The sequence below is a fragment of the Limulus polyphemus genome, unplaced genomic scaffold (genome assembly GCF_000517525.1).
Source record: "Limulus polyphemus unplaced genomic scaffold, Limulus_polyphemus-2.1.2 Scaffold630, whole genome shotgun sequence".
NCBI lineage: Eukaryota > Metazoa > Arthropoda > Merostomata > Xiphosura > Limulidae > Limulus > Limulus polyphemus.
In genome coordinates this window covers 127,954-200,042 of record NW_013666240.1, presented here as the reverse complement: position 1 = coordinate 200,042, position 72,089 = coordinate 127,954, and the positions used below count along the sequence as shown (strand labels likewise).

Genomic DNA, 72,089 nt, shown 5'->3' with positions numbered 1-72,089 from the left:
ATATTAAATTAAAGTTTGATTTATTTTGAATTTCGCGCAAAGCTACACGAATCCTATCTGCGGTAGCCGTCCCTAATGTAGCAGTGTAAGACTAGAGGGAAGGCAGATAGTCCTCACCACCCACTGCCAACTCTTGGGCTAACTACTCTTTTACCAACAAATAGTGGGATTGATTGTCACATTATAACGCCCTCACGGCTGAAAGGGCGAGCATGTTTGATGTGACGGGGATTCGAACCCGCGACCCGCAGATTGCGATTCGAGCGCCCTAACCAGCTGGGCCAAGTAAATTGAGAGGTTCCGTCGAGCACTTCATACATTAAGCATGACACTACTATGTTGTTTGTTGTTATTTTTGTCTTAATGTGAAGAGAAATACTTTACTCCAGTGGCCAAATATTATAGGCAGGCCAATAAACGGTTAAATAGTCAAGTTAATGTTATAAGATGTGTATTTTTTGAGGTTTCCCAAAATTTGACCTTTCAAAAGATTTTGTCATTCTGGAACTGTCGAAGTGATAAAAATGTGAAGAGAGAAAAGCTTGATAAGGGTTTTACTTCAGTTAATAAAGTGTTATAAATAAGTTTGATTACAAGGTTTATAATATTAGGCATTATCATAAACCATTAAACAACAGACGAAATTTGACACTAGCCTCGTCTACCCTGTAAAGAGTGCACTTATTATGGAAAATTTTGTTTCACAGTTTTTCACTCTAACCGCTAAGAAATATTGCTATGCATCTTCAAAACATAATCCTAGTAAAAAAAAAAAAGCAGTTGAGAAAATATTGAATATGAACGAAAAGGACACGTAGACATTCTTCATATATTTCCAATCGCAGCATGTCTACCAAGCATGTTCTCTCTATTAAATGTTTAGCAATTCAGAAGGTTACATAAATTTGGAAATGTTCATTGTATGTGTGTACATTGTGTGCGAAAAAATCAACGCGAGGTTGCCATCAACGCAATATAATGTACGTGTTATGCATAGTTATACTCATATTCACAAAAACATCGCTTAGCAACAAGTGTTGTAGAAGTGTCTAAATCAAGTCGTATTTGAGATTACTTATTTTAAAATTTTCGCACTAAGCTAAGCAAGGGCTATGTGGGTTTATTTGTCCATAAGTTTGATCTGACAGATTACTGGGTAAGAAGCTAGTGAACAACACTAACCACCAACATTTCAGTTACTCTTGTCAACCATAGGGTGGGATTTGACCGTCATTCTTAGATAGCAGTCACGACCCTAAAGTGCGGAGCGTGTTTCTGCTGCAATAGGGCACGCTAACCCCTAGACCACACCCGATCCTTTTTCACAGGTGAGAATAATGAAAATCAAGAAAGCTTTCATCCCAAAGAAAGTGAAACTGTCTGATGTATTTATTAATTATTTCGTGTCCATCAACAACTATATAGGAAAAAGGTATAAACATAATCAAAAATTTTAAAGACATTTTTATCGCACACACGATTATTGATATTTGCAGCTAGCACATATATTTTGCCATTGATAATGACAAATAATCGCGAAACTGTTCATGTCTGAACATAAAAAGCCAATGACAGAACAATATTAATAATCTATACCACTACTTTATTTTTATTTGAAATTTACAATGAACTATCTATGCTGTGCCCACCACTGCTATCGAAACCAGATTTTTAGCCTTTTAAATCGTAACACTTACCACTGAGACAGTGGGGGGTATCAAATTACATAAAACTTACCACTGAGACAATGGGGGGTATCGGAATACATATATAACACAAAACACAAATCTTAAATAATTGATGAGGATCAGATAAGTAATTCTTCATATGAACTGGATCCAAACAAGTGTAAGTTTTGAAAAGACATAAATATTTGCCTTTTGAAATTCATGGATGTATGAGTACGTGAAAAACTTTCTTTGGATGACCAGAACGACAAAAGCAACTCCGGAAGAGACGACGCCTTTATGAAACAGTCAATGTAATAACGTATTGTAAAGTGCGTGATTGCGTGACCTTACCTAAATTAACAGTTAACGTTTGGAAACATGTATATAACTGGATATTAAATAAACACTTTGTATGGATAAATCAGAATTATCCACCACCTTCTTTATTTCCTTGCTTATTATCCCTTACATGGTCACGCAGCGTATGATATCCTACATAGACCATAATCATATAAGTTGGCGTGTTAGGTCGATTAAAATTGACTGAATACGTTATTGTTAAAGAAAAGAGGTCAAACCAGTGCTGTCAACACGTGCAGCTTATAATCCCCTATCTTTGCCTTCTTTTTGTATCTCTAACCCGTGATTTCAATAGCGGATCGGAATGCACGATGAACGTTTTTTGAAATCTCTGGAAAGTGCACCCTGCCACCTTACTACTACAGACTTGTGTTTATCTTCAATCTATGATAAACAAAAGCCATGAGAAAATAACACGTTCTAGTGTTATAAAAAAATGAGTATTTGTTTTACGTTTTTGGTATTTTAAACAGATGTTGTTATTAATATTTTATTTGTGCAAATCTACACAACGGTCTATCTGCATTCTATCCATCACGGGGAATCAAATCCCGGATTTTAGCGTTATAAGTCCATACAATTATCGCTATCCTACCGGGGGACTCGTATTATAAAAAAGTAAGTTATTATAACAAGATTGAGCATTGGTCATAGTAATTAGCTCACTGGTATATGTTCCCGAGGAATGACCAGACACTGTGTATGAGCATCGTGACAGAAATGTTTGTTCCTTTCTTTCTTTTACACTGAACAGCGTCATTGGTAATGGTAATTCTGTCCGACTTGGCATTCTACTTTGTTTAATGAATATTATCTTTAAACTGTGATTTTACTTTTCAACAGTTGCTTTTACTATTTTCTCTTGTTTTTAGTTATAATTTCATAAAATTTGTAATATATAACTTGCTGCATTTATTTAAGCTTCATTATTTACTAACTTATCCATATTTGTTTGCTGTAAATGGTCTTAGTTGCCTTAGGCAGTAGAACCCCAAACTAAGCCAAATTGTTCTATTTGGGTCTCTGCTTGTTTGTATTTAAGTGCAAAGCTACACAATAGGCTATTTGCTCTGTGTTTCCTACGGGTAAAGAACCCCAAGTTTTAGCGTTATAAGCCCAGGAAAGCGATTGTTAGGCCTAAAATAAAGTGTTCCAATTATAAAAGATATGAAGTTACTGATGAGTCATTAAGTGCATTACTACTGGGTGCAAGTACTAACTTTTCCTTTTTAAAGCTTGTCGTCTTTGGATATAGATAATTAAGTTTCGTTTTTGTGCTAGTCGGTTTCATCAAATAAATAAACACCAAGTAAAATTAGTTTTGGCTAACTTTATGCCATGCTATACTTCACTAAGTGACGTATTCTGTCGAATGAAATGTTTTCCTCTTTCTGAGAATTTGGTGTGTAGACACATTTCATCAAATCTGAAGACATGCGATAGGAAAATGTGTTTCGAAAGTAGGAACATTCGTTCAAGTTTTACACAATGTTCCAAAAGCTATTCAACATTCATCTGTAGAAAGGCGTCTCTAGGGCCAGGTGTAAGAGAAGCCAATTCATTTTTCACCAGCAAGAAAGAGCTTGAAACCGACCATGATATATATTTATTTCTCTTACATTGATGTGTCGAGTAGCTCGCAACGAAACGAGAAGAATCTGTCAAAATCAAAGCGTTAGACTATTTAAGGTTTGTCTGATTTAGGTTCCCATAAAACTTACGCTTCAAAGTCCTCGCAACGTAACAGCTTTAACCGTGTCTAACAGACCATCAATACAACACACATAAACGTCTCAGATTTTTAAAGTTAACCCTCCCTGTCACCAAGCAAGACGTAAGACAGCCATTAAGACCTGTTGAGAATCCCTGAAAGGATCGCAACGCTCAAGAAGGAAAGGAAATAAGATTGATGGAAATGTTCCCTAACAGAAGAAACTTGTCTGTGTAAATTAGCACCGCCGTGTATAGGTAACTAATAGATTCTTTATACGATAGGATATACAACTTTTAACCTAAATATTTACTTTTACAACCATGTAATTTTACATACAAAATAACAGAAGGTTAGAGGCTTCAGGTAAATTATCATCTTTTGTTTCATATGGAAATTTCCAATTGCATGAAAACGTCAGTAATCTCATAACATAAGGCTGTGTTTTAACCATCACCAGCCAGTGAAAATATTAAACTTTAAAATATTTTCTGATGAGGGTGTAGCTGCTTTTATTTTCTCACATTTAAACAGCAAAAAATAAGTATAGCGAGGTTACCAAAATCTGTGTCATGAACTTACCAACGTATAACTGAGCTTTGAGTGTTTTCATACGTGAGTGAACGTAACAAGCTATAGCTGTGCTTTGAGTGTTATCATAACCTTCATACCTGAGTGAACCTATCAAGCTTTAGTTCTGCTTTAAATGTTATAATGCCTTCATACCTGAGTGAACCTAGCAAGCTTTAGTTCTGCTTTAAATGTTATAATGCCTTCATACCTGAGTGAACCTAGCAAGCTTTAGTTGTACGAACCTATAGAAATGTAAATGTTCTTTAAAGTTTTAAACGTTTCAATATAAGGATGAACATACTGTTGGTGTGAACATGCTTTGTATTAACTTTTAAAAAAACGTATACACTGGACCTCCCTTGAACTTATACTTCGAAATTAATCAATTTTCGGAATACTAAGTTTATTTATATTATAAGGATGAACCTAGCAAGCCTTAAGTGTTCTTCAAATGTTTTCATGTTGGCATGAATTAACAATTTTAAATACTATTACGACAGTATCAGATTACAACGTTTGACTGTGTTTTAAATACCATCATGACACTGTCAACTTACAATTTTTGAGTGTGTTTCAGGTACAATCATCATACTATCAGCTTACAATGTTTGGCTGTGTTTTTTTAAATACACCAGGTCAATGTTTGGCTTTGTTTTAAAGACTTTCATATTCAATATTAGTCCAAGAGTTTAGTGAAGCGTGACTTACAGTCAGGAGAATTGTGAGAATATGAAGTAAGAGCTTTATTAATTTAACTGCTATCATACCAAGATAATATTTGAATTAATATAATTCTTATAGAGTAGAACATTTTATTGTGTGTATTTATTATAAATATAATATTTGTAAGGTGTCTTACTTGACATATGTGTAAATTGTCTGCTATAAATGTTTCATTTATTGGCGCGGTTTGAACAAATTCTACAATTGTGAAACGCTTTTCTGAAAAGGCTTATCTTTATTTCTTTCTTAGGGCAAATAAAACGCCTTCAGATACATGATTTTCTTGCAGCTAATCTGAGGGAAAATCAATATAAAAGCGTTTCGCTTCACTACCACTACACTGTTCCTAACAAGGGAACACCAAAGAATGATTTAACACTACACAAAGCACATTTTCTAATTAAATCTGACACGATATAGAAAGATGATAAATGCTTAGTTTAAACGCATTGACACCAGGAAGTTGAGCTGATAAGTTTCATACTGTAAGTATATCTTTTGTGACGCAGTCATAATTTAAACCTACTTTATACCAACAGGAAAATGAAGAAAGTAACATAATAAATCTGTTCATCAAGAAATGTAATATTATAGTTACCAGAATATACCCGAAATCAATTAAATAATATAATCTTAGTATGACTTCAACTGTTTTAATTAAGAATCACGTGAAAATAGTTTAAGTTAACCGCTGTAAAAACAACAGTGGTATCAGTTAAACGTAATAGTACAGAATGTCTTAGCTGATGTAATTAATTAGATATATCATTTAGTTCCGTAGGAAGGGCATCGAATTGCTGGAGAGGATTCAGAGGAGGGATACTAGAATGGTGCTTAGGATGTAGGGGTTATCACGAGGAGAGGTTAGTTAAGATCTATTGAGAAAATATGAGTTAGTAGAGGGGATCTGATTGAGGCGTTTAACCGAATTTACAAACAAAAGTTGTCAGAGCACAATAACTGGGATGATAAAACTAATATTGACAAAGAGCATTTTGTTAAAATAAAAAAATAAAACATTGTCAGTCAAACTAAGTGAATAAATTTAAAAACAAACATTTTCTCGGCAAGAAAGAACAAACAAGTAGAAGCAAAAACAGTACATTAACTAGAGCTTCAGATGAATTACAATAAACATTAATTTGAATTAAAAAATATTACATTTTGGTTGTTTGTTTTAGAATTTCGCGCAAAGCTACAAAAGGCTTCGCCGAATAAGTTTCATTAAGGGATAGTTATATTATCCCAACATATTCTACAACGTTTCCAGTTTCTTTTTTCAGTTGTAGATCATGCTGATATGATATACGTTGGAACTTAAAACGACTTGATAGAGAATTTCGTTCCTTTGCCCTAGAGAAACCGAAGTTTTTTGAGGAATTCAGAGATAACAAATACTTGTTCTTAGTTGAAAAATCTGTCAGTGGTGACAAAAACATGAAAGTGTGTGGTTGTACGTTGTACAACGGAGAAAGTGTGGCGTCCAAGCCGATTTCAACAGTATAGAACCATACGTTGTAGAACGCCTTTCTGGCTGAGCGATGGCGTGAAAATTTCTCATGACAAGCATGCCAAAACTGGTTTTAATTACAGTGTTTCTCTAAAAAACGTGTTTTAAGCCACATTTACATGTTCTATGCTGTTAATGTAGTCGCGGTTAACCTTTTGAATTATGTTCTATTTAATGAAACCAGACTGCTCTTACTTGGCATATTAGATTACGTTTTAACAGAGTTAATAACTTTTGATGTGCACCTCCTATAGCTTTATATTATTATAAACATTTATATATTTCAAAAATATGCTCTATCTTCACTGTTGTAAATAATTGTTTGTGAGTATAAACTGTAAACTGGGAAGGTGATTATAAGAAAACATAGGTTTCGCTATTTTTGTGTTATATTTCTATTTAGCTGTGTTTTATGTTATAGCTGCCTAAAAGTTGCTTGATCGAAAAATTTTGATCAGAAAGATGGAAATAATAGAATAAGTTTTTGTTTGTAAGCAGTTACTTAGAATAAAAGAATTGAATCAGAAATAGGAACATACTCAGTTACGACTTTTCTTTTTATGTGGTATAGTTTTGGTTGATCTGGTACACTGATAATATAAAATATATAAATTCAATTTAATTATATAGAAGTTTGTTCAGTAGATCATAAGGAACATAGAAAATATCCATAGATATTAGCAACAGAAATATATGTCCTGTTTGCCCGTCATGGCCAGGTGGTTAGGACGCTCGACTCGCAATCCGTGACACCAAACATGCTTGCACGTTCAGCCGTGAGGGCGTTATAATGTGACGGTCAATCCCACTATTCTTTGGTAAAAGAGTAACCCAAGAGTTGGCAGTAGGTGGTGATGACTAGCTGCCTTCACTGCTAAATTAGGGACGGCTGGCGCAGATAGTACTCGTGTAGCTTTGCGCGAACTTCAAAAACAAACTACATGTCCTGTTAGTAGCTTAGCCATGACAGTAACATATAAAATATTAGAACATAGGAACGCTGAGACGGGACTCTGCAATTGGAGGGAGGATAATCTATACTTTGTCCAATGCTAAACTCCTAATATAAGTTGACTAATATGATAACATATGAAATATATTACAAGCCCAGCAGTGAATAAATTCTCTTAAAGCTTCAATGACAGCTTATGAACAATCGTGTTGGCCATTTAATACAGTAAGATTATCTAACCTATCTTGTCCTGTTTTAGTTTAAAATATCCGTAGATATTTAAACGGTACTAATTTCAATAAAGGCACATTTAACAACAAAAAATTCTAAATAACTCAAAATACGAAAAGGGATAAATCATAACTTAACGTAATTACTTCTTTTGCTACACTTGTGACACCGCAACGATGTATTTTGGGTATTTTGATAAGTTAGTAGAATAAGTAAATAAACAATTTCTTGTTCTGAAATACCTACAGTAACAGATTAGCTGATGTATTAGCAGCGTTATCTCTCAACTGACATAGTCCCTCCCAGCAGCACCACGAAGCCCCGCCCATTTTGCGTTTTTTTCATCATTCTCTCTATTGATTTTCATATGTTCTTGAATTCCTCCACCAGATGACGGCACTGTCAAGATTTCTATGTACTCGACAAATTGGATGTTTCTATTGTGGCGCCATATCCTCTGGCAGATGGTTTTAATGTGTTATCTCTGGTTTCAACTGTAGATCCACATCTGGAATAAAACATTAGTTGCCTTTTTAAATAATGAAATATACATTTGTCATGGTTTATTTAGCACACAAGTGTTATATTTATGTGTACTTTTGTACTTTTAAGAGATTACGTTTATTATATCAATGAGCAACATACAAAAGGTGCTATATTTCAGTTACTACTAAGGAAGCTTTGCTGTGAAGCTTTCAGATATTGGGCTACGTATGATATAGAATACTAGAGGATATTGTCAAGTTCCATTTTTTATTAATAAAAATAGCATGATTTATACTGTGCATTAAATTTCATTTTGAAAAACTGTGTCGAAAATAAACAGTATTTAAATCGATTAACAGTTTATACTCACATCTAGTGCTCGAATTGAGAGGGAACGGAAGGGAACGCCATGATCGTTGCTAACAGAAAGAAAAACAACTGAAATTCTGATTGTCAAATACTTAATTTTAAGAACACGCATCTTTAAGTAGATTTCAGGAATTCCCCTTGTTAACTTTTGTTTTAATAATACGACTGCTGCTCACATCCGTGGGGAGTCCTATTTTCCTATTGGAATACATTATACTATATATTTAAATTTTTAAGTTGTTAACTTAGTTTTATTTGTCTGCATGACATTATTTCTTTGAAAAACCAATATATTTTGATGCTGTTATACTATACTCGTTCTCGTTTTTTTTAAAATGTTAAAGTTAACATGAACGTTGTGTTCTGTACATATTATGACAGTGACCGTGTAAGGGAAACGTCATGTGCAAGTAAAGCGTTCGAAGTATGTGAACTCTGTTTATTGCAGACAACTAATAACTATGAAAATTATTGCTCACATATATTTTAGCCTAAATTCTTAACGTATTACCTTGGCTGTTGTATTGTTATCTTAATTATTGGTATTTTCATTTTATAGTGTTTCTGTTACAGCTATCATCATAACATCTACAAACACTCTAAACGTTTAACATCTGAGTGTCACCAGATTTAGGCGCCTACTCACTGTTTACAGCTTTTGAAGCCTAACGGAACAAGTGAGGATGAAGGTTTAGCGCTGTGAATAAACGATTTAAAATTTATTAACTCAAGCTAATGTTCAGCCTCCATCCCCAGTGCACACACATAAAAAGTTACTTCAATAAGTCTCCTCCTAAAATTCTTGGCAGGAATGTGAAGAGAAACTTCACGCTATCATTAGTGAGACCAGAACCACGTATGACTGCATCCACAAACATGACGTGGTCGCGTCTACAAACATGTCACTTTTCGGTGTAACGAACGATTCGCTATTGAACGTTTGACGAGAGGGGTATTGGTAGCTCTTGAATGGAACCGGTCGTTAAATAAGAAGCTAATGACGGCGAACGTTCCCTTTTGTCGAAGTTACTTCTGTAAGTCTATCATTCCTGAAATAGGAGGAAGTGATGGAATAGCTGACAAGGTCTTGCAGTCTCAAACCATGCCCTGATGCCCTGCTCTATTTTGTTGCTCGCTCAATGCACATAATAATAGAAACCGCTGTCACAAGAGAAGCATGGGCCGTGAACAACATCTCTTTTAGTGTAAAGCATGAGAAAGACCACGAGAGAAGGTTATCGTCCAAAAGTCCTAATGTAAGAATCTACGTTTCAAGTAAGCGTTGGAGAAATCCAATATTATCAGTTTCACCCGCGTGTTTTTGTACCATCGTTAGGATATTTTATGTAGTATCTTTTGTAGCTTAATTAAAATCTTCCAATTTGTTTAAAGTGTTATTCCACCGGAAATCGTTCTATGAAAGCTTGCTAACACTGCTAAACTGGACATTTTCGCTAATATAAGTTGAGTACCCTCTGATTACCAATATGAATACATCATGTCCCACTTTTGGGTGTGTTTTTTTCTCTCTCGTGGTTTAATGCTTCATTTCATTATTTAGAAAATTTTACAATATTTCATAATTTACTAACTCTCTGTAAAAGTTTTGTGCATAGATAATAAAAATGAAAGTTTGGTACATTTTAGCTATATATCTCTGTGACATGTTGATATGTGGTAAATGTGTGATGCTGACAACGTCTTTTTCAATTTCAAAGGTGCCGGGCGTAGCTTAGAGTTTAACATGCTTGAACTGTGAATCGGAAGGTTTTATGGTTAGTGGTCCGTATCCGCAAAATTACTCTCCGCATTTGTAGTATAAGGATGAAGGTAAACTTCCATTATTCCGTTAATAAGAGTCACCTAAGAATTGTCGGTGAATACTGTTGACCAACTGCCTTCCCTTTAATCTATCATTTTAAAATTAGGGATGGCTTTGGGCAGATATTTCTTTGTTTAGCTTTGGTGTGAAAATTCTGAAATATTTACTTGCTTTTTTGTAGCTAAGTACAAATCTACACAATGGGCTATCTGTTTTATGCCCACCACGGGTATCGAATCCTGGTTTTTAGCGTAATCAGTACACAGACTTACCGCTGTGCCACAGGGGGATTTCTGAAACAAATAAATACATGTCTGTTGTACTATCACGGATAAGAAACTTTTCAATCCTTAATGGAGAATCGTGAAAATAGTAATCGTTCAAAAAATTTTAATTTAGTCTCATTTAAAAGTTACTTGTGAACGTGAGGTTTTATAAAGATGTTAAATACACGTAAGATGTAACTCATTGGACGAAACACAAGAGCTAATACTATTCTGTGGTTTGTCTTGCTAACAATATTAGTTGGTCCGTAAGTTAATTAACATTCGAACTTTCTTAATCTCTATATGACAGAAACCGCGAGAACAAAATGGGTCATTTTTTATGTGTAGTGTTAGTTTTACGTCGTATATATACATATATATATAAGTTATGAAATCGCTTTCACCGATTTTTTCATTAAGCAACATAACTACTTACACAGTGTATCATTATGATAAGTAAAACGTTGTTGTAAGTGGCTTTTGGAATTGAATTTATTTTTGTGTACATACTGAGAATAATAGGAGTGAATGATCAAGTGTTTTAGTGATATTTGATGTTTCAGCAGGGTTTTATAACAAATTAACATAAACCTTCGTTTTACTGTGTTATATATTTATATAGATTGTGCGCTATTCAGACTGGAGTATTTGTAGTAGTAAGTAATGAAAATTCTAGACAGGGTAAAAAACAAGTATCAATATGAAATATATTAGGTTACACTAGTAGGTAAAGTATGCTCTATGTTCTTTCTTTAACAGCATTAACGGCTTTGTTATTATAAATTGTGTGTTTGTATACTTTTAGTATAGATATTATTTTGCACTATTTGCTTAGCATGTAGGTTTGGTACCAACCTAAATCTCCTAAGCTTCCCGTACTTCATGAGACATTATTGAGTTAGCGCCCGAAAATCTCGTTAACAACGAGAGTACTCAGCTGATGAAACAATGCATTCTAATCTTTATAAGTGAGAATTTATTTAATTGGATATACTCATTGACAAGCTAGATTTTATTTTCATTTTTGATCTGAGTATAGGTAGCTTTCTTTGATCAGGAATTAATAGAGTTAATTAGATAGCAAGACTTACACTTTGAGTGGATGAGAATCACAGTCACAAATAATATCACCGCTTAGCAGCTCAGGAAAATTGATAACAACACTTGCTCAGTGTGTGTGTTTTTAAAAGGGAAAGTTGAACAACTCGTAATGCAACTTGTGTGGAAAATGCTTAGATAAAAACAAAACAAACAAACACTCAATAAATAAGCTGGCTTATTGAAAAATCAAAAAAAAAAACACTGAATAAGTTATCTTTTACTAAGGCCCAAAGCAGCATTCGTTCTTTTAAGAACTGGGGTCTTTAAAAAATCCGGCATACATTTAAGAAATAATCTTTCCACTGCTACTTTGTTTCCACACGAGACGAATTTATAGGAAAAACAAGACAGTTTGAAGGAAACTTCGTGGAAAAGATTCAAAAGATGATGGTACATTTTAATAAACTATTTAATCCCCACCAAGTTTAAAATATGAAATCACTTATTATCACATGAACACATGTGTTTTAGACTCAACCCTTAAACTTGACCTTCTTGAAAACCTATCTCACCAAATCTTCATGAATGTAAAGGAAAGGCTAAAGTCAAAGTTAAATACTAGAAAAAATATATCGTTGATTGAAATCTCATAATCTAGAATTTTATTAATTTTTAATTTTATTTATTGTATTTATACTAAATACATGTGTTTTTAAACTGCAAAATAATTTATATTGATAGTTAACATAAGGTTGACGAAAAGTAAATATTACACTGTTAGCGAGGTAAGTATAATAACAGTAACAAGTACGGTTAGGAAAAGGGATTCGACATGTATTTATATGATGATTATTATTTATCTTTTTGAATGTATTGTAATCTAGAAATAGCTAAGCAGTTGAAACTGTTCCACGATCCAGTAATAATCTCGAGTCGATGAAGAATGGAACACGAGTGACTTAACAAAAATCAGCATCGCTTGCTGTGACGTATGTACTAATTTTTCAAATAAAAATAGCTTTGACCTAAAGAAGACAGATGTAGAAAGACAGTATGTTGTGTTCGTCTGTATCATGCTTGGAATTATAAAACAGATAAAGTCGGAGTGACCTTAATGTTTGCAAAAATAAAACATGTTATAGCGTTCGATGAGAAGCGTCGAAGGACAGAAAAAGCGAATTGTGACTCCACAAAGGCAACACAGGGTGACTGAATTACATGTGTTAGTACTGATATGTCAGTAACAGTAAGAAAATACTCGCACGTAATCCACAGGGGATTTATGGTGAAGATCCTCCATGTAGAACATTCCGTGCTGCCAGCAGAGGGCGGATTTTCCCCCAGGTGGTTAGACTCTGTATCACAATAAAACTGCTAGTATTAGATTAAGTTTGTGTCAAGTGTAACCAGCTGTTCAAAACGTATATCTTTCTTTTTCCAATTTTGTTCAAGTAAGCTAAGATTTGACAGAGTGTACTGGGATTTAGGCCTGCACCATCCGTCGGTTTCATGTCCGATGTCACAGTGTCAGTAACTTTAGTTATAAACTTGATTGTGCTCACGCACGACACAGATAAAAATAATCAAGTAGACTTCAGAGTAGTGTCTGGAAAAATTATAATGTGACACAGTACGAAGGGTTAGAGTTCGTCATAGTATTAGTCTTTCGGAAACTAGCATTCAAGTTTTTCGTACTGGATAAGCCTCGAAGCAAGAAATAATGAAATTATAACTGAGTTACATAACGTAGTTTAGTATTAACTTTACATACGATGTTATAAAATAAACTTTCTATTCAAAGTTTACTCAAAGCCTATACTGCATACTGTTGGATACAAGAAATCTGTTTATCCAGTGTAAAGATAATTTACATTATTATCTTTGAAAACAAAATACATTTTGTAATTACAGCATTTGATTTGGCAAGTGAAAAAAAAAAAGATCGTGCAAAATCGAACTTCTCTTTCTGATAATTTTTTCAACTGTTCTAGTGTCGCACTATACAGTCTACTATAGTCTACTACCATATAGTCTACTATTATATAGTCTACTACAGTCTACTACTATATAGTTTAGTACAGTCTACTACCATATAGTCTACTACAGTCTACTACCATATAGTCTACTACAGTTTACTACAGCCTACTACAGTCTACTACAGCCTACTACTATATAGTCTACTACAGTCTACTACCATATAGTCTACTACAGCCTACTACTATATAGTCTACTACCATATAGTCTACTACTATATAGTCTACTACAGTCTACTACCATATAGTCTACTACAGCCTACTACTATATAGTCTACTACCATATAGTCTACTACTATATAGTCTACTACAGCCTACTACTATATAGTCTACTACAGTCTACTACCATATAGTCCACTACTATATAGTCTACTACAGCCTACTACTATATAGTCTACTACAGTTTACTACAGTCTACTACTATATAGTCTACTACAGCCTACTACTGTCTACTACTATATAGTCTACTAGAGTTTACTACAGTCTACTACTATATAGTTTACTGCAGTCTACTACTATATAGTCTACTACAGCTGCACTGATGGAACATCAACCATAGCACGATTCGCACGTTAGTTAGAGTTAGTTTGTGTCTGACTGAATTTTAGATTATTTATCCACCAGTTCAGATTGATGGAATTACGAATCTATCTGATTATCTGTCAATTATAATAAGCATTTCTTTATTAATACAGCACTCTAAACTGTGTTTATGACATTAGCTTAAAATATTATCAATCCTTAAAATCCTTTTCATACCAACCTATACAAATTAATTGTTTTGAAGTTTATTTCCAGACATATAATAATAAATTTATTCACCATAAAAAAGGGGATACTTTACATCCCGTCTGTTGCAGTATTTTATAATTGTTCACTAACTTTCATCACATAGATTTATTCCTTTACTTTGAAACCACGTCTTAACATTAGAAGTGTTTCTCCTATCGTGTAAATTTTGATAAGACGTAGAACACAAGATGTGCAGGCTTGTTTCTTTGTTTGTTTTGAATTTCGTGCAAAGCTACACGAGGGCTATCTGTGCTAGCCATCCTTAATTTAGTAGTGTAAGACTAGAGGGAAGGCGGCTAGTCATCACCACCCACCGCCAACTCTTGGGCTACTCTTTTACCAACGAATAGTGGAATTGACCGTCACGTTATAACGCTACCACGGCTGAAAGGGCGAGCATGTTTGGTGGGACGGGGATTCGAACCCGCGACCTTCAGATTGTGAATCGAGCGCCCTAACCACCTGCCCATGCCAGGCCGATTTGCAGAAATTTTGTCTCAATCTATCCTGACTACGAAGTGCTAAGTAACTACTTTTTACACACACATCATCTAGTTTGACAATGTTATGTCAAGCAGTCTGTGATGATTGTACTTATATATTATGTTCTGTATAAACAGTGTAAAAACTGCCTTACAGAAGTGAACGCGTTTATCATTTCAATTAGTTTTAGTTAGTACTGATAACTAAAGATACTAATTTATGTATATATTTCAGTACTGGGGCCCTGCCAAATTTTGTCAGACGCGTGATGTCACCATTAGGGTAAAAATTTCACACTCATATTCTAAAGCAAATATAAGTAGTAGTGATTATTTGAGATTACTTACATTAGTAATAAATTGAATACGCAAATATTACTCAGAAAAAGCAAACAAATCAGCTTCTGTTAAAATAAGCAGTAAGGAGGAGAAGACAACAATAGCTAGGCACCATATATACAAAACTTTTAGTCTCCTTCAGCTTTAGTTTTAGGAACAATAGTCTGCAAATATTGTTATGGCTCTGATTTTGCTATCAACATAGATTTTGTTAATTATTTTAATATCATATTCGTGTGTCGTAATAACTACGTGACGCTCTTGCTTTTGATACTGAACCGAAGAGATCATCTGGTGCCTGACGCCAGCTCCTGAGGGAGAGTGAAAAGGTGTGCCAGACAGCATGAGAAAGCTCTGTCAGTGGAGAATCACAAACAATTAGAATGTTCTCTGACAATTTGAGGATTTGTATATGAAATACATTTAATTTCGGTTGTAAACTGAGTATCTTATTTTTATATACACATTTTTAGTTTTTGAAATGACTGGTTTCAGCTCCAATTTCAAGTGTCAGAGCAGCGCTCCAGCAGCACTACACCCCTGCATATGTAGTATTCTACAGCGTTACCCATAGGCATACACATATATACATATATTATACTATCTAATTTACACAAATTGTCCTATCAAAAAATATTATTGATAGTCCTGGATACGCTGTCATGTCATATTAGCCTTATTTAGTAATCCATAACGTCGCACACACATGGACAAATACATATACATATTACAGTATCTAAGATAAACAATTTTACCATAAGACAAGTAGAACTGATAGTCACAGATACAGTACCATAGTAGTCTGTACTTAGTAATCCACAACATTGCACACATGGATAAACACACAAATATAGTGGTATAAGTTATACCAGCAGTTTTGTCATATGTAACGCTAGTAGCCATGGAAACATACTAGTATACTAACTTCTATGTCGTACTCTTCATCGTTACCCATAGATACCTAAGTAGATTATGTGAGCTATTTTTACATGGTTTTCTTTACCCCTACCTATTTTTTCATCTGTAAATAGTTCAGCCCTAATTAACAGTTGCTCTATTGTACTCATTAAAATACCTACGCACTAACCACAATACTATACTTTAGAATACTTCCAGCTACGTATTCATAGCAATACTGTACGTTAGAATATTGCCAGCTATATATTCACAACAATACCATATTTTAGAATATTGTTAGCTACATATTCACATTAGCATGCTTCTAAATGTACCTACACACGAACCATCAAACCATGCGTCAGAAAGTTTCTTACCTGTTAGTTCAGCTACTAAAACTTTTGGTCATGGAGGACTTCAGGTATCCTTCTAATATCAACAAACTATCTACCCTTATCAAACATCACTTTGTATCATGTCTACAACTTCATTCATAGATCTGAAACACGCTAGATGTTAATCAAATTTGATAGCCGCTGCTATTCTTGTGTGGCGTGAAGAACTTGGCACAAGATGGCGCTAGTGTGTAACGAACCTGTCCGGCCCGCATGTTGCATCGGCAAGGTGCTCAAGCACAAGTTTGTTGGGTACCATTGAGGGAACCAGCTGGCCTGTGAGCGGATCCTTCATAAATAAGATAATAAATATATTAGTAGAGAACACTGAGTTCCCGGGTGGCGTTCATTATTAAAACTATTACAAAATTGCTTCGGTTTACTTATTTCAGGAAAGAGTTGTCAACAAACATTCATCTAACTTTTGATATTTAGCTTTATATACCAATCAGCTTTCCTGAATTCATTTCTGTCATACTGTTTAAGTTCTCAGTTTATTGTTGTGTCAGTTGGATGTGTGCAGCTGTGGTAACCATGGCGCCGGTGGTGCCACTGCCTGTTAAGCCGAAGCTCCGATTTTCCATTGAATCTTTGGTTGGAAAAGATGGTCACAGAGATTCGGCTCAACTTGAAGAAAGCATGGATGTAGAGAACTTATCACCAACTCCAACACGTGAAGATTCTTCTTCCCCTAGTGGCTGGATGATGCCCGTCACTGTTAGTCACGACTCGCCGTGTCGGACTCTGCCTGTTAGGCCCGTTTGTTCTATTGCTAGAGCTGCCCCTCCATGTTTAGAATCCTTTCCCGGCTACGGCGGCTTGAGACCTCCGGTCGTGTATACTGCTCCTGAAGAAACTTCGACACCGTATCTGTGTTCGCCCAACCCATCCTCATTGCAAGCCGTATCTCCTTTTCTCCTGAACCGAGACCCGTATCCATTATATCCATGGTTTCTTGCTTCTAGACATCCAAGATTCCTATCTCATCGCATACCTGGTAAGTAACATAACTATTAGAAGTGGAAGTACAACTATATACCATAGAGTGTTTTAACCCTCACTTTGCAGGATCATCTTCGCGTGTGTCAGTCTATTAAATAGATAGTTGAAAGAAAATACGAATAGAAAGTCGAACAATGATAATGTAATATTTATAGTCTAACTAATTTTACATAAAATCAACAAACAACTTCAGAAAAGAGACATGCCAAATAAAGTAGACACATGGAAAGTAGTATAGACAATGTAAAGTTTACAACTAGATATATACATAACCAGATATAGGCAAACTAAGTTGTACAGAGAAACACACAGAAATCCATGTTAAATATAAGAAAAGTAATTTTTACAGTAAAACAAATCAACTCGTCACTGCAAAACACATCAAGTTTTACAGTTTTGAAATCAACATCAAATTAGACAAAGGAAATATTAGAGCTATAATAACACTGAAAATGCAAAAGCAACGTAAGCTTTTCTGATAGAGATATATATAGAGACAAGGTAAGTTTTAAGGAAAAAATAAATTAGACATGCAGCTAGACAAATCGATATCGAAACAAGCATAATAACTTTTATATATAAGTATACCACAAGACAAAGTAAATTTCATAAATATACTATAACTTCTTCAACTACGCGAGTTTTTTTACAGAAATTTCGGAACTCCAACAGTAAGCTCAAGCTTACGCATAACCACGGGAAGTCTACAGTACGAAAAAAGGTACAATAGCAGGAAGAACTGTTAACTAATCTGAATTAATTAAGGAATTGATCAGAAGGTAATAAAAGTCGCCAAGAAAAGCACGCCGTAGTTTGATACTACTGTAGTAATGCATGTCTTTTGTTATAGAAAAGTTATCGGGTTAATTGTCTAAGTTGAAACTCCCTAGTCATGCGCTCAGGATGCTAGACCTTTTGTTCGAATGTAGATACAGTTTGATGAGTGATTTATCGTAAGGTTATTCTTGGCTAAACGTTAGATTTTCTTCTATTAAATTAGACCAAAAATTGATTGAAATCAAGCAAGTGCAACAATGGACATAACAATGGATACACAGTTTTACATGGAAGAAGATATCGTATCATGAACTTTGTAATTGTTCATTGTTTCAGAAGTTTTGTTGAAAGTTTCACAAAAGGCTATATGAGCATGACCGTCTTTAACTTTGATTTCATAGACTTGAGGTAAGGCAGCCAGGCAACCATATCCACTGTCAGCTTCTCTCTCTCGTCTGACCAAAGTGAAATTTAACCGTCACGGCTCCAAATTGAGGAGTGAGGTTTTTTTTTTGTTGTTTTATTTTTTTTTTCAGCACCGAGAAGTGATTAAAAAATTTTCAGATTCACAATCCGGGCACGTTAACTGCTTGGCCAAGCCCGGTAACAAGGTTTAATAAAGAATGCTGCTTACTATCAAAATAATTCTGCATTTTCAATATCATCTATTTCACCAAAAATGTTTGACCTGAATTATGAATATTAATTCTTGAGATATCACACTTGATAATCATTTTCTAGAAAACTGTCGTTGTTCATGAATACTTATATGTAAGAAGAAGTTCCAACCATATATATAATAATATCTTTGTGAGTAGTTTTGCGTGAAAATTAAGAAACAAACAGATTCTCTCTGTATACTATGGAAAAGTACTGATTTGTAAGTAGATAAATCGAGTTTTAAAATATTTTTACCTGGAGTTTACTCCAGCAAAATATTGTTCTTATCCTGAGTAATTTATGTAAAATAAAGAGTGTTTTTTTTATTTTATGTCCGACGTACTCTCATTCTGCTTTATATTATGTAACTCAGTAGTTTAACAATAAATTCCTTGTTGGAATTAACCGATCGAATTTTTAGTAACTAATTATTTATAATTGATAATATTTGCGTTAAAGCTTTAATTGAATAATGAAAACATTAATTACAAATTTAGTAAAAAAATATGTATGAATGTAAACAAAAATATTATAAATTAGACATAACAGCCCCTAAAGGGTCAGCGGTAACTCCGCTGGCTTACAACGCTAATAATAGGATTTTTATATCTGTGATGGGCAGATCACAGATAGCCCATTGTTTAGCTTCGCGCTTAATAACAATCAACCAACTAGACATAAAAGAAAGTCAATCTAAATAGTATGTAATCGAAGACGGTCGCAAGCTTCTTCCTGATTTTTATATCTGTGATGGGCAGATCACAGATAGCCCATTGTTTAGCTTCGCGCTTAACAATAATCAACCAACTAGACATAAAAGAAAGTCAATCTAAATAGTATGTAATCGAAGACGGTCGCAAGCTTCTTCCTGATTTTTATTTCTGGAATTTGTGAGTGTAGGTAGGTTTACTCCGGACTGGACTTTCATTAAAATGTTGTACATAAAACTAGAAATAATATCGACTACAGGATCATTGTTTTTAGTACTTTCGACTGATTCGTTTAGACAGTGTATTTGACATGTGATCTTTGCTTTATGATTTTCTCCTATCCTGTTTTGGTCTTGAGATGATGTTTCGGGCTCTCAGCTATGTTCGTCAAGTTTGATGTTCATGAAAGACTAAGCATAGAGCCTAGAACGTTATTGCAAGGTCAACTAAAAATATTATAAAGAGGAGAAATCCATAGAAATATACTATATATTACGTTTACTGATTTGTTCAAGTTAATATTATTGCATTTAGGCATACTTTGAAATTCTTCTTGGACAGAGGTTTCAAACATTTCCAGTTCGTGTACTATTTGACCAAAGCAAAACTTTTTACTTCTACTTGAGATAGTGACGGTGAAATTAAAATCCAGAATTCAGATTAGAGTATTGCTATTAATTATGAAATAATAAATAAATAAATATTCGTAAATATTATTATTGTTTTCATAAAGTAAATATGGAAAGTCATATCTTTTCTTGATAATAGTTTTATGTACCGCCTCGAACACTCTCATGTACAGTTAATTGAAAGCCACTGTTCTAATAGACAGTCCATATATTTTTTATTATTACCTAAGACATCTCTGTTCTATATAAACGTTCTATGTACCACCTCGAATATTATCATGTACTGTCAGTTGAAAACCACTGTTTTAGTAGACAGTGCACTAAATATGATTAACTAAATCATTCTTTCAAACAGGTTTCTCTTTATGTTTGTGTGTCTTTTATTTTTTATATACGTACACTGTTAACCAGCATGAATTTGAAGTTATGAATAATCTCTTAGAAAATACAAAAATATATAAATAGGAAAGAAACATTACGAAATAATATATCTTTCCGATTACGACTTCCTTCAGAAAAGGTTTAAAGGCCTCTCCGTTCTTCAACACAAGTAATTAATATTGCGATGCTCTTAAGCCTTAAGTCATACAGAACAGAATAACTTCCGTATTAACGCAATTTCAAAGATATGGTAGGTGGATGAATACTGCAAGAAAAAAACAAAAAAAACAGCGAACAAAGAATTGCAAAAAATAATATTTTTTTAACCACAACAAAATGAAAGTAAGTAAACTTGAATGTATATATATATAAGATAATGTTGTGGACACACTGAGATCTAAAATCAGGTCTTGATTCGAAATCTACAATGATCTATACAGACCCTTCTGACTCCCTAATAGCGCATATCAAAGAAAATCAATTGGCCAGTGATTACTATATCTCCTTCACGTGCACACAGATCAGCAACCAAGCAAGGTCAACCTGATAGTCTCTAAGGCCCGAGAGACCAATGAGGAAACAGTTTGGACTGGTAGAAGTAAGATTCAAAATTCTTAATATAACAATTGCAGGAGGAAATTCTGAACTTCTTAAAAAATCCTAGAGCTACAGAACTACAAGTACAGATAACCCAGTATAAGCGTAAGCTTCCAAACTTATATTTGAACTCCCACGCTTATGTACTAATCTAGGCACATTTAAATCTTCTTCCAATACATTTCTGAAGAATGTGATTTGTATAGTCTTATTACAAACCTATAATTCCGCCTCAAAAACTATATCCATGATTATATTTGAATTTCATAGATTTGGAAGTTTATGTATTTGATGTTTTAGTACTTAAGGCATCTGTTTTTCAAAGTTTTAATAAGATATTAATTTGAAATTGTATTATAGGGCTTATGTTTTCTTGATGTTTCATAAACGTATTTGTGGATATTGTCTTCAGCGGTTTGCAGTATTTGTCTGAAACTCTTTCTGATATATTGTTTTAAAATCGCTTGACTAACCACGTGATTCGTCCAGTATGGAAGATCTTTTTGTACCATACATGTTATACTTTAAAATTTTATTTCCATTGATTTACTATTACCTGAATCAATAGTTGAACATATAGAAAAAAAAAACATAAAAGTTTGTTTGTTTGTAATTAAGCACAAAGCTACACAATGGGCTATCTGTGCTCTGCCCACCACGGGTATTAAAACCCGGTTTCTAGCGTGTAAGTTCGCAGACATACCGCTGTGCCACTGGGGGGGGGGGGCACATAAAAGTAGCATAATGTTTTATTGTGATGCTAAATAAATTTTTATCTCAATTTCATTCTTGTTGCTTTTGCTGCTGACCTTTGTCCCCTAAGATACTTTTCCAAGACATACACAGAGTATTTGTTCTTTTTCTTACAAAAGACCTGCCAGTTCGATTCTTACATTGAAAACACGGAAACATACAAGCAACTCGTATCAGGCCTGGCATGGCCAGGTGGTTAGGACGCCCGAGTCGCAATGTCAGGGTCGCGGGATCGAATCCCTGTCCTACCAAACATGCTCGCCCTTTCAGCCGTAGGGACGTTATAATGTGACGGGCAATCCTACTATTCGTTGGTAAAAGAGTAGCCCAAGAGTTGGCGGTGGGTGGTGATGACTAGCTGCCTTCCCTCTAATCTTTCACTGCTAAATTAGGAACGGCTTACGCAGATAGCCCTCGTGTAGCTTTGCGGCAAATTCTTAACAAACCAACTCGTATCAAATGGTTAACTTATAGAAATATTGCAGAATTAAGTGTCAGTAAGGTAGAATTATAGAGATGTTCTTAATTCTTAATTTTTCGAGAATTGATCAAGGTATGAAACTTGTATTCATTACTAGGAAACCAACATTTGAAAATGGCATTATATATTTGTAGCAGTACTTTCCAGTGAAGCAGATTACGTGAATTAGTTTTTAGAGTTTGGTACTGTGGTTTTAGTTCTTATTAGGTTGTGATAATTTTGAAAAAGAACAAAACAAATGTGATTTTCTATTGAGTTTTATCTAGTAATATAAATATTTAACTCTATGTAAGTTATGACGATAATCGATAATATCTTAAATTGTCTAAATTAACATGGGCTTGACACAAGCCAGAGCTAAGAAACATTCCTGCAACAGGTGTTTGCATAATGAATTCATACTCATCTACATATGAACACTATATATTAGTTAAGCATATGAATACTAAAACTGAATACAATGAGCCAGTTCTCAACCAATGTCTCATTTAATGTGCTCTAACATGAAATTTCAGTTAGATCATATTTCTTCAGGTGTACAGAGCCAGTGACTGCCAATTTATTTAGCTAATACCTGGCACGACACATTATCATAGTAACAATTGTTCACCCAACCGTAACAGTAACTTGGGATGTTATAAGAAATTAAAGCAATTATGATCATTGTATGCTATAAAGTAGTTATATTATGCAAGAGTAATTTATATGACAAAAATGTTCCAAGAACAACAACCTCATAAAGTTGAGGACTTACTACCCATAACTTGAAGTAAACAGTGCAAAATCAAAATATAAGACTCACACAAGTGGCTAAATAAAGTATTATATATATTGATTGGCTAATAGGGAAACGACATTAGTGTATTCTTGTATTTTGGGTAGCTATATACACATATTTAAATAATCAGTAAATTGTTTATAACGGTCTTTGCCAAACACAATATATTTGTTTGAATTGAAACCAGTTCCGACAAACTATTTTGCAACTGAAAAGCAAACGTCAAGCAAGCCATCGCTCACTTTCTCATTAATTAGCGCAACAGAATAAAGATACGAATGTACAGTCTTGACCAAAATATTGGCATACTGTTCTATATTGATGTTATTATCTACATCCATGGAGTAGTCATTGAGTAAATGCCCGAGTAGTAACAGAAAAAATAGCATATGATCGGACAAACATGTAGAGGTTTTTATTCTGGTCTGTATCAGTTGTTTTGAACATTTGTTCGTTAAAACATACATACACACCTGTTTTGTATAAAAGGGTGTGCGTTTGGTATACTTTTTTTTTTAAAGAGATCAATGCTTTGTTCAGACAATTTCTCTGTACTTGTACAGTCATGCCTCGTCACGTGGCAGAAGTTATAGAGCGTCAAATTGTTCGACAGTCCAGAAATGGTATGAAGCAAACGGACATTACTAGAACAGAGGAGTACCCCAAATTTACTGTATTCAGAATCCTGAAACGTCATTGTACAACAGGAAACGTTGCCAGAGATGACCGTCTTGTGATCAGATTAAGAGTTAAAGTTGAAAGAAGTCTTATAACACTTTAAGACAGGAATGGCATTAAAACATTCTTATCAGAATATCCAGAAGAAAAGTGGTTAGGAGATTGATCATAGAAGGTTATTTTGCAAACCGATGTTAACTAGAATTCACCGCCGTCACCGTGTTACTTGGGCATGACAGCATGTCAACTTACAGTTAGGACACTGGCGACATATCATCTTTTCAGATCAGTCCGATTTTCGGCTTTTTAAAGCAGATGGTAATATTCGTGTTCGTCGTTTACCAGGAAAAGGGAAGACTGTCTTTCTCGCAGGGAACACACAAGAGGTGGTGCAGAATATGTTTTGGCAGCTATTCATCACATGGAGACGATATTTATGCCATATGCTGGGGTAACATTTAGCAATAACTTTGTGTTCCATGATAATAATGTCACTGCCCACAGTGCAGATATTTTACAGGATTATCTCGACCAGGAGGACGTTGCAAGACTGCCATGGCCAGCAATTTCTCCAGATTGTAATCTTATTGAGAATTATTGGAGAGAACTGAGCAGGAAAATCGCTAACCACGAATCCTAAACCAGCTACTGTAGTTGAGTTGCAACGCCTTCTAGATTAGATGTCATGTCATCTTGCGGAGGTTATTAGAGGACGAGGAGGACCAACTAAGTAGTGAATGTTTAAAATGTTACAGCTACTATTTATAATAATTTGATGTATTTTGTCATCACATATGTTTTGTTAAAGTTTTGTTTTGATTGGTGAAATGCTGAATTACACACTTTTCTACAGGTGTCTGATAAAAATGTTTGTTGTTCTAAAAAATCGGCCAAATGCCCATAGAACCTGTCTAATTATATAAATTGCATATGTAGATGTTTAATATAACATGCATTTCTCAGTTTGACAGTGTGCTAAGTGTATTTATATTCCATCTGAATAATAAGGTTGTTATTTGTTACAAAATATGCAAACATTTTGGCCAAAATTATAGTATTGTTATTTACATATAAAAAATATCGCAAAGAAAACAGTTTTGTTTTATGGGATTGACGCTGAGATTCAATTTCAATGTGTCCGACTGTGAATCAAAGGTTCCAATGTTCGTGATGTGATGATAACGAAGATATTCCACACGTACAGGTGTGGGTGCTTCGTAAAAGCGTTAGCCAATCCCATAATTCGGTTAAAAAAGCCTGGCAAAGTTCTCGTGGCAAGCTGGTGCCCCTAGTTGCCTTTCATCTGGTCAGCAGCTCAAAATTAGGGACGGATATACCTGATTACTAGTTGTCTCTGACATAATCGCTTAGCCAATGTATGCATTAGTTGCCATTCATCTTGAAAATTTTCATTTAGATACATTTAGGCTATGGGTGCTTTGTAGCTGTGCAGGATTAGGTTCTACACAAGATGATACTTGGTGAAATATTTCGAAGCACTTTCATATAGCTTATTCACAGGTTGGTCATTTTAAAACAAATATATTGGTCACGTGGATTCACAATAGGAAACCTTGTGTTAAATAAATAGTTGTTTATTTTTTAACAGCAGAATGTTTATCAAAAATCCTATTATTAAGTGAAGAATGGACGTCCTCCAGTCGTGAACGTCCTCACTAGCTTTTCCTTTTACTAGTGGTGTTTTTTCTCAAGTACAAACTTTTAACTCATAGCTCCATCTCTTGACCGATTTGAGATATAATTACTGCCGCGGTTATTGAGGATTCTCTCTTGTTAAATATTGTACTGAATTACATTAGGTTACTGTTGGTTCCAAACACTGTCCTGACGCAACTTCTTTTACAAATACATATGTTTTCACATAAAGTAACTTTAGTAACTTCATTGACATCCTGTTTCTCGTTGGTTCAATAGGTGTAGGTCAAATTATATGTTGGTTTTAGATCTTTAAGAATTTCCATAATAAGTTCAATGTAAACTACTTCTCCATTGTTTAAGCACATTCCATTCTCTGGTGTAGTGACCCCATCGTATTAAAATACCTTCATTGGTGAAGTGTGTATATAAAGAACTGAATTAACTTCAGACCCGCGAAGGCGTTGTTAGGTACGAACAAACCTGTTTTTGTGCATGCACGTGAAAGAAATTATGGCGAAATTTAACGTAATGAAATAATTCAAGATTGTTTTAAATTTAGATAAACGAAAAATCACACATTGAAGTCGATACCACCTACTGTGTGAAAACTGCAGCATAACTTTAAATAGTCTTAAAAAAATACACCAATTTTAAAACCATGAATTTTGAGCATAGAAGATGCGGTATTTGTAAGAAAGTGTATTCTTCGAATGTATAATTAATTATAGCTGCATAAAGTTCATAGTTACTTTGTTAGATATGTTTTTATTACGTTTGATATAAAACTGGAGCATTTTGTTTACAGGTAAATGTTGACTGTATTTATATCATTTCATTCTGAAACTGTTGTAAAAGTTTTAGTATATTCCCTAAAACTGAAAGTGGAAAAATAATAGGAAACAATATTATTAATAGACAGCTTGTCTGAAAACTGGAAATGTTTTCCAGAAAGGCCGTTTAATCAAATCAGGAAAATACATATGAAAACATATAACATGTATGTATAGAAAAGGGAAGAATGGATAAGGTTGCATATCAGATAGTTTTACACTTACATAAATATAGAGCTAAACATGGACAATTAAATCAAGCTTGTGAGAGTTTAATTTTCAGAAGCAAGTTTGCTATTCTCATAAAAACGTCGTATGGGTTTGTTTTCCGAAATAAGATTATCGACACAGTTCAGAATACAATTTCTATGAAGATTCATAAATTAAATGTTCACAAGCTTCGAGCCATACTTCAGAATCACTTACTGTTTTCATGAGAAAGATGACCAAGTAACTAAAATAAAAGTAATCTCCTTTGAACACATATCTGATGAATCCACCATTGCAGCTCCCATGAACGTTTATCCCTTTGTTCTGTTTAAAAGCGGTTTTAGAAAGACTTTCGCGTACAATGGAGGGTCCGTGGAACGTTTGCCAGGATGTACTCTCTCGTAACAGTTCTTATAAAATACAATTACTATTCTGTATTGTGGTGATGCAACCAATTTGTAAATGTTCTGCTGTTTCTGATATGACCAATCTATAAAGAGATAATAAATCAAATACTTAACTGCTTTGCTGGTTCTGAAATGGCAACCTAAGGTCTAAGGGTGCTGTTGATTGTGAGATAGTTAACCAACTTCTAAGTTTGTTCTAGATCCGAAATGATTTCTTTATACCTTGTTGATATACCCAGCATTTAAGTTTTTCTGGTTCTCAGATGATTACCTGAAAACGTTGCAGTGCATCAGCTTCGAAGTGTTGTTCTGGTTGAGAGATCATTGTATGCTAAATTGATAGCATGCACAACGTGTGGGTTTTGTATGTTTATCTCATATAATTATGGTTTACACAAGTTATGTTTTAAGTTTTATGCTGGTTTTAATAGGATTATGTTACCTTGTGATGTTATACCTAGGTTCTAAATGTCCTGGATACTCTGGGATGATTAACTGATAAAGAGGAGGTGCACTTAAGCTCCAAGTCTCCTGCTTGCTCTGAAATGTTACCATTCAACTTTGAGGTGTATGCAAATTCTTAAGGTGATGATGATTTTGAGAAGATTGTTTGACATACCGAAGGTTCATTTATTATATTGGTGTTTCGATGACTTCCTGCTAGAAAGTTGGTGATCATAAGTTCCAAGTACTTGTTGGTGCTATGTTAAATATTATATTAAAAATGGCGATGTATCCAAAATCTCAGTGTTCCATTGATTTTTAGGTTATAACCATAGATGTTCGAGGTAATACCCGAGTTTTAAGTGACCTTCTTGTATGAGGAAATTATGAGATAATTTGGTAACGCACTCAAGTTTTAAGTATTTTTTTCAGTTCTGAGATGATCATCTAGCAAGGTCATAGTGTACTCACCAAATCTTTATGTTTCCTGTTGATCTTATGATAAGTTTTACGGTACCGAAGTTATAAATGTAGTAAAGGTTTTAAAAAGAATATGTTCTATAGTGATGATATACCAAAGATGTAAGTGTTTCTCTACTTTACAGTTGATTAAGTAACAGAGTGGGGAGCGCACCGAGCTCTAAGTGTATAATGATGATTCTGTGATGATTATCTTGTATGATCATATTCGTTCTAAATGTTCTACTCTTTCAGACATTAATATCTCAAATCCTAAGTGCTCTGCATGATCTTTGATGATTGGCTGCTTAATTGTGGATTGCTCAGTATTTAAGGTGCTGTTGGAATTGTGAGAGTCGAGAGCACGTGGTAGAGTACCTCCAATGAAACGCATCATAACTGGAGAACGTTTTATCATATAGCATCTATGGTTTAATTAAAAACTTTCAAAAGTAATATTTCCAAAATTCTTTGCTATGTCCTAAAAGCCTACATGCATGTTTTTATTGTAAAATAGCACTTAACATTAAGCTTTTATTAATAAGAGAACTTTAGTACATTTCTAGTTTGACAGCAACGATAAGCAGAAGAGCTTTGGAGATTTCAGTTAGTCGTCTTATAAGTTCAGGAATTTTGGAATAACTTCGTGGTTGTTAAAAATTTAATAGAGACCTTCCTGTGTTTGACATCAAGCTTTTCAAGAGTACGAAACAAACGTTACAATATTTCTTGTTGGTGGTGGTGATGCAACAGTTGTTAGTTCTTCTACTGTTGTGATGTGTCTTTTGGTGTTTAGAACATATCACTACATGCCTGTCTTGGTGTCAACAAGAGGTATTTCGGGAATTTTGTGTTGTCATTATTTATGGCTGTTGCTAAGGTATAGAGTAAACTGAGGAGGTATGAATGGAGATGATAGTACTATAGGTATGTTTACATCAGAGTTATAATGAATTATATCGACTGAGTAAAAAAATCGGTAGTCATACATGACCAGTTGCACTGATCATACAGTAATGACCAGTAATCAAGAAAGTGATCATTGGTAAATTATGATATTTATGGTTAACGTCGTAATGCGATGCATTTCTAGTAAATTTTATTTTCTTCTATTAAAAAGAAAGTAAGTTATTGGATAGATAATTTCAAAGAACCGTAATCAATACAAAAACCCTAAAGGTCAAAAGGCACAGTAATGGATTAATTAAAAAGAACGACAAGTAAAATGTAATCCAAGGCACATACACAAATAAATAACTTAAATCCTAACTTAACTTGCTCCAACAGTTTTGGAACCATTGATATTATAGTTTGTGTATTTGTGGAACCTATAGAAGATATCTAGATAGGATTGACCAGTCGACTCGTTCGTTGTAGAAATTAGAAGAAAAAGAGGTAAGAAAGAAATAATATTAATGAATAATAATTATTATCATCGTATGAAATACTAGCAATTAATAAACAATTTGTTGGTTCACTGGTCCGAAATTCTGGACTAAGACTCTATATAATTCAATAAATTGATAATTTTCGGCGTTATGTTACGATTTCAGTTACATATTAAAATTTGTATTTGCTTAGATACATTTTTATACTAATTGTTGATTTTCTTTTTCTTTACAGCCTTATTGTGTGTTTTGTCAGTTAGGGTTTTTATATTTATTACATTCTACAGATGGCAAATCAGCAGTATAAGAGATGTACCAAATGTGAGCATGAAAGAAATGGGACACAAACAAAAAATATTTACTTTTTACTTTCATCTTTAACAAGGAGGAATACTCGTTCTTCGTAAATGAAACATTTGTTTGTTTGTGGTATTTTGTATTTGAATGGTCAAAGTTTATAAAATGTAAAGGCAGTGCTGTGTGTACTTAAAGTAATTAAACAGTTAAGTGACCTGCCAAGATTACTCACGTAATCTAGGGCTCTTTAAGATTCTGATGAACGTTCGGATTGTATCAATAACTGTGCGGTTAAATATTATTCCACAACATTCCAAAAACCTTTAATATAAAAGACACTTTGAGCCGAATCGCTTGATCAAAACTGAAAAATCGATCGATCGTCTAGTAAGAGACACCAGATCCAGTGATGCTTTCAAAACCTGGGTATCGGTTTAAGTATTAAAACTCAACATGGTGATGGTACCTGTACTCCAAGTGTCTATAAACAAACGAAGAAATTAACTCATAAAACATTAACACGTAAACCCTGCTATCTGAGATTGGTGTCTAAAGGGTGGTAGATCCATTTTCAAATACATTTCCAATTGCAATGCATAATACTATCTACACTCACCCATCCTTTACGCATATGGTGACGTGGTCCGTACTTCCATACTCCTAATTTCATTTTTGCATAGTTTAATGAAGTTTAGTAAGCTTCTCACGCACATTACTCTTTTAATTATATATATATATAACACTCCAAATGTACGTTATAATATAATTAAGGCGTGCATTTAACAATTGGCCTGTGACGAACGTTCGCATGAACATTAAACACGGGGTGAGAAAGAGGGTATCTACTTCTTGGGTCTGATTTAGTATCTTGTCCGATTTGGGGGATTCTCGGACCAAACCAATCGAAGGAAATAATGAGCAGACAAAGAGACAATATAGGACGTAGTATATATTAAGATTATAAAACGTTAATGTTTCTTCATGAACTTGAGAAAGATTTAACCTCCAAATCGCAAGTGATACCTTTCAAAGGCCCAAACCAATCGAAGGAAATAATGAGCAGACAAAGAGACAATATAGGACGTAGTATATATTAAGATTATAAAACGTTAAGGTTTCTTGATGGACTTGAGAAAGATTTAACCTCCAAATCGCAAGTGATACCTTTCAAAGGCCCAAACCAATCGAAGGAAATAATGAGCAGACAAAGAGACAATATAGGACGTAGTATATATTAAGATTATAAAACGTTAATGTTTCTTGATGAACTTGAGAAAGATTTAACCTCCAAATCGCAAGTGATACCTTTCAAAGGCCCAAACCAAAAATTTTACTTCAAATAATTTGACACCTGCTGCTATATAAATAACTTCTTTATTGTGCACTTCTTATCTGACACATATTAGGCTAAAATGTTACAATTGTTTAACAAGAAGGACTTGGATTAGCTCACTGGCCCACTAAGATTGATTACGAACCTTTTTTACGGTGGCATACTCATCTTAACCTCTAATCCCTTAAACAGTGAACTCTTGTTGATATCTAAGGTCACTTAAGAGATTCCTAAAAAGGTGAATCTTCATATCTCTTCAATCCACTTCAAGTTAACGAGTTCATCATTTTTAAAATAGAGATTCTCTCAGAACTGCAATTCTAAGGTGTCAGAAACAATGGATCATATGATCTGACCAGGCTTCATATTCTTACCTTTACTCTATCTTGTCTCCTGACATTTTCGAGGTAACTCTTATATATTGTACTGAATAGTAACCTAAATCCTCTCAAATGCTTCAACAACCAGCGATTTTGGCATTCCAAACTTCGACTAGGGACTTCTTACCTGCACCTGTTGTGCTAATAAAGAACATGACAGAAACCTGTAATGTAAACTAGCTAAATATGAAAGTCTCACCTGCTTATTATCATACCCTAAGAGAAAAGAGATAAAGGAGGCGAAACATATCAAAATTCTAAATAATCTTTTGTATGCCGAGGTTTATAAAATGTTCGTATCGTTTTAATGCTGAATTTGTGTTTTCAACTATTTCAGCTAGGCATCTAATTATGACCATCTGTTTTTTTTTTTACCTTACGAGAATGTTTTATTGGCTCTTGAGGTTGTGCTAGCATACACGTCCGTTTATGCTTTATTTCCCTACAACTATTTCACCCTAAAAAGTGTTTGGATCCTGCTAATCCAGTTCCTATCTGTTAGATCACTGTGTAGTCACAACATTGCTCTCAGAAATAACTGCACACAGATGGAGATAACTGTTTCTATGAAAATTAATACACTAGTTGCTCCTTCCCCTCATAATGTAGAGTGAAAATTTAAAATTCGAAGTGTTCCTCTCTAGACTCATAGCAATTTCTAAGTATTTATGATTACTTTATTCATTAGAACTGTCGAGAATTTTGTTCTAACTTCAATGGCATCAATACCCTAATAATTGTTTTATCAACCATTTTGTATCTCCAGGAAACATCCTGAAAACCTATCAATACCTTATCAGTATGACAGTTTTCAATGCTGCAGAAAGACAGGTTGTGTTTTGGACGTGTTCCTAGAGGCGTGTTGTTACTTATCAACCATCATACCCCTCAATGCCTGTACCATTTAATTAGATATGTTTACATTGGCAGTGTGATCACAGTTTGAGATCTTTATCTATCACTATGGGACAGATATTGATCAGGCAGCTCTTGATGATCTAATAGATCAGCTGTTGTTTCCATTTGTTTTCATCAGAGCCATTAATGATACAAATGGGAGGAGTAGATCGATGGGGTACCTTTTGTCTGATCATAACATTTCAACTTGAAACTCTGGAGCCCTGACCTATGTTTATGCCCTAATTCAGGATTTTTCTTTGATTGAGCTGTCTGTCTTTTTGTCTTGTCTTTTCTTGGTTGGTGGACTACAACTCACCAGGTAATCATGTTCCTTTTGTTTTGAGAAATAGTGGCAGGTATCAGTATGATCCAACTTGTAATCCATGTTGAAAAACAATGTCAGATAATGAGTCTATTGAGGCTGGGCCATTCTCTTAGTCCATTACGCTTTACGTATTAAAACATTGAAGTATTACCCTTTTTATTTTCGAACTCCTGACTGCCAAAAGACTGTCAGGTCTGACTTAGAAATTGGAAAAGCCTATGGGAACCTTGGACTAATTTTACTTCTGGCGTATCTTTCTTTTTCAACAGTTCTAAGATCCGTCGGGAAAAGACGAAACGTGAATGCGAAGTAAACATCCCATACCCTTTTGATCTTGCAGCCTGTTCGACAAGTAGTAGTTTATTAGTAGGAAATTTACAGAATGTTTAACTAATGTTTGCTTGGCATTTTAGTTCTTTCACCTACTCACCTTAATTTCTTTAAGACATGAAATGAAGGTGTTCTTCTCGTTTTAGTCTGATGACCAACAGAACATTTGTAAATTTGGAAGTCCAACTGCTGCTATATAAGCTGACAATACAGCTATTGGACCAGAAGATTTTAACTATGAGATGCTATTTCATATCTCTCTCTCTCGGTTTTAAGTCCATTTTAATTATTAATTGTTGCCACTTCTAACAGGAGGAAACTTTTCTTGATTTGTGTCGCTGGGTTATTGTCATCCATATCTTATAAAACGTCAGAGGAACCTTAAAATCCCCTTTAACTGTAAACCCACTGCCTTAATTAGCTGCCTCTGTTTGATGTTAGTTAATATTTATCTTGTTTGTTTTCTTGAATTGGATAACTTTTCCAAAGCCCAATATGACTTTTGCAGACAAAGATCTACTGCTGACAGCACGATAAAACTTGAAACATCTCTTTGGGAAGCATTTGTTAACTGTTAGCACATGCTATCTATATTGATCGATCTGAAAAATACCTGTGGCACTACATGAAAGTATGATATCTTAAACTACTTTCGGCCTTATGGCTAACATGGCCATATAGAAATCGTTATTGGAATTGTTTAGCAGGTAGGTATCTTACAATCCATGTTGGATTAGGTACTGTTATAGTTCTTTACACGTGACTTGGGTGTATCTTTGCTTTTAATACCACACTATTTTACATCGTGCAAATGCTTAAAAAACTAACTTTTTCCAAGTATTGTAAACTACCTCTATGTTCACGGATTTTATATCTCCTGTTAGTCTCCAAATAAGAGGTCTATTGAGCTCCAAACTGCTTTCACTCGAATATGTGTATGTATATTTGCTCCCAATTAGATTTGCAGCATTCAGACACCGAATTTTATTCTAGTAATTCCTATAGTATTAAAATATTTATTGAATTCGTAGAATTACTTCTTGATAATATAAATGGCATTGGATGTTCTGTGAATTCTCCTTAACACATCCTGGAGAGCAGATATATCATTCTCTAACTTGGTTATAACTTGACTAAAGATCTCTGGTCAATAAAGAAATTTTGTATTAAAATGTTCAATTTTGTGCTCATCAGAGTTTTCGCTTATGTACAGTCTTCCAAACTTCTTCATAATTTGTACACTAAATCCTTTGAACTTTCACTCCACACTTGCTATACATAACTAGATTTGCAGTTCATTACCAAGCAACGCCCACTGCTTTGTCATCCCGTTTATGCCTCGTTTGACATGCTTTTTGCAAAGAAATGATGTATATTCCTCCTTCTTTCATATATATATATAAGCCATACTGAGAGAGACTGGTCTGTCTTTTGTGGCAGTATGCCATATTTGATTGAAAGCGTATCACATCTTGCTTGTTACCATTTAAACTGACATCTTCAGAAATCGAACACTTTTCAATAAGCACTGTTCAAATTATTTCTCATTCACACCCACTTTAAAAGATATTATGTGACTTAATGGATTAAGCCATTGTTTACTTCAGCTATTTTTTTTGTCCATAGGATCCTTCTGCTGCTAGTTTTATGCAATCTCACTGATTCATTAGCTCATTGCTGGCCTTGGAATCACTCAATGATAATCTTTCTTTCATATTTTAGAAGAAACTTTCCCAGTTATCTTTACTATCATAATGTTCTAAGTTTTGTTGGATCTCTGGTCAGTAATTATCTGGTGGATCGGCGTACGTTACAGCCAATTTAGTCTTCTCTGTTGCTAACGAGTCTCAGCTCATTCCACACATTATTTTATATATTTTGTCTGGAAGGTTCTTCGTGCCAGTTGGCAGAAGCTTTGGGAGGAACAGCATGCGTACAGGCTTTTCCACATTAAGCCTGTTGTTGAATAATTATTGTATTAATGTAGCTCCGCATTGTCCATAGTTTTAAACACATCAGTACTTGTTACTCGGTAGTTACCAGCCAATGTGTGAACAGTATGTCACTCGATTCACACCATTAAACCACTAAATCAGTCCAAGTTAAACCTAATTGTTCTGAGCTGATGATTTTAAAATTTGGATAGAGTACCCAACTCCTAGGTGTACGTATGGCTCAGAGATGATTAACTGGTAAAATTATGACGTACATGAGTTGTAATTTTTCTGCTGTTTCTGATATTATTATATTATATACTAGCATTTATGCCCAAGTCATAAATGTTCTTCCAGTTCTGAGAATTTCACCTCACTAATTGATGATAATACTTAAGATTTTCTAATTAATTGATTGTATACTCAAGTTATCGAAGAGTTACTAATGTATCTACATTCTGAGTATTTTAATAGATTTGGGATGGTTGTTTATTAATTAGTAGTGTACCCAACTATCAAGTGTTCGGTTAATCTTCGGTTAATCAAGGCCAACTTGAGATGGTTGTTTATTAATTAGTAGTGTACCCAACTATCAAGTGTTCGGTTAATCTCCAGACGATTACTTGATAACTTAGAGGAGTAAACCAATATTTAAGTGTTATAATACATCTGAATTAAATTGATGACCTTTTATAGTGATAGTGTAGCAAGTATCTAAGTGCTCAGCTGGTTCTAAGAGGATTATCTTACAAAGTAGTAACGTGTATCAGAAATACATGTTTTGCTGAGATTTATATACCATAGTGTCAAGCTAAAGCTCTGGGTATTCTATTTGTTCTGATTGTGCTGAGTCCAGGCTCTAGGTATTCTACTTGTTCTGATGGTGTTGAGTGTAAGTATTTTATTTGTTCTGAGATTATTACCCGATTAAGTGGCTGTGTACTCAAATTTTAAGTTGTCTACCAATTATCAGAGAATTAAATATTGTTATTGTTCTGAAGTTTTAAATGTTGTGTTGATTTTAAAACTATTATCTAATTACTTGTTTGAATACTCAAGTTCTAAATGTTTGGTTAATTCTAAGATAATTATTTTACATAGTGGTGTATGTTAGTTCTAGGTGTTCTTTCTTGGACAATTATCTTATTATTTGGTGGTGCATCCGAGTTGTAAGTGTTTTTTAACTGGTTACCTTATACAATTTTCAAGTGTTATTTTGGTTCTGATATGATGATTTTATAAAGAGCTGAATGTTTTATTTATTCTGAGGTGATTACCACATAAAGCGACCCTATTTCCGAGTATTCTGCTGGTTTTAAATTACAGCTATGACTTCCCTCATGTTATATAAAGAGTATTTGGTCTAAGTGTTCAGGACAACTTGAGATGTATTTTATATTAGCAAAAAGGTAAAATTAAATGTTTGTATTAGCGCAAAGTTACACAATGAGCTACCTGTACCATGTCCGCTGCGGAGATCAAACCTGAATTTCAGTTTTAGACAGAGGTAAGATATTTTGACATTTTTCAAATCCTTGATTATTTACAAAAGCCATTTTGACGGTCAGTGTTCTTTAAAAACTCTGTAAAGTGACATACAGTTTTTCATTTTAATGAAATTAGCCCCAGAAAACTAGTCTGGAGTATGAATCTTCAGTTGTAAAGTTACATTAACCGTTTTTACACACATTCCATCGCCAATTAAAAACAAAGAGAAAACGATTCATTTTTTTTAACTGGAACATTATAATATAATCCACTGAAAATATTTTTCATTTTCAACTCATAATGACCGACCCATTTATAATAAAAACATAAATGCATTAGACTTCACTATTTCTTTTTTGTTTGTTTGTTAAGGCCTATATGCACTTTGATTTCTAAAAATGTCTAAATGAAACGTGAAAAATAAGACCTAACGTCTCACGTTTTCGTGCTAAATTGATATTATTCTTAACTGTTCATTATACTATGTATATATCTCTAACGAGGTAATAAACGATTTGCAAGATTTTCTTTTCTGAAGTAAAGCAGCCCGTTATGCACCATATCTGATATTGCTGTTTTATAATCATGAACTCCATCCAGCTCAATACGCCTGTCTGCCACGGAGGTGAAGATATAAGCACAAACGGTGCATATTTAGTCGTGTTTGTTGCAGAATGATTGTCATAACACATCTGCACCAATCTTCATCTGGTTGATAATATTCAGTCATTTCTTCGGTACAATATATGTATAAACACATTCACTTTGTTTTTATCACACGTACACAACACAAGGCACTAAACCCACAGACTGAAAGAGCTGTTGACGGAATAAGATCTTGGTTAAATAAATCAGTATTTTATACTTGTTTGCATGAATAATTACATATCTTATTAAACAACAATAATATTGAAAAAAAATTTCCGAATTAACACCCACACGCGCGCGCGCGTTTATATACGCACACTTTCATAATTATATTTTTTTTACATCAAGAATTTAGCTTAAGGTGTAAAGTAATCAGCTTCAAGTAAACTATAGCTTATGTTTTATTTTCTCAATGCTAGATTTTTAATTGTTTCGCTCATATATATTTTGTGGTATTCAAGTATTAAGAGTAATACACCATTTATACAATTATTTATTATTGCAAAATATAAAGATATATTGGTACATATCTACTATATTTAAACATAAAAACTCGTTCCAATAACACGGGAGACATGCCATTTTGAAATTAAAGTTCTGTTTGAATTTTGTGGAATGTGCCAATTTTCATGCACTATAAGAAAGCTTTAATGTGAATAAAAACTATAATGTGCTAAAAAACTAGTATTGATAAGTTTATATTAACATGTAGTATTTCACTGAAAAAAACAACACACACTTAAAATTCTATTAATTAATATCATCTCCTATCAAAGCAGTTGATATTGTTTTTTTGGTGCAAAGCTACATTGTCCACTGTGAGGAAAAGAGCCCCTAATTTTTACACTGTAAGTAAATAAACCTACTGCTGACCCACCGGAGGATCCGATCAAAACAAGCACCCCTACAGTTAGGGCGAAAATTAAAATCAAACTGGTTATGAGTATAGCTAATTAAATACACTTTTCTTTCATTCTTACTTATAAAAATTAGAAATCATTGTTTTACAAGGTTCGGCCAAATTATGCTCAATTTCATAAATAACAAATTCGTGTTTTATGCATACACTTCGTTTTGTTTTTGTTATTAGAAATTATGTACAACTTTGAGACAACTAGCTGACGAGAAGATGCCACAAACAAACTTGGTTATCATAAATAAACTTAACAACTGTCAGCAGACATTCTATACAGTGTGGAAATATATGAATAGGTAGCTTAACAAATCATAATATACCTGGCATACGAAAATCGTTCCTTTTTAACATACAGTTCTCAGCCTTTTTGTTGTTGGTTTATAAAAACTTGTTGTTTCCTATGTTTTTATAGTATTACATGCGTGGTTGGTTCACTAATATTTTATTTGTGGCTAAATAATTATAAAAGGCATGATTCATGAAAAGCGCCCTCTAGCACAAATCAGATTACCCAAGCCGGTGTCCGCAGCATGACATTTACTCAACTTGAAACCAGCTATCATAAATGATATAATTCAAAGCTATTAAACTACAACTTTGGTATTGGGAAAGTAGCGAGAAGAATAATAGAATAAATCTTGGTGGAATTTATTTCTTCGCAATTAACATTTTATGAGCAGTCTACTACATGTATATGGTTTTCTTCCATATTCAGTTTGAAAATTTTCTTATTAAAACGAGTAATATTGTCATGCTTAACCGTTCATCTGCATATCTTTATGACTAATTACTATCGTTATAGATATATCGAAATTAGAAAACAGTGTGCTTTTCATCATTTTATTTCAGGTATTTAAAACCATCTTAACGTGTATCCAGATAACACAATCACATTTAAATTTTTAAAGTTCATTAAATTGCGGAATTAAGCATTTTTTGGGAATTATTAAGTTTAGATTTTAGTCAAGTTTGAGCATTCATACTTCAAATAGCGCATAGTTTAAATAGTACCTGAAATGTCTATATATTCTGCAGATGTCTAGCTTATAAATGTGAAGTTATAAAACCTGTTCAGCATAAAATAAAACCAGATTTTATCATAAAATAATTCGCAGAGTGGTTTAAAACGTTTGAGGGAAGAGCTCGTAAACTTCGATAGTTTATAACCATCTAATATCTTTATTCACCTTTAGCGCAAGGCTCGAGGAAAACCCTTTAATGAAAGTCTTCTGACATTACTAATAAAACAAAAAATACTGAGATCCTCAAGTAAACCAAAGAGCAATTACGGCTTGATCTTAGAGAGCTACGTTACTAGAAACTTAGTGACGAAAAATAAATAAATACAATTAATTCTAAATATATGACTGAATTCTAAAACTTTTTAAAAAACTAGCGACAAATTGATTACTGTCATAGTTGTTGACAGCACTCACTTAGACTAGAAAACAGAGTGAGTTCTTTATTAAGAACGGAAAGTCTTTTCATCCCCTTACAGACGAAAGACACCGTTTAAATGTCTTAGAAATTTTGTGATTTTACAATGCAAAATATTTGACTTTTAGTGAATTAGTAACACAGACTGTTAACTGTGATTCTGAGCTTTATCATTTCCCATCAGCCCAGGCAGACCGATGATAGTGTTGTATATGAGAGAGGCAGAGTATCGTTTATATGTTTATATGCACACCTCTCCACTCATTCATACCGAAAAAGTGCTTGAGGTCATTTTACTAGAACTATAATAAAATTGTACTTGTGTGCCAATTCCGGTAATTTTAAGGGGACCAGTCAGGACAAAATCACTGCCATAAGCCTGGAAGCTACGCAGAGTTTGAACCCTGAAGCACTGTGAGTTAGAACTCGTATATCAGCAAAGAATAGCGTCTACACTAGATTGAAATGATACAATTGTATATCATTGATTGCAACATATCAGCATTTCTAAACATATATTTTGTATAATCGTTTGATATAAATAAGATAGCTTTATGTAACTAATAAGGTTCACCTTGTCGTAAGTAATTAATTATTTATTACGCTTAAGTTTAGATGCAACTAAACTGCTGCTAAAACTATTATTTATGAATTAACCGTGTAACAATCATAAGGCATCCTTACACTCTCCAACAGACACGTGTTACATTAAGCACGAACATACATAAACCTTTGTATGAATAATGTGGAATAGAGATGTTACAAACGTTAGTCACCTATAGCAGTTGGATACAAGAAGAAAATGATTTAAGACATTTATGAATCCAAGTTATACAATATTAACTTTTGCGATTTTGTTTTCTCTTTACTGTACGAGAAAGCCAAATGGAATATGTACGCTGCTCGTACAGAGTATAAGTATTGTTTGTTTTTGAATTTCACGCAAAGCTACACGAGGGCTATCTGCGCTAGCCTTCCCTAATTTAGCAGTTTAAGACTAGAGGGAAGGCGGCTAGTCATCACCACCCACCGCCAACTCTTGGGCTACTCTTTTACCAACGAATAGTGGGATTGACCGTCACATTATAACGCCCCTACAGGGAAAATTAGTAACTCCTCATAGGAACTATACATGAAAGTAATTTACTGCTCATTGGTTCAGTACAACATGTATTGCAATAAATATCACAACCACAATATCCAGAAGAAAGGTTGTTTTTTTATTAATGTCTAACGTTCACCTTCCGCTTTTGTCAAAGGTCATGTGTCGACTTTTGTCGTATATATATAATGTGTACTGTTAAGAAGGGTGGAGCCGAAACATTGGGAATTAACATAAAACTTTATTCTAAAGTTGTTGGTAGCTATATCTAATCTCCTCTCTACGTCTAAACATTTAAACCGTAATGAAGTAATTTAGCTGTGTTACTGAGAATAATTGAATGTTCGTAGTTACTGCAGGAAAAAGAGAACTTCCATATTGAAGTTGAGGTAGAACTTGTTTTATTCTACTGATGATTCAACATTTAATGTGACTTATTACATTATTAACTACTAGGTGGAGTACCCGTCTCCTGGACGGAAGTTATGTAAATTTATGATTAATGAAAGGTTGGTTATCTTAGGACATGAAAAGTTGTTTCCCTTATATGTAATTGTAAAAAAAAAAAAAAAACCACAAAAACGACCATAAAAACAGCAAAACACAAAATGTGGAACCGCAACTTTGCACGTATCTCCGCATGGACCCAACAAACCTCCATGCCAAATTTTAGTGAAGATCCATCAACAGCGGACGAAGTAGCGAAAAAAAAAAAACAAAACGCATTGACGCCCATAAAACCGCAAACTGCAAAACTGATAATTTGTACTTATTTCCCCATGGATCCAATGCACTTTCCTGCCAAATTTGGTGAAGATCCATTAACAGGGGACGAAGTAGCGAAAAAAAAACGCATTAATACCCATAAAAACCGCAAAACACAAAATGCAAGACTGATAATTTGAACTTATTTCCCCACGGACCCAATGCACTTTCCTGCCAAATTTGGTGAAGTTCCATCTAGAGGGAGAGAAGTAGTAGTAAAAAACGCGAAAACGCCCATAAAAACCGCAAAGGCAAAATGCAAAACTGAAAGTTTGTATGCACCCCGCATGGACCAAATGAACCTCCATACCAATTTTGGTGAAGATCCATCCACACTCTGTGAAGCAGTTACATGGACATACAACAGACAGTACTATTATATTTAGATAGATTATCATTTTCGATGGTCTTTGTATGTTTATTTCTAATTAAGCACAAAGCTATACAATGGGCTATCTGTGCTCTGCCCACCACGGGTATCGAAACCCGGATTCTAGCGTTGTAAGTCCGCAGACATACCGCTGTGCCACTGGGGGGGGGGGCACCGATGGTCTTAAAAATGTAGATATATATACAATAAATATGTAAAGCGCGAGAAACTAGTAGAAAATTGAAAACTATGCTTGAAAACTAAGACATGTTTTCATGTGAAAACTTTGAATAGATGGAATTTAGCACATGCAAGTTCATATGTATGTCTCACAGCATTTCATTATATTTCTTCAGTTTGTTCAGGGTAAGTGGGGATATACTGTTGAAGGAATAACCTAAATCATAAGTCACAGAAAATAGACTTACTTTGGCAGCTAAAGACTTTATGCTGAGAATCGAATAAACTGTATATATATATATATATTATGCTAAAGTAAAGCCGTTTACAAGCTGAAAATGTCGTCAGACCTCTTTTCTGAACCAAGATGGCAAGAACTGATCAGAAGTTTTAATATTAGTTTTCCAACAGTAAAAAACACGTTTAAACAGGTTATTACCTTCACCACCGTTAACTCTCTCAATTAAAACTAACGCTCCATTTTGCTGCTTGACAGGGGTGAAGAAACCCAATTAATTAACTGAACAACTGAAGCGACAGCTTTGAAGACTCCGCCCCTTATCTGTTTGACTTTCTTGTTCAGCGTGTATCGTGAGACAGCATCCAATCAGCATTTGTGGTGATACGCATGTACAATACATCTAGGGTTGTTCGAACAAAATGTTAATACACTATAAGCCTCAAGAGAGTAAGAAACCGAACTCTTACAATAAGATATACTTGTTAGACGAACATCAATCCAAAACTGTGTTCAGTATCCAAGTATACTTGTTAGACGAACACCGATCCAAAACTGTGTTTAGTATCCAAAGTTAAAAATGTACATTCAAATGGTACACAGGGTAGTTTTGAAATACCGTAAACTATATTTTTGTGTAAATAACTAACTTGACGTTCTGGGAGAATAATTTCTAACTTCAGTCTTAAAATAGGTAACAAAAAATTGATCCTTTTTTAAGTTAAATAATATTTTTCCAAGGAATATATATATATCGACATGGAAAGTTCTGGAGCTAATAAATGACATATATAAAGCAAAATAATTGGGATACATTTCGTGCCTGACAACTCTTTTGCTGTTTTAGTACCTAAAGTATATTATTATTCTAGAACTCTGTGAAAGTAATTCCGTATCGAATAACACTGAAATATATATCACATAATGAGATATTCAACACTGAAGAGGATACTATTGTTAACTGTCTTTATGCAAGAGTTTAACGTCTAATCTTTTAACTCCCACGACCATAGTTGGGCAGATGTTTACAATTAGCTATTGAATTCCTGTATGGAGTTTGATGTTTCTTGTGGGAAAATACTGCGCAGGTTAAGGTACGTTTTCCATTTTTTTAAGGTTTTATTTAACAAATAACTTTGTAAGTAAATTTATTTTTATGGTGAATCAGCCTTAATGACGCTAGAATTCGAATCTTGATCTCCGAAGCTGACAAAGGTCAAATAGCACATTGTGCAGCTTTGGGGTGAAACTAAATAAGTAAACTACACTAAATCTTAGTTCAAACTTGCGAAACTTGATGATGACAAAACCTTGTCGAAACATTGTACATTTGCTGTTATGTTAAACTTATATTAAAGTCTCATTATTAGTCTCAAAGTGGGTTCCTCGTCATCGAATTTCTCCTAGGAATTCAGAAGGAAGAGCTACAGTGGTTGTAAAAGCAACATATCTGTTATGTTACAGAAAAGTTTAAATTAATTCAAATATGTAAACATATTTCAATGACATTGCTTACTAATGTGTGTGTGTGTAAATAGGCCTGGGAAGGTAATTCTTGCTGAACTTTCAACTTTACTTCTTTGAAATATGTCATGTCACATTCTGATTTTCTCGAATCTTACCTGTTCACGAAATTTTACCTTTCTCAGTTTTAAGAGCTCCAACAAATTACGTGACACATTTCAATTCGTTTATAAAGGGCTGTAGTTCGCTAAAGTAATAATTTCGAAATCAGCGGACGTACTGTTGCGCCGTTCCCGAACACAGTACGAGTGTTGGCCCTGGTGTACACGACACGCTTCGCGGCGCATTTACTAAAGCAATCCTGGTCAATTACTATATATCTTAGAGGAAATTTGCGACCAACGCCTACCTCGTGGCAGTTACATGATTACATGGTGATCCTACTAATTCCTAGAAACTAACAAAGTAACTAAACTATTTACCTAAAACAAAAACAATTTATATCTTGTAAATATGATGTATTATTAAGAAGTCTTTTATATTAGTCTTTCCAAAAGTTTTTAGTGAAAAGTCGCCATATTTCACTGAACAAAATATAATACTCTAATGTATATAGTGTCAACTCTGAAATTTAACTCAAAGGTTTCTGAACATACGTTTCTGAAAGCAACGAAAGTGATAATGTAATTTACTTTTATCCATTTTACATAGTAAGTTGTATGCCGGTTTCTGTGGATCTGAATTTTTGTCATTTGAATTTCAGCAAATAGCTAAATCTCTTGACAATTTTTTTTTCCTGTTTGAATGTTCCCGATTTTTTTCCTTTTTATGCCTTTTTGTAAATTTATTTGTATCCATTTGTTTGAGCGGTATAGCCTTTTATTTAATTTTCTAATTACATTTCTATTTTTGCTTAAATCGAGTATTTCATAAACAACAAAATTCCTAATTTTGGTAGAAGAAAAAGAGTAACTGCTCAAATGTTCACCACGGAAGCTATGCAACATGCAACAACGTTTGGTTTTCTTTTATCGGACAGCTACAAGGTTTGGCCGCTTGTTCTGCAGCTTCTCTCTTCGGCTCTATACTTTGTAACGTTCTCAGGCTGGTAATTTTGTATAATATGTTCAAATCTGGACTTGGCTTCATATTTGATCTCGATAGTTGTTATATTTTTAACAACTGTAATCAATTAACAGTACTCCTCTCAAATCTGTAGAATATGCAAAATTTACTGAGTTTTATAATCGATTTACTGAGAGGATCCTTCGTCAGTAGACAAATATTCTTAATATAAGAAAAATAAAATCGATAACACAAAAACTGTAAGAAACTCATATGTTGGCTGGTGTTCTAAGAGTTACTTAACATTAACTTCCAAAAGCAGCAAGCTATGCACTAAAAGAGAAACTAAAAATCAACCTGTCAATTAGTATAGCTAATTAAATACACCCTTCTGACGTTTTTATTGATGATGATAACAATGCATTGTTTCATCAGTTTAACACCCTTGCTGTTAACGATATCTCACTAGGTTCCGCCGGTGTTCATTAATTTGTTCTTCTATTGCTATTCACTATGATCGGGATTAAAACCACTCTTCTCACGAAGAAAATAATTATTTTCGCTTCAACTTTACTTCACAAAGCAATGTTTTTTCGATTTATTTTTAACGAAAATCGACGTTATTAAATGGGCACAATTTTGAATAAATTTTGTATGTTGGGGGAAAAAAATGTCGTAAAGCTGTTAACGTATAGTCTTTGGTATGAAATGTCTATTGTGTAGAATGTTTCTTATACGTTTACCGACATCACTGTAATATATGTTTGTCTTCCCGCAGCATTTCCTGTAAATTAACAGAACGAATGCCGCAAATTAAGTAAGACGGCTTTTCTGTGTTTGTAAAAATGGGTTTGGTTTGTATTGAATTTTGCGCAAAGCTACACGAGGGCTATCTGCGCTGTTTGTAAGAAATCTAAAAAAATATTATCCCGATTATACCAAAATATTTTAATATAAAAATCGTTATGGTTGGAGAAAAAATTCTGTAATTCAAATATAGGTTTTGGGCATCTAAAGACGTAACATGTGTGAAAAAACTTAAGTTTAAACTGTTCAGGTCTCTCTTGACATCAACATGTAACTAGCGACTACGCTTACACATTTTACTCCAACATCAAACTAACCATTCAAGAAAAAGGCTACATATGTATATAAATATCATCAACTTTTATTCCGGAAACCCATGTAACGTAACATGCAGAAGAAGAATACAATTATTTCAGCTGTAACACGTATTTATAGATGTTTCATTTAATAGCTTTTTCCTGTATTTAAACATTTCAAGTATTCTAAACTTTCTACGGATTTTTTGAGAACGTTCTTAGTGATGAAATAAAAATTAGAATCTTCCAAACGTAATTTAATTCTTAACTAGAGAAAGATTTATTTCTCTATGTCCAGTAAACACTTATGTTGGGATTATTACAGTTTCTCTATCTTTATATAAGTTCATTAGACTTGTGATGAGAAAGGTTAACTACAACCAACTAATCAAAGTGTTATCAATTTAACATTTACTGTACGAGAAAATATGACTTAGTTTTTTGATATTTTTGACATTCATGAATTCACGTTTATAATTTGTTTTATCAACAAGACTTTTTTCTAAACTTTCTTTTTTACTACAGGTCCAGATTTTTTACTTCATCCGTTCAGAAAACCGAAAAGAATCCGAACAGCTTTTTCTCCTTCCCAGTTGCTGAAGTTGGAACATGCTTTTGAAAAGAGTCATTACGTCGTGGGAGCTGAAAGAAAACAGTTAGCTCAGAGTCTTAGTCTCACAGAAACTCAGGTGAATCATTAGTTTAGTCTCACAGAAACTCAGGTGAATCATTGGTTTAATATTCAAGAAACTGAAATAAGTTTAGTGGTTTAGACTCATAGAAACTTTAGTGAGTTATCAACTTAATAACAGAGAAACTTAAACTTAGTCTTAATGTCGTAGACCCTCAACTGAGTCAGAAATTTAGTCAATAAAAACATCTGCAAAACATAAGCGTATTCTTATGGAACTTCAACTAAATTTCTTAAAGTCTAACAGAAACTTCGGTTGATCTGAAGAAAACTGCTAAGACATATTACAAAAGAGTCGGGTTTATATCCCTATTGTTCATTTCACAACAATATGTGTAACTAACTTGCTTATTCCATTACTCAGTCTTATTCAGCTCTTGTAAAAAGATATACATACGTCAGTTATGCTTTCTCACAAACTCAAGGTGTAGCATACTCTTAATTTACCAAAATAACTAGCGTAGTGTTTAATTATAAAACTGTAACATAGAACTACGCAAGCATAACTTTGTAAAGCAGGAGATCACCACGAACATTTTATCTCTAAGGAAATCAGTACAAGTGAGATTTTGTTTTTAAATTAAGCAATAATTGACCCTACTGGTTAATCGTGTCTGAAACGGTTACTATGATGAAGTTATATATATAATAAAAAGATCGAGGTCAGAGACTTCCTGTTTTTACTGTCCCCCTCTTCTGTCATAATGTTGGTGTTATTCCTCACCCGAGTTATAATTGTTATAAAACTGAAACATACTTAATAAATTTACAGTATCGTCACAATAATAAATGTTACGTACAATTTGTTACCTAGGTCATAAAAAGCTTGCTATAAACAAGGAAATGGGGTTTTAATACTGTGTGTAGCGTTTTCTTTATGGAAAAATGTAGTTCCGAATCAATGCTATATTGTACTAATGACGCGCCAGTCTGCTGGATTAATGCCATATTGTAAAAACAAGACACGCCAGCATGCTCTAACCAATCAGATGCTGAAACAGTTGGTTATGCAAATTATCTAGATGACAAAAGAGTTGAGACATTCAGCTCTAGGTTCTAAAATCAATCTCCGAGGGCAATTAATCATTGATTCACAACATTATTGACACCTCAAGCCTTTTACAGTTAGGTCGTGCAATAATGTGAACATATATAACTGAGGCAAGTCCGTGTTAATTAATAGAAAACATCGTGTGTTTCGTGAATACGTTTTAAAGACTTGTGCACAAATGCATGAAAGGCACCAAAACCAAGCCTTAAACTCAACCTCAAGATCGTCCTTCTGGTATGCGGTTAGAAAATAAAGGCTGAACCTGAATGCCTTCACTGTTCGTAGGAAATCATGCTTCAAATCTTAACCCGGTACCTTTTATAGGCAGTACTGGAAGTAATAAACTACATTCGCCTGCAATATCGTGGGGTAACAAAGACCCCAAAATACTCGTAATGCGCAATTAGTTGTTCAACCCAAGCAAAATACGCAAATTTACGGTTTTTGAATCTAGTTATGGAGAACGTTCTTTACATGTTCACGACCAATGAAATAGACCTTAATTACAACATGTAAAAGCCAAAAAGAACGCTTTCGTTATGAAGGCTCGAGATATGTAACCACTGATGTCACGTTCTCGTGCCTAGTATTTGGTGGGGCAATTGCCAAAGTCATCAGACTTGAAAACTTTACAGGTTTGTTCATAGTTGATAACTATATAGAAGTCGAATTCTCATAACTTGATTCTGTTAGAAGGAAGCAACGTTTACAGGGAATAATTACATTTTATTGGATTCAGTAAACGGAACGGGCCAATTAAATCGGACTAGAGTTAAAATAAAAAATATGTCTAATTAGGAGTTTCATTATAAAGGTTTTAAATATGTACAGATAATATAAGGAGATTTGTATGTTATTGAAATGTTTGTAAAGTATTTTGAAACACTGATTCATATGATTGATTTTTTTATCGTTAAAATAGTTATAAAATACAGAAATTGATGTTGTTAATTCTATTTGTCGTTTCGGAAGAGAAGTTCGTTAAAATTACGCGTTATTTATGAGTTATCATGTTTTATGAAGACTTAAACGTATATACATATTCATTCCACAGGCTTTTGTGAGTTTTATTAAATAACTATAATTTCAGTAGAATATAAATAGTAGAAATTGAGTTTGGTATTATTTTTTAACCATTTTCAATCTTTGGATAATCTGTAAAGTGAGAATATAATTTGCAGCATGACACGCTCCATACGGCTACCCAGCTGAGATCTAAATTTTATCTAGGAGTAATTGTATATTTTGTATATATATATGTGTGTATGTGTAAAATATAGCAATTGGCTTACTCCACGACCGACAGTTCGCGCCTCAGTGCTGACAACGCGGGTGGGCCTATCTCAGCTTATCTACACGTATCACCAACGTGGTCAGAAAAAGGACAATTGCGTATATAGCCGAAGCAAGATTTGGATCTGGCTGTCAGTCAAAGCTTGTGAGACCTGGACCGATTCCTAACCCTAACCTTAACCCAACTAGAGGGATGGCAATCTCACAGCCTAAGGTCATTTTTCTCGAAGGAAGAACGTTTGATACTATCATTGCCATTCATGGTTGTCACATTCAATCTGTTGCCTTACCATTTACGGTGGCCAGGGGCACGAGTCAAATCACTGTACGGTTTGGTATTTGTGTATTGGTTCGTGTCACGAGTCAGAGTTCACTGTCAAACGTAGCTACAATCTGGTGTCACACGCTTCCTGAAATTTGGGCTGACATAAACACATTGTCTAACAGATTAGAGTAAATATTACTTGAGACCCTTGCATTCATGAGATTCCCCAAAAGAATGTTATTTTATTGGTATACTCGTAACTCTCGCTGATGGGCAAAATCTTGATATTTCCATTAAAGATGTGATTATTCTTAATGAACGATTTACAGACACATTTCTAGTTATTTGTTCACCAGCCTCGTGGTTTATACAAACTATGAAAGACAATGTGACTGGGTGTGTATAGTTTTGAAATAACCTTTCATATGTAATAATATTAATTTTATAAACATAACTATAAAAAAACAGACAATTTTGCTTATTTTCTAGCTTTCTTTAGGACTTTCCGTGACTCAATTTTTCTGTTTGTGGTTTGGTTTTCTTTTCTTACCCAGTGTCTTAGTTCTTGTGTCTGGCAATAGCAATGTGTACGCTTTTTTTTTCCTGCTTTATCACTTTATAAATAAAAAAGAGCTCAGAGCTCCGTGTTTTTAAAGAAATTGGAAAAACGAAAACTAGAAAGAATAATTAGGTTTTAACAGTCACGATTAATATCTTAACGCTCTTCTAGACTGGGTAGATATTTCTCAACGTTGCAGTTTTGAATCTAGAATAATTACAACGAAATCTCTAAAACTACCATTCAGAAACTGCGTTTAATATGAATTACATTTTTGCATTGTTCATGTAACCTAAGAAAGATTCAATGTGAACATTGTCAGTGAACTCTTCTAAAAACAATTGACTCCGTATTTATTGATGCTATAGAAAAGCAAAGGCATGCAAACATCAAATTAAGTAAATACTTTGATTTTAAAGTGATTTTGATTTTAACTTATTCTGCCACTTCAAGGTTTTTTTTTTGTTTGCTTATATATGTTTGTAATTAAGCATAAAGCTACGCAATGGGCTATCTGTGCTCTGCCCGCCAAGAGTATCGAAACCAGGTTTCTAGCGTTGTAAGTCCGAAGATATACCAATGTGCCACTGGGGAGCGCCACGTGAAGGCGGAAACACTTATGTTCGTATCTTATAAACAACTACGTAGGCTGTTAAAAAATCAAAACTAAATAATCATTTTAATGTTTTTAAGATTTAAGGTTATATTTGAGTTTATTCCCAAGTAGGCGTTAATTATGTGTTTCGAAGGCAAAAAATATTGACAAGAGTGTACATATTTACTAGCAACATAAAAGCAAGATCTGAAGTGGATAACATTTTTTATTTTTTGTTGTTTCTTTCTGAAGCTATTAGTTTATAAAGTAAATTCAAAACTATGTTGTATGGTTTACGGATGCCGATTTCTTGCTTTGGAGACGAAAAGATATAATAATTTAAAATGTAGCTTTTTAAACTTTTTGTAAAATATCACAAATGTGATTATTTAAAAATAATTGTTACCGATTGCCAAGAACGTTTTGGTTTAAACTTTGACCGAAAAGAAACTGCCTGCATATAATATGTAGTAATATACGGTTTGGACAGCAGTAAGTTTACGTACTTCCAACGCTAACATCCGGGGTTAGATTCCCTGCGTGGGCACGGCAGATAATCTAATGTGGCTTTGCTCTAATATAAACAAATATACCGTTGCTTGGCATGATGTATGAAACATGTACGAAAGATAACATTCGAACTATTTAGGTATGAACATCGACACTTATTTAACACTAAACTGTATACAATTTGCCTCCAACTATAAATATTGCCTAACGTTAAATTTTAAAAGATTTATGAAATATGTAATAGCGACCCTTAAAAGACCCTTAATAGATAGTAACTCTAGTTAGAAAAATGGCGAAAACCTGAGGTGAATCTGATAGAAGGTTTATCTTCGTCATGTATTGTGTTTAGTTGTGTTGTTTAGAGTAAATTGGTTAAAACTCACATAGTTAACTAAAGTAAATTTCATGAAGTGTTATTTAACTAAAGCTTAACGACAGCATATCAGTAAATTGAGGTGTGGCGGTTAGAATATGACCATGAGGAATTAATTATACGTGTTTTCTCCTCGTTTCCTTGATCTTTAGTAGAATCAAGTTTTATCATTTTTTTCAGGCACATTGTGCTATTACATTAAGAATAAAATACAAAAACGACTTTTTTGACACAATGAAAATAAAATCTTTATTATAAGTGTTAGCCGACTACTTTCGGTAACACTAGCCTTGACGTTAGTAACTGTGTTATCGAAGCTAGTGGGCTGAAATTTCTATTAAATATTTTATCTTTCATTGTACCAAAAAACCAAGTTCCTGTTCTTTACTCTTAATATATAATGTCAAATTTCTATTGTTTTTAGGTCAGTAGATGTTCTCCAGCAATTCTAAACATTGAGCTTTGAAACAAAATCTGTTATTATAATGGACTTAAGAACAACTTAAAAATATTTTCTTGTCCTTATGTTCACATCACAATAAAATTAAATGAAAAATTAATTATGGAAAGTCCTTTCATAATATTAAAGTTTTATATTTTTATGGCATAAAAATTCTTTCATTAAGAAATTTCGAAGAAGTAGAAACGTTTGATAATTCCCATCCATTTTCCCACAGTCAGTATTTTTATTTTCACTAGGTGAAAGTGTGGTTCCAAAACAGAAGGACCAAACACAAACGTCAGAAGCAGGAGGAAGAACAAACAAACAAACACCAACCAGAAGAATTATCGTCTCATAGTTCTGATTCATCTGATGAAATCACTGTCGTAGAAACAAGACCCACAAATATCCGGAAGTCTCCAAACGTAGACCTTGACGATTCTTTTGTTCGCGACCACCCTTGTTCATCATCGCCTTCAAGATGACTTTAAGTGTGGTCCCATAGTGACTTTATGTTGGTTACCTGTATAGTAAAAAAAAAGAGTGGAATGATTTCTATAAGTAGAACACGGATGAATTCAAAATGTTTAATACTTACAATCATGGCGAGGTAAATCATATTCCATGAGAAGGTTGTTTACTGACTGTAGTTGTTTCATCTTCCAGAGAATCAAAGATAAGGTTCTGAAAGATAATTACTACAGGTCGAATTACTGACTTTTCCAAGGTCTTTATATTTATACAATCTAACGCATACACCAAAATAAAATTTCGTAATGACCGAGGACCAATGTATAACGTATGTGCGATGGTTGTGATTAGATTTTAAACAATTTCATGCCCTTTCTTGTCCGTGCTATGATTCTAGCGAGAAAGGAGTCCAATATGAAGGGCGGCCGACTTCCGGTCTCCCTATATCTATACAGACTTAAGTTACGCACGTACAGTGTAGTCTGTTCAAAAAAGAGGGTATCAATTCAACTCCACAAAACATGAATATGATGCAGATGTGTTCGTATTTTTGGTTATTTTCGAGTGCTTGCCGTAGTGAGCCACATAGCGTGTCTTTAATGAAACTACTTCATATTTAGTTGTTTTTATGTTTCAATCATATTTTATCGTAGGTATGAACAGGATGTGCATGGTTGGAACATGTATAACATGAACTACCAACCTTGGCTGAAATAAGTTTAACGGTTTTATATTAGAGCTAAGAATTTTCTCGCAGAAATATTCCACTTGTGTGTACGTATATGTAAATGTATCATTGTGCAATGGAAAATTTCAGAATTCGGCGATATTTTGTTTGACTTCAAACTGTGAATGAAAATCAATAAAGACACCTTAATAAAATAATGTTTGTTTTTAAACTTCGATGCACAAAAGTAACAAATTCGTGAGAATACTTTGTCATCAAAAGCCTGACATTTTAATATGCAACCCAGCGCAACGTTAACTAATATTTATTACACAAAATAAAGAATTAATCACTTATATTTGGAATAGATCTGTTTCCAATTAAGCTTGACTAGCAATCTGAGAGTCGCGGGTTCGAATCCCCATCTCACCAAACATGCCGTGGGGGCGTTATAAAGAGACAGTCAATCCCACTATTCTTACGTAAAAGAGAAACTCAAGAGTTGACGGTAAGGGGTGAGGACTAGCTGCCTTCTCTCTATTGTTTTACTGCTAAATTAGGTACGGCTAGCGCAGATAGCCCTCGTGTAGCTTTGCAAGAAATTCAAAACACACCAAACCAGACGTTGAAACGAAACCATAAAAGTGTTTATCGTATTATTTAGATAAGGCAGTTGTAATTCTAAGAAGATTTCCTATGCCGGTGGGAATATAACATCTCTAACCATACATTTTTTGAAGAAATGAAAACCAAGATGTACAGGATTCGAATCCGAAATTTCATATATCAGACATTTAACCAGTCAACGGCTCAGTAAAACTTCGAATGCTGTACCTATACGTTTTCATTTCATTAAATTACTATCATTGTAATGCCATTTTTGTAGGACGCCGTAAGATCAATCTTATAAAGATATAAATTAATTTTGTAACTTTTTTAACTGCAAAATAAGACAGAGCCGGATTCAAACACGCAACTATAATTACCTAGCAGCTGATTAAAATAATTGAAAAGCTCTACTTAGTTTCCGTTCTCACGGGGAGTTTAAGTGATGGGAAGGATTTTTTTCTATTAAACATCTTGTACAGGTTTGAAACCACTATACAAATAACAGTTTTTGAACAAGTGGTTACAAGTGATACATGAACCTTCAATGTGTACTGAACTGAATAAAACATAATTAAGTTTAATATATTCTTATTGGTTTAGTAACACTAGTATCCTGTTTTACGTTAGATTGTATTAATTATTTTGACTAACTCTAGTTTTCTCACACAGTTATATTCAAATAGCACATTTGTCGCAAGCTTTAAAAAATTCTACTCGTTTTTTTATGTTATAGCTACATCGTAGATTCGTAATGAAATAAATAGCTCAGGATATAGCTAAATTAATTTGGTGATAATTTCTTTCAACTTCTGGTTCACGCAGTTTTTTAACACCTTATTACCAGCACGTATGGCAAGTTTCCAATTTTTATTTATTTATTATTTTGTTTAAGACAATTAAACACAAATGTATTTAGCTTATATTAAAATTACGTTATTAGTAGTATTATTAGTACACATTAATCACAACTTGACAAATGTTTCTTTAAAATTCAACAAAGAAAATCAACCATTAAAGATTTATAGAACCACTTATTATTATTAACAATGTTATAATTAATAAAACATAATTCTACCTAAAATATAAAATAGCTCATTAAATTTTATATATAATAGATATCAACTTCTTAAGATAAAAATAAACAAAAAATATACAAGCTATTCAAAATCTCGGTCAATTGCTTTCATTAACTTTTAACTATAAGAAAAGTTAATACACGTGATATAAAAGTATATTGGAGTTTCTTATCACTAATATTGGTTGGAAGTGCGTAATGTAACATGTAGTGCCATCTATTAATTTATAAGAAAACTAAATGCGAACGATGGACTATATAGATTCCATAATACTAGACTAGAGTAACTGAAGATGTACGTACCATTGACTTAAGTAAATTATATATTTGTTTGTTTCAGCATTTTGCACTGAACTTAACAAATGGATATTTACACATAATCGTTAATGATTTTCAACTCCTAGTCAAAAACACACACACAGATAACTCTTTGGTTACTGTTATCTAATCAAATAGTGGGAATTGACCATCACTTTTATATTACAAATGTAAAAAGTTTTTAAGTAAAAATATTACAAAGTAGGAATGTGAGCACAAAAAATTAAGGAAACAAGGTAGGAATGGGTGCAATAACATTACAGCACTTTGTGGTTTTTCACATGGTGCAACCTTGAAGTGGGTGTGGCCACCGTTCCTCCCAGTCTCACGTCATGAGCATTTTTAAGCTAAATAAAACGTGTATATAGCTAAATTTCTCTGTTATAAACTTGGTTTCAGCAACCAAGTACAGATATATGCATGTAATTAAATTACGTGACCCCAACAAAGTGCATGACACTTTAAGGGGGGTGTTTGATGTCGGAAGTCAGACAGGAAGCTCCAATAGGCATACTTTGCTTATGGGTTTGTTTGTATTTCGCGCAAAGCTACACGAGGGCTATCTACGCTAGCCATCCCTAATTTAGCAGTGTAAGACTAGAGGGAAGGCAGCTAGTCATCACCACCTACCGCCAACTCTTGGGCTACTCTTTTACCAACGAATAGTGGGATTGACCGTCACATTATAACGCCCACACGGCTAAAAGGGCGAGCATGTTTGGTGTAAGGGGGTTTGAACCCCGTGATCCTCAGATTGCGAGTCGAACGCCCTAACCATCTGGCCATGCCGGGCTTGCTTATGGGAGATATTATAACTGGTAAGGGGTGGGCCAAAAGGATAGTAACAAATCCGCTGATTTTTGAAATTTTGAAATTTGTTGAGCATTTAGAAAGGATTAGCTACTGATGACGCTCAAATCAAGTCTATAATTGGATCAAAGTTCAAAGTAAAATATGAAGTAGAAATAGGTAGAATGATGGCCACACCCACATTGAGGTTGTACCTTTTCAAAAACCACCAAGTGTTCTAATGTTATCCCGCCCATTCCTATCTTGTTTTCTTACTTCTTGGTGCTCCATTCCTACTTACTATATATAAAACGTTTTACACTTGTCTAATAGCTTTTTTGGTACTAAGTCTCGAGAGTGACTGTGCTCTAGGCCTATCCTTCTCGTAGCTTTTCTTTGTGCTAAGTCTCGAGAGAGACTGGACTCTAGGCCTATACTTCTCGTATCTTTTCTTAGAGCTATCTATCGACATTTCTTGGCTTTTGCTGATATCTTTGCTACAATTTTTCTTTCATCTAGCCAGAGTGGCAGCCTTTTCTTTGGCTCTATCAATGGCTAAGTCTTGTTTTGCATATTCAACATTACTGTTTCTAATCTTATCTCTATTCTCGCAGTAACGATCTCTTCACATGTACAAAGTATTTTCAAGGTTACAAACACAAGATTTTCTCCTTTTCTTTAGTTTTGTTTCATTGAAAGCCATATTTTAAAAATTGCACTTTTTCAAGAGCAACCTCAGATGTCAATAGGTCACACTTTGTTTGAAAACAATACAAATGTAAATTATACAAATTCTTGTTCTTGTTTTAAGTCCAGAGCACTCGAGCAAAGCCATGTCAAACTTTGGCAGTGTTGGCGTTCGTCCTCATGTAGGACACTCACGTCCTAGGCACCGATTGCTATGATAGAATTGCTTTGTCCAACACAAATCCGTCGAGTCAGACATATAAAACTGAAAACTTCGCTTTCAAAGGTTAGATCATAGTTAGAACCTAGATCTAGAGAATCTACATAGTCCACATTTTTTATCCTACTGATACAACTGCAAATTTATCACGGAGCGCTTAAGCAATCTTGTATCAGCACGTGATATGAGGGCGGGTTATTACTTGGCAATTTACAGAGCGTGCTCGTACTCATAGAATATGTTTACTACTGTATTGTTAGCTCGCTAGTAGTATTGCAAAATGGTTATTGTTATTACCAAGGTTATAAGTAAAACTAACAAAAACGCTTTTAGCCAAAGTAGCGTAATTCAATCATGTGCATTTAGATTTACATAAGGTGAAGGCAGGAGAGAGCTATGACTTTTCAACAACGTTTGTGAGTCAGTCAATCAAATAGTTATATTGGCAAATTTGTGGTTTTGTGAATTTTTTTTTTTTTGTTTTTACTTTTCCGACTTTTTCAAGTACTTTGATGACTTGTTACTCTGCAGTTGATTTGTTTATAGCTCAACAGTATGTGTAAATTGTTTATTAATGTTTGTTTACATGCTGTTTGCAGTGTCTTTGAGATTTTTAATTTGTATTACAACTATTGCACATTTGGCCAATTCCTACTATAAGTACTACCGTACTTATGATACCCACGTCCCAAAAGTACAGAATTCATAGTCCGGGTATGCTAACCATTAGGCCATGTTTGTCAGAAATTATATATTCATAATTATTCTACACATAGTCTTGCGCTGTCTACCGGTAGAGGTGCGAACTACTAATTTTCGTGTCTGCAACAGTAAGCTAAGACAGCTTTACAAGCATTGATTTATTACTTATTTTTCTCACAAATGATAAACTCTGTCTTGCACCTGTAGGGAATGTTGTTACATGTATTCGTTCATGTACAGTGAAAAATAATGATAACAGTCTTATTAAAGTGATGTATATAATAAGTGGTTATAATAGTGCATTATTAAACACACTTTCTTTTTACCATTATTGTTGCTTTCTTAGTGCAAAGCTCCACGATGAGTTATCCGCACTCTGTCCACAGCGAAGAATCGAACCCAGATTATAGAGTTACAAACCCGTAACCTTACCGCTGATACATCTGGGAACTTAGGAGATAAATTATCATTAACTTCTGATCAAAGGAAGCTGCCTAAATAAACCAGAATTTAAAATGTACCCTTTAATTAATTTTACTTGTTTAATATACCGCTCTAAGAAGAAATATGAAAGATCTTAAAACAAAAATTTATAAAAATTAGATTGCATTGATTCATTAGTTAGGTACCCTCTCTGATTTTCCTATCACTGTTGTTTTTACACAGTCTTACTACATAATAATATCTTTAAGTAAGAAAAATGTATAGTGTTGTTAAACATCATTTTTATATTAATTATATAGGTACTTTAGGTAACTTTGTGTTTATGTATGTACAACCTATAGGCATAAACGGAAAATAGATACAAAACCAAATAAAATTTTGCATCTGAATTCATTCAAGGATACAGTTCTAACAAGTTCTTTCTTGTTTACCAGTGAGCCATCGAAAGTCATGTCAGTTTCGTATCTGAAATAAAACAAGTTGAATATTGAAGATTCACGTGATAAGAATAGTCTTACGTTTAGGAAGGTTCCAAACAGTTTTATGTATTACCAAAATTGAATATATCCGAACAAAATAAAGAACATATATTTATAGCGATGTCTTAAAAAACTTTTTTTTCATTGAATAGAGGTTTAAACAGTAAACAATAACGAAAAGTTGCGTAAGAGATATTATCAAGTTAGCAACAGAAAGTTTGTGTAAGCGTGAACATTACAGATGGTCTATATGAAGTACGCTAGGTGGAGGAACAAAATCAGAGAATAGCTGAAGATTACAAAGGTGGAGACTAAGAAGAAGATTAATTATGATTAACTTCTGATCAAAGCAAGCCATCTAAATAGACCAGAACTAAAAATTTACCCTGTAATTAATATAGCTAATTTAATATACCGTACTAACGAGAAATATGAAAGGTCTTAAAACAAAAACTTAAAACGAGCAGGTATCCTTTATGCTAGTGATATTTCGGCCGTAATCCCAATAACATTTCACGAGGCTTAACCAGCTTTGGAGATTTGCCCTAGTCATAAGACCACACATTAAGCTAACAGTATTAAATAATCACCATACTAAAATATATAAAGTAATATAAAAATAAGTGTTGTATATGTTATAAATGTTTCATCACAAATTCTTATTGATATCGTCGACACTGGATATACCAGATATAGTGTGGTTGACGCATTATTGTTTACTTTTTATTCATAAGCTCTTATAATTACTAATGTAGTCGTCTCCCGTTGACGCTGTCGTCACGTGATTCATTCCGGGAAAAAGAACATATCTTAGTGGTTCGCCAGTTCTTGTGGATGATGTGTAAAGTTAATTCAAGTAAAAATAAACGAATAATATTAATACTAAATAATTTAGTTTTTTAACACAAAGATAAAAAAATATGTTAAAAAGTTATAAACTTAATTCTGGTATGTAAAGAACTTTAAAAATATAAACTGATAAAAATTACAGCTCACCAATTTCATCTAATTCATACCAAAATATTTGCTGTTCAAGTAATTGATAATATAAATTGCGTCTCGACCACTATCATGTCTGTCGTATTCCAGTCGGCCCTGTTATAACACGAAATTCTACTTCATTTTCTCTCACAAGTTCGTAAGATCTCGTCATATATATGACGATGATAACATCAGTAGAGTAGAATGGCCTCTTTAGGCTGTTTAAAAAACAAAAAGGATAGATATTACGGAACGTTATAAGGAACTACGTGCACAGTTTGTAACTGGTGTAAATAAAACAATAAGAACTTAATGTTTTAAAAGGAAGGACAGTAAGACATTTAAAGGTGTGTAAGTACCCAACATGGACATGGAACACTGAAATAAAACAGAATGTATTTAATGTGGTTAAAAGAAAACAGAGTATAGATATTTAGATTGTTGTACGTAACCAAGATGGACATGAAACATTAAAATAAAACAGAATATATTTAATGTTGTTAAAAGAAAACAGAGTATAGATATTTAGATTGTTGTACGTAACCAAGATGGACATGAAACATTAAAATAAAACAGAATATATTTAATGTTGTTAAAAGAAAACAGAGTTTAGATATTTAGATTGTTGTACGTAACCAAGATGGACATGAAACATTAAAATAAAACAGAATATATTTAATGTTGTTAAAAGAAAACGGAATAGAGTATTTATATTGTTGTTTTTGATGATGGACATGGCACATTGAAATAATACAGAATGAGTAATTATGCTAGGCTTAAAATAAAATTAATATTTATGATAGATTTGAACTAATTATAGATTTAAACTTCGGATTGATCAGTTAAGAGGAATCGTATGTTTGGGGCTATTTTATACATTTTAGAACGAAATGTCAAGAAAATCTGAAATATGTGAAGCTGGAAATTCATAACTAATCTTCATTACAAAGAAATGACTAAGATTAGTGAGATGAAACATTCAGAACTGGCTTAGATAAACTAGACGGAACATTCAGATCTGTCTAATATCATTCAGATTGAACATTCGGAGTTAGCTTAGATAAACTAGATGGAATATTCAGAACTGACTTAGATAAACTAGATGGAACATTCAGAACTGAGTTAGATAAACTAGATGGAACATTCAGAACTGATTTAGATAAACTAGATGGAATATTCAGAACTGACTTAGATAAACTAGATGGAACTTTCAGAACTGAGTTAGATAAACTAGATGGAATATTCAGAACTGACTTAGATAAACTAGATGGAACATTCAGAACTGAGTTAGATAAACTAGATGGAATATTCAGAACTGACTTAGATAAACTAGATGAAACATTCAGAACTGATTTAGATAAACTAGATGGAACATTCAGAACTGATTTAGATAAACTAGATGGAATATTCAGAACTGACTTAGATAAACTAGATGAAACATTCAAAGCTGACTTAGATTAACTAATTGGAACAATTAAAACAGACATAGATCACATGGACAGCTTATTTATAATTTATTATGTAAGGCAATTAGAATATACAAAATTACCTTAGATAAGACAAATAAAACTTTTATTAATGGTTTAGATAAGACAGAACATTCAGAAGTGGCTTACATAAGGTAGATAGAACACTCAGAACTGATTTTGATAAGGCAGATATAACGTTTCAGAATTGACTTAGTTAAGGAAGAAGGAACATTTAGAAGCTGATCTGATAAAGCAGATAAAATATTTAAGAAATCTTTAAGATAGATAGAACATTTAAAACTGCCTTAGATAAGAAACTAAAATATTCGGAAATGATTTAGATAAGGTAAATTGAACGTTTAAAACTGTGTAAGATAAAGCATTTAAAGGGAATTTAGAACTGGGTTAATTAAGGCAGAACTAAGGTTTAAACCTGACTCAGATAAGGCAAATAAAACATTCAGAAATGGTTAGACAAGACAGATGGAACACTTAGAACTGGTTTAGATAAGGCACGTAAAAAGTCCAGAACTTGGATAAATAAAACACAAGAGACATTTAGAATTGTTTTAGCCCAGGCAGATAAAGAAGCTTCAGATATTTTTGTTAGATAAAGTAGACGAAACATTCAGAACTTATTTCAATCAGGCAGACAGGTTAACTATAGGAGTGATCTGAATGATACAGAATAAACTTGCTTAACAAGTTTGAACTAAAGAAACATGAACATTAAAGACGAAAATACAAATGTTTAAAAGGTCGTAAAAACATTAAAAACCCAGAAATATATGATCAGTATAATTTAAGCATGACAGAAACACGATTTAAAAAGTTAATAGATAAAATAGAAATTTATCAGTAGGACATGCAAACAGAATTGATGTTTTTCCCAGTGGTGTTAACAATGATTGGACTGGCACATTAGATGTCAATATATTTAACTAGGCACCCAAACATTTAACGACTTAGTTTTAAAGTAAATGTAAAGCTCAATCTTTCTGCATAAAATAACCAAAATAAAATATGACATTCAACGTAGAAGAATCAACAATAAAAATCTATACATTAATGAAAAAACTTGTTTACTGTACATCTATCAGTTCAAATTCAACCTAATATGGAGCGGACAAAGCCGGTTAGCTTGTTGGACTGTAAATCGAAGGGTCCTAGGTTCGAGATGTGATGTTGCTGAACGCTCTTCAGACTTTCAACTGTGAGCGCGTTATAAAAGTAATCCGAAAAAGTCCTTTGTAACGGCGGGTACGGTTGAAAGGCGGTCCTTCTTATTTTCAGTAATTCAAAATTAGGTACAGTTATACCTGAGTCCCAGATGTTTATGACCTGGTCGTCTAGCCAATAAGTCGGTCATAAGATGCCATTCGGATTGAAAATTCCAATTCCAATACCAAGATTCAAAACGAAAGAAAGGTCACCGTGTAAAAGTAACATTGGAGACAGGAGAGAAAGTTAGATGCTCAGTAGGGGTCTGAAATAAATACAGATATTGTGAATAAACACAAAAGAAAAATATTTAACTTTGGTTAGGATATACGGAAGCAGCAAAAGCTTTCAGTAACAGTAAATTTGAAGAAGAGAATCAAATTTACAGCAATTGTCATGACATTAAACAACAGATAATTGTACTGTATAATTAACTTACAGTGGATGTTTTGTCCTTAAAACATTGACTGGTCCTTTGTATTTTAAGACAATGTTTCAAAATACTCAACAGCTTTAGTTGGGGCACTATTTAGAAAATAAAGGTGGTTCAACTAACGTAAAACATGGCTACTGATTGATTTATGTAGTTATTTTTATGAATTATTTATTGTATTTCTTATAATCGGATAGTTCGCACGTCAGAAAACTTGTTCCAATATCAAGATTGTGATTTTTAAAGCTTTGTTTTAAAATTACATAACATTACGAAAGTTTGGGTGTTCTTATTACACTGATCACTTGTAGTGCTACCTATACCTGTATTAAAATAAGCAATTCCTTGAGACAGTGCAGTTGGCTTCGTTATTTTTTTTCATTCTTGACATGATCTCGCTATAGTAACCTGAGCTTTAAGTCCTGGCTCTAGGCTTTCCAATGACCCACATAAGTATTCGGAAAACTTTAGCCAATTAAAGTTTACAGAACCTTAAGTTCTTCAATCATTGTGAAGACTGTATATTACTGAATAGTGTTATAATTAGGAAATGCGTTGTTATTGAACGTCTTTTCTAGGGTAGCATATTTGTTTCACGCCTTCATGTTTTTACAGAGTACGATTAATTTTTCGAATATTTTTTCAGCATGTGTAATGAAGGTTATCCGTTGAAACAATAAAAACCATAACGCTGAGTTGTTTTTAGGTTCGTCGAAAGCTTGTGTGTAAAATTTTTCAGAAAACTAAATTGCAGACCTTAAATAGATGATTTAAGCAGAATAGTAAAGTGCTGTAAAATCAAACAAGGATAAGAATGAGAAAAACGATACGATGAAACTTATACAGAGCAGGATAAGTGATGCACAACCTGAAACAATGAAAGTTAACAATTGCCACTTCTAAACAACAACCAAGATGGCTCCTTGGAGGTTCTTGATATTGTCTTAGTTTCTGTCTGTAGGCCTATATAATGTCCCAATTTTTGTAGAAATGCACATATGTTATGCCCCACTCATTTGTTAATATGCTAATGTCCTATTTTCTATATCATTTATTAATCTGTTTACATATCGTCTTTTCCTTCCTGGTTAAATATAATCTCACTTTCTGATTTAAAAAACATTATCTTACTTTCTTTTCTTTTTTTTTTAAATAATGTTTCACATTCTCGTAACAAATGATATACATGTCTTTCTTCATGTTATGTTTTATTTCCAGTTTATACATCATGTCTCGCTTTCTGTTTACATGTCATGACTCACCTTCTCTTTATATATAACGTCTTATCTTCTGTTTATTATAGAATCTTACAGTATGATTCATAATTATTCCTGACCTTTTATTTGGACTTCTCGTTTTAAATTCCGCTTACATTTATGTTCTAGGTTTCGTTTTTCTATACACTGCCCTACAGTCTGTCTATATGCTATGCGCGACGTGGTTTTTCACGACGCAAGAAGACTTGGTCAGGTGCATTCAAGGGCATAATCAGTTTAAGCATAAAGAAAAGGCTTGTTCGTCATTGAAATGATTATGGTTTCGTCTAAGCCTTTTTCTTTTTAATGGTGAGCGAGTAGAAGACACACAATAAACTGAGCTACGTAAAGCGTGATTAGTGAACATGCTGAGTTATTTATAGCAAATCTTAGGGTTAAAGAGAGTTAAAGAACATCCTCCACAATCTTCACTATTATGGAGACCCCTAGGTTGCTAGCACCCAAACCGATATGGACCCACACAAACCTCCTGCGAGGCCGTTTATCCCTCATTACCATTTCAGCGAGCTCACAAAATGAGGTAAAATATCGAAATATTTATTAGAATGTCTAGATTGGTTGATCGTAAGCGTAGGCGATCTGCTATTTACACGTCTGCAGGTGTGCACGTGGACGCGTGGAGCGAGCTGCTCGTGCTTAAACTCATAAGAAAACTGGCTAAAAACGTTAACAAAAACCCACAAGAAGATTCGTTAGGTTTAATGTGCACACCGTGGGGCGTGACGCGGGCTAGTCCGCTGCACCTTACGCTGCTGAGCAAATATGGATGCCACTTCCAGAGTTAATTGGTTAGACAAGGCACGGAGACGCTCATTCTTCACGTTGCCGCTCAGTATGAGTTGGTGCAATGCATGTTCAGCCAAAAAGTAGTGTTAGCGCCTCCTGCGAAGCTTTAGCATTGAAACCATCCCATTTATAACTTACTGACTCTAGACGTCGTGTTCGATAATCCACTCCTTTGGAGACAATTGAAGATTTTAGTAAGCATTTCAAAAGTTCACCTTACTGGCCCTATTCAAGTGTATTCTTGATGCAAGAAAATTCATTTGTAGATTCGTTACAATTTAAGGTGACTGACTGTGAACTATGCGTGTTATAACGTTGACTCGACTGCTATTACTTGTCTGAACATTTCTTCAAATATTACCAAAACAAATAAATTCTGCACATATAATGTTTATATATTATTTATCAGAATTATAAAAAAATAATAAAGTATTGTTTGTTGAATTTCGCGCAAAGCTGCTCTAGGAGTATCTGCGCTAGCCGTCCCTAAATTAGAAGTGATAGAGTAGACGGGAGGCAGCTAATCAATACCACCCTCCTCCAGCTCTTGAGCTACTTTTTACCAAACAAAAAGTGAGATTGCCCGTCACATTACAACGTCACCACAGCTAAAAGGGCGAGCATGTTCAGTGATGGGATTCGAACACGCGGCCGGCAGATTGAGACTCGATTTCTCTAACCACTAGGTCATGACAAGCCTAAAAATATTTAAATATCAGAGAAAAAATACGGTAGAAAACCAGGTAACACGACGCGCAACAGTACTGTAAGTGTAATCATCTGTTAATACCAGTTTGTACATTGACTCGTAAAGTTGAGTTAAACAAAAAACCGCAATCTCTCTAAAAGTTTAAGTTTCTTATATAGTGTATGTTTAATATTAAACAAGTGTTGTAAAACTATGGTGTCCCCTTTGTATACTAAAAACAATTAAAATACAACACACGAGTTGTTTACTACTTTACTTCAGTTTCAATTATTTCTCGTAACCCTATTTTTGGGCATACCTGACTACAGGCAATGGTTTAAAATGGTTGTTTCAACAAAGTAGATAATTATTAACTAAAAAGGTCCTACAGACAACGATAATTTTAGGACCTTAGAATTATCGATGGAGTCTATATCGTTTCTTAATTATTTGAATTGCTTATAAGTTCACGACTTTGTTGATTACAGAATCCCTAAAGAAACACTCTTGCAAAATTGAAACAAAAACTAGCAATAGGAACAAAAGATATAATCAGTATTGCAATTAAACCCTCTAATTACTAATTGCAACTTCGACGTATTTCACATAGAAAATCCCCTGGTGTGTCAGTGGTAAGTTTACTGACTTAAAATGCTAAAATCCAGGGTTCGAGCCCCCTCGGCGAACAGATAACCTAGTCTTTAGCTTTCCACCAAGAAACAAAAAGTGAGTGATTTCGCATTTTATCTTCTTGCGAGATCCTTGTTGTTAAACGTGAAAGTACTCTAAATGATAGATTATGTAGACCCCGAATCCAATACACGGTATCAAAACAATTCACTAATTTCAGTGATAAAAATAGGTGTTTTAGTGTTAGTTTTAAATATTACATTTATAAGCTAACTTTATTTTCTTATATATATTTAGAACTAAGCCTAAACTTAATTAAGACTTTTCTGCGCTTTTCCCTATCGTGTGTGGGCTTACATGAACAATATTTCATAAACCATCTTAAAATCTTCCACAAATTTGGAACATCGAAGGCTCAGTTAGTCTCACACGTATTCTGACCATGCATGAGTTCCTGTTTAGCAGACAAAGAAAAATGGTACGTCTACCTACTGTTATCTGATAAGTGGTAGAGATAAGAAAAAGAGCAAAACGTAAACAAATAGCTAATCTTAATAGTCTTAGGTGTGGGTGGTTGCCGTGTGAGGTGGAGACTGTTAAACAAACACAATTATTGGAGAGTGACAATAGATGACCCTACAAGATTAATCTGATCGGTGTTTGGGAGGCCTCCAGACCTACCTTAGACGGCTTGCAGAGATATGTAATGCAACATTGAAAGTGTGGAGCCCAAGATTAGTGATAAGACTTTCTAAAATAAAGAACGTCATTTCCACTCGTCTATGTAGTAGTGTAGCACCAGGACCAAACTGCAACGCCCCTTTTTCCTGTATTATCACGTCACTGTTGAAGAGATTGTTAACGACATTTCTTAGCAATCACTATATCCGGGACTTGAAAGGTTCAAATTATTTAACAGTCGTTTAGAACCATTGTATACTAGTTACATATAAAAATCTTTCAACACCAATAAGAAAATCACACTGTTCTTCATTATTTCATCATTCCTCTCTTCTCTTCGTCTGAATATAATTATCAGTTCAGAGTTCATTGTGTTTGCCAGTAATCCACCTCCTTCACCTCGGGAGTTCCACAATGGGTCAGCGGTAAGTTTCTGAACTCACAAAGCTAAAATCCGGGGTTCGATTCCCTGCAACAAACAGAGCGCATATAGCCCATTGTGGAGCTTTAAGTACAAAAATCCAATAACAGCAACAATCATCTCAGGATGCATGTTTAGTTCTTCATGCTAGAAAGAAAATGCGTTAATAAAAATAAGACATAAACGTATTTCGTTTTTAAAACCTTCTTTACAACAATATAAAATAACACAGAATTAAACTTCTTTTTGATGATAATTGCGTTTCAATACCCCTGAATGTGGCTTTATTCTTTAGTACTAGCTTAATATCTTTCATCTCCTTTCGTTTAAAATATTCACACTTAGAAAAAAAAAAAGCCAAACATGTCAAGGGCACATTTATTTAATCCTTTCAGTTGCATGGCGAAAAATAATCACTTGATACAGGCTTAATACATTAAACATGATTATATCTTCATAATTAAATCACTAGCTAAGTCTATGTTGGCGACCGTAGAAGAATACATAGAATACTGTATAAACATATTCAAAATATGTTCACATTTTCAAGAAATATTCTGCGTTGCTACCAAATGAAAAGGAAATAGAAACATCAACAGATAAATAATCAGAAGGTCATGATTTCATAACTGTGAAGATATACAATACATACGAAAAAGCGGACGGCAATTGTATATTTAAAAAATACGATGATTAAGAACGGAGGCCTCACCACTTGTTACAGTCCATATCGCCACGTCTGGTCATGCTCTATCAAAGCACAATAATATTCCTGCATAATTTCCATAATCCACGTTGTGTGTGATGATGGCGCTTTTCTAGTGCCCGTTTAAATAGTCCGATCGGGCAGAAATCAAAAAGCGCTGCGTCCTGCAACTTGACCGCCATGTTTCTTCACATGGAATAGCACTAATATCAGTTTCATTCTGCATCTGCTTGAGGTATACTACAATTGAATGAATTCGCCGTGAAAGCCGTCGCTCTTTCAGATGGAAATCCTTCTTGATTATGTTACGTGCTGTTGCCTTGAACATGAGGACGACTTTTGGCTCTGACCTTTGTGTTCGTGAATCCTCACCTATTACAAAACGTAGCTCTTTGTTTACTACGACTGGGGTATGACTTGCTGCAGATCTCTTTTTTGGGTGGTTCTGATTGCCCAAGTTGATTCATATTCCTTTGTTTTCCGATGCCATTAAATACAAGGGATATCACTATTTCGTAAACACATCTTAAAGATCTGAATTATGAATATTTTGATTTAGAAAAGGCCGTACTCCTCCTATGTAATGCCAAACAATGTCCAAATGGAGTTCTGGTACATGCAATTTAACCACGACTTTATAACGGCTATGGTTTAATATAACATTCTCAATTTTCTGTATTTCTATAAACTCTTAAAATTATTACACCTATTTCAAATACATTGTCCAGTTTCAGTAAATGTTATTTAAGCGTTAGACTAAGCCATTTATCGACATTTTGTGTGTGAGTGTTTATGTGGGAAACAATTTTGTTTGTTTGTTTGAAATTAAGCACAAAGCTACACAATGGGTTATCTGTGCTCTGCCCACCACGGGTATCGAAACCCAGTTTCTAGCGTTGTAAGTCCGTAGACATACCGCTATGCTACTGGGTGGCATGGGAAACGAACAACCCATATCTTGTATCTTTTGGAACTACTGTATACAGCGAATTTCTTTCATTATAAAATAAACACAGTTAAGCAGCTATTTTAATTAATCTTTAGATTTTTTCAAAATAACGTTATCCTACTCCTTACCCTCATTCCAAAAATGTTGATATTTTATCATATTAACTAATATATAAACAGCAAATATCACATCTGTTTTATTAACACTAATTTGACAAGCAATATTTTCGTTTCTTTGCCTCCAGTTTCTCCAAAAATCGTCTTAAAATATTTTCGAGATGGTGGAATCTGTGCAGAAATTCCCCCTGTGGTTCAGCGGTAAACTAAAATTCGGGAATCAATCCCAGCAAAGGGTATGGCGCAAATAGCACTAATGTATAGATTCACGCTTGAAACCTCCCATCTAGAAGTCACAATTATGCATAAAAATAATATTTGTTATTATTTTCTTCTTCTTCTGGATTATGCAATGTTTTATATAGGTTTCAAATTATACTCACACATCGCAATAGACCAGCTCAAAATTTCACGAACTTTTGCATAATTTTTTGAATTTTTAAATGAGCATCTGGAGTTTGGTTGCAACTTGAAGTTTTCCTTTGAAAGGTTCCACAAACCTATAGAAGGTCATTTGTAAATGTCTTTTTTATAATACTTTAAAAAAAACAAAGACGTCCTGAAGAAAACTGATTAATTTCAGAGCGGGAATTTATTTTACTGTATTATTAAAAGTTTGTTTTTAATACTTGCATTTAATTTATTCATTAAATCCAACAAAATAACATAATAAGAGTTTTAAATGCAGCAGAAAATTAAACAACAATAAACTTGAGGGAAAAAATCTTATTAACGTAACCAACGTTCTTCACTTCTAATTTAGTGTAGAAACTTCTGACATAATGGTTAGTAATTATGTATTCTGTTTTCTTCCTGATGATAACCTAGGGCCTCAACTAGTGAAATACATGGTACTTCTTCACTCAGTTATTATTATAATACATTAGAAGAGCCTCACCTAGAGGACTTGAATGAGTCTTTTTTCCTTGCGCATGAGCAGAACTGAGAACTTAGAAATTTACAAGTACCAGATGTACAGCGAACGGTGGGTGGCCCTCTGGTGTTCCACCCGAGTTCTCTCGATACCGGCCAGTTCACGAGTAAAACCTTACCTTCAGCATATTCATTTGTACCATAACTCAAACAAAAAGCGGTTATCACGGTGTTAAATCTCATGTTTGCCTTGTGGTTCAACGCTTATATAAACGGCCTGCAAGTTCTACGCTCCAATATTTCTTATAAGTGACGCTTTTAAAGCTGCTAGTGTATTGAAGCAGACAGAAGAATGCCTGAACAAGTCTCGTAAAGTGTGACCTGTCTCAAGCCTAAGTAGTGAGGGCATCATGTAAACAAGGAAATCGGCTTGTAACGCTTCATTAGCGGCAAGTCTTTCTTAATTTATTGGACATTATAGCCAGCACATGTCGAGTAAATATGGCTTCCATCTATTCCGTCATAAAGATCTGTCTCTCCCTCACCAAATCTCCCTTTTCATGCACATAGACGATATCTGGGTAGGTTTTTCATCGTTAGGCTCTTTAGGTAGTTAAGCGAAACAATCCTCTTAGGGGAAGATCAGGCATACCTTGCTTACAGTGGGTGTAGTTTGGTGAAACCCACACTTTCAGAAGTAGCTACAGCTTCTTGCTAAAGGGTATAAATCATTTAATCCTGAAAGCCGGTTTTTACTCTGCAAGATCCTAAAGTTACGAGGCTAATACCAACTAAAGACTGTTATTATTAAGTCTCTTTACACTTCAAATCATCTGCCGCACTTGGAAAACTTGCACAGTATTGTTTCTGCAAATATAATACACAACTTGTTGGCCCAGGTAATCACTAAACTTATCACGGATTGAATCAGGTGTAACAGCAATGAATCATGTGAGGCAGGAAACTTATCGAAAAAAAAACATCAGTAGTGGTAGACAACATTCGATTCCCAAGGTTCATTCCCCGAATCATCTGATGCAACCCAGAAAGCGAACCAACGAGAGTAATACAAAGGAAGAGTACTGGATTCAAGGCTATAATCAACTACTGCGTCACCTGTCAACAAAGAAGGATTATCAACCAATTAAAGTAGTCTACGTTATGATCAGATAGATACATTGAAAATGGTGTAATTACCAAAATAACAACTGAATTGTTCGCTCTGTTCTTCTCTAATACACAACATATTTTTTTTTTTTATATTGATGAACAATCTTATTCTGTCATGTAAACAAAAAGAGCTTTAATTGTGTGTTTCATTTATACATGTACGTTTCTTAGTGTTATTTAACAAGACCTTACAATGCACAATGTAAAGTATTTTCAGAAATAATTAAATTCGTATTAGGCATTCTTGTAAGTCGTAGTAAAATACCGATAATAGTTGACGAACAGCTTTTCCAAAATTGGTAAAATGTTGTCAGTTTGTCACCAAACTCTTAGGAAAATATTGAACGACACAAGACCTTTTATTAAATTAATGTTAAAAATGCTTAGTAAAGAAAATAAATACCCAATAATATATTAACTAACACTAAGTATCTCTTAAGGTATTACATACATTAGACTGTTAAAGAAAGAAAACACTTTTGAGTAAGACGAGGACCGCTATAAACGTCTTTAAGATCTCAAACGACTTTCATAGTGTAAATAAGTTTATATCAAATAAAATAAACGTCAATAATCTAAATAGTCTTGATATTTAGCAGAAGTAAAATTACAGGCAAACTAGCAAGTTTGTATGGAAAGTAAAATAAACAAAACACATTTATGTCCTTTATATTTATGACTGCAGAACTGTTTTTATTTTGAGAACCAATTAAACTTACAATTCTTTCTAAAAGATAAAACGTTAAGAGCGGTAAGACTTCAGGTTTAGAATGTTAAGCAGTTTTTATTTAATGATGAATGCTTAACAATTACACAGTTTGTTATTGCTAGCTGTATTTTTCTGAGGTATTTTTACAAAAGTTGAATAACAACATGTTCTTTTCGGAGTTCGAGAATATTTGAAATCAGCATGAGACATTTAATAATTAATAACTCAAATATTCTGTTTTCACATAATAGCTCGGGTGCTGTAAAATACATTAAAGTTTATAAAACAAAACTAACATTAAGCTATGTGTGGAAAACTGTTTCATAAGAATACTAAAAAAAAAGACTTCACTTGCAACTTCAGAAGCTAACGTGAGCTACGACTAAAGTCAGTTTCTACAGCTGATAAAGTAGTACGACTGTCTGATAATTAGGCATCAAACAAACGTTTAGATGCCAGTCACGAGGGTCTCTGTCACGTTAAAAGCGGACACCAATTTGTAGGCGAGCCATTAAAAGAACACAGAGCACAAAGACGTCTCCTGATTTCTTCTATACATCCGGCTCCGTCACTTTTAACATGCTGAAAGTTTCGGTATTCCGAATTTCTGGACTGCCTTTAGATACCTAGCATACATAAGAGAAAACGAAGTGTTTTGATAAGAACTAAATATTTTATTTTGTTCTGAAAATATTTTCCATTAAACAAAGGTTGCGGCTGAAGATTTTTAAGGTGTAGGCTACAGAAAGTTTAATTTATTTTTCTTTAGTTTCTTCTTTATAAAGTTGTGCTTCTTGGAGACAAACAGGGCTGTAGATTAAGAAAATGGTAAGTTATCCACCAGTTAAATGCATTTATATAGTACTTTGATGTTTAATCTCTTTATAGATTACGTTTTAAAGTAAAATTATTTTTTTTTACATGGCTCAGATTCGTTCTTTATCAAATATTTTCTAAACAGTTTCGTTG

General features: G+C 33.8%; 1 protein-coding gene across 1 annotated transcript; it reads left to right on the top strand.

The window, feature by feature from the left end:
* Positions 1-17,186: 17,186 nt before the first annotated feature.
* LOC106459571 (homeobox protein EMX1-like) lies at positions 17,187-52,550 on the top strand. The gene is made up of 3 exons (XM_022386074.1): positions 17,187-17,649; positions 46,296-46,459; positions 51,807-52,550. The coding sequence occupies exons 1-3, from the start codon at positions 17,187-17,189 to the stop codon at positions 52,032-52,034; spliced, it is 855 nt and encodes a 284-aa protein (XP_022241782.1). The 3' UTR covers positions 52,035-52,550.
* Positions 52,551-72,089: the final 19,539 nt, after the last annotated feature.

Excerpts from the sequence above, each read along its gene's own strand:
- LOC106459571 (XM_022386074.1), top strand. The coding sequence starts at position 17,187 with ATGGCGCCGGTGGTGCCACTGCCTGTTAAGCCGAAGCTCCGATTTTCC. Across the intron at positions 17,650-46,295 it reads CCTATCTCATCGCATACCTG|GTCCAGATTTTTTACTTCAT; the intron begins GTAAGTAACATA and ends TTTTTACTACAG. Across the intron at positions 46,460-51,806 it reads TTAGTCTCACAGAAACTCAG|GTGAAAGTGTGGTTCCAAAA; the intron begins GTGAATCATTAG and ends TATTTTCACTAG.